The sequence below is a fragment of the Oryza glaberrima genome, chromosome 9 (genome assembly GCF_000147395.1).
Source record: "Oryza glaberrima chromosome 9, OglaRS2, whole genome shotgun sequence".
Lineage (NCBI taxonomy): Eukaryota > Viridiplantae > Streptophyta > Magnoliopsida > Poales > Poaceae > Oryza > Oryza glaberrima.
The window spans coordinates 11387266-11456525 of record NC_068334.1 but is presented as its reverse complement, the minus strand read 5'-3'; the positions used below and the strand labels follow the sequence as shown (position 1 = coordinate 11456525).

Here is a 69260-nt window from a genome sequence, read left to right as displayed (position 1 = left end):
GTTTAGAGTATTAGAATACACAAAGAAACTGTGATGATGAAAAAAAGAACACTCAACACCGTGCAAAACAAGACTTCCACACAATCAAATTCTCTGGTCCATTGATTCCTCATGGGACAATGTTCAGGTATGTGCCATCTGGGAATTAGGACAAGATAGTTCACCCCCACACTGGGGGTAAATTGCCATTGAAACAACTAATGTGTTGCTGTTCAATCAACTAATGATGAAGCCTCCATCAGGAAGCACTATGGCAGAAGCCAGCAGCCAAGTAAATTATTTCAAAACAAGTAATAGACCACAAATTAAGTGATTGAAGAGCTGTAACACACAAAACTGTACCTCCAAGTGAGAAACAAAGAAATGGTTTGCAGAGCCATGCCTCGAAAAAAAATAATTGATGCACTCAAGTTCTCAATAATGTAACCAAACCATTAGAATATCCACTAGACTACTGCTGAGCAGTGAGTATAATAGTCCGACTAATTTTATAAGCTATAAATCAAAGTTTCAAATCCATAGTATAAAGTAAACCAACTAACCCACCAATCATAAAGAACAACCAAACGTATAGAGCAGTTGCCTGCCACAGCACAGGACAAATAAATCAGATATTCCCAAGTTGATTAACATAATTCTTATACCGAAAAGGGAAAATAAGCCCATCGTGGCATACATTTGGTACGTCAATTTCTCATCCTACTGTATTTAGCCCATATTGTACCAGCTTATAACAAGCTAAATTCATCGCCGGAACAGCACGGATGGTTGAATGGGTCAGATTTTGTGAATTGTGTGAGCTTCTGAAACTGAAATAATTTCCTGAAACCGACGTATCAACGGGGACTTAATTACTCGTACCCATACCATTTTCAAGAATCATTTACCACACACATATGATTCCTTCCTAATTCTGGATTGGATAAACCAAAGCATATTGGTATCAAGCCGCAGTATCAATTATTAACCGCACAACCCAAATACACTAAATGACACTAAAATTGTTTCATAAATGAACTGAACAACGACATGGCTGCTCCTCGATTACTCACCGGAGAGGCCGCCGCCGTTGGCGAGGGAGGCGGCGGTGGCGAGGAAGTGGGCGCCGCCGTCGGGCCTCCCCGCCGGCTCGGGCTGGCCGTGGCGGTAGCACCGGACGAGGACGGCGAAGCAGCCGTCGGGGTCGCCGTCGGTCTGCAGCTCCGGCGAGAGCTTCTCCTGCCACCCGATGGCCCAGTCGGAGTCGTCCGACTCCGACCCGGACAGCCACCCGCCGCCGCCGCCGTCGTCCGACGCCACGATCACCATGTCGAACTCCCTGTCCACTCTGTCCTCCTCGCGGCGGCTGCGGCGGCCGCCGCGGCGGCGCGTGGTCGCCGCGAACGTGACGGTGTCCGGCTCCCGAAACCCGGAGGGGAAGTCCGGGAAGGAGGCGCTCGTCAGGCCGGCGGCGGCTGTGGGGAGCTCGTGCGTCGTCGCCGCCGCCGCCGCCGCCGCGCGCGCCGTGCTCGCCGGCCACAGCCATTGGGTGAATCGGTTCAGCCCCATGGCCATGGCGCCCGCACACAGCAAGAAATCCCCTTCTCTTCTCTTTTTCTTGGATCAAAAAATTCTTTGGATTCTCTCGGATCAGATCAGATTAAAAAAGTAAAAAATCCGCGGCAAAATCAAGCAAAATTTCGGTGTTTCTTGGATCTGCCAAGTGAAAGAGAGAGGAAAGAAATAAACACTAGAGGCAAACAAAACCACCTCGAAAAAAAATCCTCAAAATCTTCTCACAAATTGGATCATCAAAACGAAGATTACTTTTTTTTTTATCTTTGGCACAATCACTAGACTAGAGGAGCAAAGTAAAGGCGTCGCCTTTTCAAAGGCAGCTCTACGGCCACAAAATCCGGCTCCAATTAGGAAAGTTCACTCAAACTGACCAAAAGCCCTCACAAAAACACTCCCTTTCCGCCCAAATTCGTCCAAAAATTTCCAAAATCCGATTCAAAACCAACCAATCGAACAGCCGAACCGTCAGATGCGAAACAGGAAATCCAAAAACTTAAAAAACTCCACCCGCAAAAATCACCTAAGCTCGGTTCGACCGTCAAAATCCACACCCCACTAAAATCCCATACAAACAAAAGATATATCAAGATAACATTTCAGTGGCTGAAGAACAACCCATTCTTGGCAACAATCCCCCAACACAAAATTCTCCCCAAATTTCTCGACCGAATTCTTGCCTTCTCAAGTCAAAATCGAGGCCACAAAATCGAAATCCACTCTCCTTCCTTCCTTCCCCTAATCAATCGCTCGATCTCACTCCCTCATGATTGGATCGCCCAACTCCTTCTCCTCCCCCCAAATCGAACTGATGCAAATGCGAAGGCAATTCACCACCACCACGGGCTCATATATAATCCTCTCCCCATCCCATCGGACGGCCCGCATCGCGCGGCGTGATCGGAAGGCGAGATCTGGCCGTCCGTTTCGCGTGGGCCCCACGATGGCAGACGATACCCCCGGTGCGTGCGACGCAAGGCTGCGATTTCGTGAGGCCCCAGGACACTCGCCGAGCGACTAATTTTTTATTAGCAGTATGTAGATTTTTGATTGGACGTGATCTATCCAACCTAGCACTGTGAATCTGGACACGAAGCAGATTCGTAGTGTATATGCAGCATGTCCAGATTCATAGTATTAGAATGGTCATGTTCGGCTGCACTTCTTTTTACTGTGCTGCAGCCTACCTAAAAAGTATTATGTGCCAATACGTCCCATCCACCTAAAATACTTTATATTTTGGGACCGAGGGAGTATAATTTAATTTTTGTTTTTATGTGTGCTTCATTATTCGAAATTTATTTTTGTTTTTGTTTTTATTTGTGTGTGGTTTCGTTTCGCGTCTACAGTACGTACGTGAGACCCATCTGAGGGCCATTGAATCTGGATGGGTTTCAGGTCGCCGTCGGGGAAAGTTCGGGTGAATTTTGTGCGCGTACTAGGAAGTTATTACTACGAGTTACGACGGCGTGGTGAAAATCAATTGGTCGATTTTGATTTTTTTTTTCCTTTTTTGAACGGAGGTCTCATGAATGTTGAGTTTGATTTGATTTCCATCGTGGATCACGTTTTGTGAATACGTAGGTTGAAGTAATTCTTTTATAGGGGTGATAATACGGAGAAGGTAAACTTGATTAGTGCTTGCTAAAATTGCCTGTCAAAATTGGGAGTTGGTAAGAACGGGTCAGATAAACTAAATTGCGTAGAGAAGTGAGCATGACTTCTTTGGATATTTGATACGTGCATGCATACGTAGGAAACTAAAGTATTAAGTATATATGATATGATTGATGTTGCTTTCTCTATATATAAAACTATACAAATTCTTCAAATGGATTGTCTGATTAATTGTGGCCAGCACAAGGTTTTGTGTTGGATTTTACAGATTTTGATCCTTGTGGCAGAAGTGACCCCTGAGATAAGTAGAGGGAATTAATGAGAGGTGTTGATTTAATTGGCACATATAAAATTGCTTTATGATCCATCAAAACAAGCTACGCATTATTAATTGTTTAATGACAATTGTGCTGACTAGAAACACAAGGTGTTCCAATCATACTTGAAATTTTAGCAACAGTGGAGACTAAAGAAAACATCAACATCACAAAGATGGCATACATGGCTACATCTACTTGGCGGGTACACGTGTCACACTCCGCGTATATCCAATTGTTTCATGTAAGATAATTAAGAGGCATCCCTATCATATATGAACCACCTCACATGCCCAATCGTTGGAGTTTTGCAGAATTAGACCTCCACGTCACATATATCGTCCAATTCCAGTTTTCACGCACTCTCACCCCATGCACGAGTAATTATTTAATTAGCCAGATGAAGATAAAATTATAGTACTATACATATTTATCGCACGTTATCCACCATAAACTATAAAAAAAATAAGAGAAATTAAATTTAGAAAAGAATGGGAGAAAAGGTATTTGGCTCCTATATATAGGAGTATACGTCAAGAATAAAATACATACTCTGATTGTAACGAGGTATGCTGAAGATGAAATGGAGTTGGATTTTTCTCAAGCACCCCTTCACATGTGTCAACTGCCAATAGCTTGCAATTAGCCCATTAATGCTTCTCGGTGAAAAAAAAATGCTTTCCACGTGGTGAATTTGATGACCAGTCTTCTTGTTTGTTTTTTTAATCTCTCTCTATAGTTCTTCTTTGATCTCTACATGCATATTTGTTGCGATATAATTCGTTCTGGTGGTAGATATGGATATGGCCCAAGCGACCAATTCAGCTGGAGGATGAAAAAAAAAAGGTAACCATGCATGTATGCCATGTTAATTAATTTAATTACAAGTTCATAGGTACTCAAGTCATCAATCACAATTCACAAAGGTACAAATTAATGCAACGTGGCATGCATCCACTTCTATGGTGGCAGCTGGTACGGTGGTAAGTAAAAATTGTCGGTCTTAGCCAGTTCTATTAAAGCAAAATGTTACACAACGCCAAGTGTCTTGTGCCATCCCTCCTATGTCACATCAATCGTCTTCTTTTGTCAAAATGCTAGTACATCCTTTGATGATAGAAGGGTATATATATGCGAGGATAGACAAGTGGCATATTGGTTGTTATCCTAAAAAAACTCACCTAATAATCATACAAAAGTTTGGATATAATCTCTAACTTTGTTTGGTTGGTTTTATGCAATATTGCTCGGTTAATGCGGTAACTTTCTCGGTTTTTAGTAATAACCTCTCAATTTTCATCATAAATAACTATGTTGGTACCACGATAACCGTGTAACACCAAGCAGAGGTAACCCCTCTCATAATGGTGATACAAACCGCCATAAGGTCGGTCCTGATAATTTGGTGGCCATATTTACTAAGACTTACTTAGTAAAGCATCTTTACTAAGCTAGATATACATGCCGCATGGGGCCCCTTGGTGCTGGGTCCCAAAGCAGCCGCATACTGCTCGTCCTACCCCAGGCCAGCACTGGCAAACCATTTGTTGAGACGAGAGATGCAATAGGACATAATGAGAAGGGCTAGAGGAATTGTTGCGCAATAATTATGGAAAGTTTACTCTCTGGAACATACAGTAAAAATATAATATACAGATTAATAAACATGCATGGTTCTCCCACACACGTAGCCAAATTACATTTATATAGGAAATAGTTATACAATTGGAAAAACTTAAAATGTAAGATCACTCATCATGGAGGAAAAAAAATATCAGAGATTCCAAGTTCCCGACCATCCACACATGGCATGAACGATCGACATAGTTTTGGGTCATTTTCTCAAAAAAGAAAATCGTTCCACTAGCCCTCCCAATATCTTCTGTGCATGTGTGTACGTTGGTTGTGGGAATCTTGGATACCCACTTGATCCTTTTTTTTTCCCAAAGAAACTCTTTCATTCATTCAAGAAGGACAAGCTTACAATGGCACCATGCTAGTATGTTTTTGCATGTTATTCATCTTACCAAATATACATGCTTACAACCAACCAATAATTCTTCCAAAAAAAAAAAACTACTCCAACGTACTTCGACCAATAATTCTTCATAACAATTTCAATAAATTATAACAACCTACAATATTACGATAGTATACTTTTGGAGATGCAATTCTGATTTTGGTGTATATTATCTAATTATTCAAATTTCATCGAAAACAAAGTTAGAAGTGCTTGTGCCCAAAACAAGTCTTAGAATTTCTGTCGAATATATATATACATCATAGCTAGTTGGTTACAATTTAAAATTTAAAGTCGTGATAGGTGTAGGATAGAGTTAGAGTTAGGATAGAGTTAGAGTCAGACTCTGTCTTAGGCTTTCTTTTAAATAGTGAGCCACCACTGGTTGTCTTAGGCTTTCTTTTAAATAGTGAGCCACCACTGGTTGTAACCGTATGGTGACAGTAGCACATATGTGATTACAACTAGCCGATGGCATTGTCGATCTAAGGTCATGATACTCGGATACATTATATTATGATATATCAGGAAAGAATGTCCGTAATCAATACAGTGGGAATATATGTTTGACTGAACCTGATTAATAAACATCGTGCCTTGGTTTCCAAGGTTTATACCGGAGCCAATTTTATAACAATAAGAACTGCTGATTAATTAGAAAAGGGCTTTAAACAAACTAGTAACCAAATCACAGCTATTAATCTAAAGAGAGACGCCCCTATCCTATCAACTTAGGGCCATTTCCATTCCACGCGATGAGCATCACTGACCGCCGCATATTCTCCCTCGACATAACACATGGTCCTGGGTTTTCAAGCCTATCTTCATATCGATTCCATCGGACTGCTCCTTTCAAAGATTTTCTTTCACAGGAAAAAAGTAAAGCACTCAGATTCCCAGCACAAACATGCACCAGCCACTAGCTTGTTAGCTTAATTATTCTTTCATATTTTTTTCTTAGGGCTTGGCTCTTCATGCTTGTCAACAGCAGCAGCCATGAGAGTGAGACAGTGAGAGAGAGAGAGAGAGAGAGAGAGAGAGTTATGCCCAATTAATCAACAAGTTGCTCTGCCTTTCTTTGTCTTGTGTCTGATAGATGCATGCCCCCAAGCTTGATTAGTCTTGTCCATGAATGATTAAACCGTCATCAGCCATACAAAAAAAACAATGTTTATTGTTACTATTATTATTATGGCTGTCTGTGCGATGACCACTCAGCGATTCCTATCCGTTTATTGCAGGGAGCAGTTCTTTACGTGTCATGCAGGGTAAACTGGCTGGCTCAAATTGGAGATGATCGGATGAGGATCGATCGCTACCTTAGCTTGCCACTTCAGTTACTTGTAGTAATTACCTTCTTAATTACTACCAGCTTGTGTGTGTTAATCTCTGAACATATCTGAATTTGGAGTGCTCTGAATGTTTGTTTGAAGGCTGATGACATAGACAGATAGTCGATCTCTACTCTCTAGTTTAACCACATGATAGCTTGTTATTATTCAACCTGTTGGTACTAGTAATAGTAATATTAATAGTTAATTGAAGCTATCACCAGTTCTAGGAATTGATTACGAGCAGATATTTTGCATCCCAGAGTCACAGAGCCAAAGACAAGGAGCAGAGAAGCCCATGGTTTTGGTAGCTGACAGAGAACCATCTATTGTCAGGAATATTCAGATGATCATGAAGGAAAGCAAAAGGTATCAGCTTGGTGCAGATCGGAATATTACATGTCTCTCAGAAGGATCAACTAGATGATTCTTGCCAATTGTGCATTAATTAATCAGTACTTAATTAGTATTATACCTTAGTACCCTCTAGACAATGTTTAAGAGTTTGAGGGAAAGAAAATGCTGCTGTAAGCAGCAATGGCATGCATGATTGCTTACTTCACCTTGCGTTTCAACTGGAAATGAATCCATGCTCTGCATGCAGTGGTTTTGCCATGGACAAGTAGCTGATAAATGCAGGGGTATATTTAGTATTTCCTCCCTTGAAATATATAAGATGTATTTTGTTTTGTTAGGACAAAACTTTGACTAACAATTACTCTATCAGAATATAATTTTCTTAGCACAAAATTGATTTTGTTATGTTCGTACTCGAAAATACTTACTTATGATGCTTTTATATCACATAAATGATATATTAGAGCTTGTTTAATTTGTTGCCACTTTTAACCATACCAAATTTTATCATTACCAAATTTTGGTAAGACAACAAACTAAATACATCTTTTCTACCTTACCAATTTTTGATAATTCTAGAAGTTTCCACTCTTAAAAGTCTTATCAAATTTTGGTAGGGTTAAAACTGGCCACAAACTGAACAAGTCCTATTCAATCATAAGATCTTTTTAAGTAAAGTAATTATAAGTTAAACCTTATCATGACAAAACAAAATACGAATGGAGTAAGAGTTCACACTGTCAAGGTTTTGCTCAAGGAGTAGATTCTCGAAGCACTGTGGTTGCGTAGTCTGAAAAACAGAGACCATGGGCTCTGGAGAAGGTAGTTAATTAATTAATTAATACACTGACGTCCATAACTATCATTTCCCAACCAAAGTTTTTTTTTCTCCTCCAAGCATCACAATTAAGGACTCAACAAGGTCAAGAGGGAGAAAAGAAAAGGAATGGAAAGGCTAGGATAATTCTTTTCCACTACCTAAAAGAAATTATTCTTGGAGTGCCGCGGAGGCAAGTAATTGTACCGATCGAGTTCCATGATTATCGATTCGGAAGTCATATTCTCTCACCCAAATTAAGATGTTTTTTTTCTCCCTTTGCCAAGCATCCCAATTAATAAGGACTAGCCTTTAGGTCAAGAATAATAATGGGACCAATAATGCAACCGCACGTAGGGGTCTCCAATAATAATCAATACTCTATCTGTTTTATACTATATAAATCGTTTTATTTTTTTCTGTCAAACTTTAAACAAGTTAAAAAAAAGGTCGTTTTATATTTCTAACCTAAAATAAATATATTATCAAAATAGGTTCAATACAAAATTTAATAAAACTAATTTAGTTATAAACGTTACAAACTTTTATTTTATGAAAACGATTTATAATATAAAATGGAGCGAGCAGTGACGTGGCTGTTGTCGCCATCGGCGATGGACGAGAGGTAGCGACGCGCGAGCCAATTGGAGCCCCTCGTTCGGTGGCGTCGTCATTAGGATAGCGATCAATCTGCCTTTGAATGTACTTGTTGTGTTTAATTTACTGTGGTAATTAACTGGGTCAGTGTTTTAATCGGCGATCGAGTGGATTAGTACGTGAGGTGTAGGTGATTGTTGTGTGTGTGGTCGGCGGAAGCAGCGGTAGCACGGAAGCTGGGGACACTTGGCTGGCTAGCTTGCTCTTGACAAGGTTCAGTTACCGTACAAGCTTTCTTCAGTACTCTTGGTGTTGATCGATCGGGACAGATTTGATGTGGCTGTGCTGCAGCTGCAGCAGCATGCAGCAAAATTAACACACACAATTTCTGCTATTTCTACTGCTTGTGCCCCTAGTGTACAAACCTAAGGCCCATTGTTTGGCTATTTAGAATGGTTTATTAGGTAATAAAAATAAATTTATAGGTAAAATTTTTTTATATTTTTTTTACTTAAAAGTCAATGCTGAAAAAAAACTATGTTAAAAAAAATCTAAAAATTAAGTTAAAAATTTTAAAATTTAGCTTTTTCTTTAACTAATTAGGCTATTCGTTGGGAGCCCTATCTGATGCGTGCCTGCCAGTGCCAGGTAGGATTAGAACTGCACATTGTGACTAATCATATTCCGTTAGAAGCTAATTAGAATGCGATGTGCATATGTGAGGGGGCATTATTGAGGCATACTATATGTACAAATGGCCTCTTCTTGGTGCTTATTTGGTCATTCACTGTTTAATAATTAAATCTGCTGTACGTGTCCTTTCCTCTAAATTCTATACATCTTCCTCTATTTATATAAATAGCGTGCCATCTTAATTATATGTTCTTTTCGGGGTTAATTACATGTTTAATGAGCAGCGAGCACATGTATGTCTATATATAGCAGACATATACGACTACGTGTTATCCTAATCAATGTTTAACTCACTGAGATCAACCATGACATATTCTTTTTCTCTGGGAATAAGTTCACTTGAGGTCCCTTAACTTGTCAACGAATCCGATTTTCGTCCTTCGATCAGAAAACCAGATATAACAGGTCCCTCAACTATCAAAACCGGTGCAAAGCAGGTCCCTCAGCGGTTTCGATGGTGGTTTTGGCTGATGTGGCACCGACGTGGCCAGTTTGAGTTGGTCCTCGTCTTACGTGGCGATGATGTGGCACTATAAGCAAAATATAAAACTTAAAAATAAAAACAAAAACATGGGTCCTACAAGTCAGTCGAACAAAAGTAAAAATAGTGGTACCCACATCCTTTCCATCCACGGCGCCTTCTTCTCTCTCCCTCCCGGCCATCCTTCCTCGCCAGCCGGCGAGCGCGCACGGAGAAGGAAAAAGGCGCCGGCCGGCGAGGGGGGGGGGAAGAGGAGGTGCGGGAGGCCGCGATGCTCGTGGCGTGCGCCGGGAACCCCGCCATCGTGAGGCTCCGCGAGATGATTTGCCACCCGGAGACCAGCAAGCTCCACCTCGTCATGGACTACGTCAGCGTGAAGCAGCTGCTCGCCGTCATGAAGCAACTGCACGCGCGGGGGCCAGGGGGTCATCCACGGCGATATCAAGCCGGGCAACGTCCTCGTCGGCGCCGTCGATGGCCGCGTCAGGATCTGCGACTTGGGCCTCAGCAAGTCGGCCGCGGCACCACCGCCGCGGACGCAGCTGGTCGGCACGTTCTGGTACATGTCGCCAAAGCAGTACGCCAGTACCTCAGCAGAAAATTTTAGCACGAAATCAAGCGAAAAATGCAGCCGCTGCAAAAAATTGAAAGCCCGTTTCTTCCCCGCGGTCGCACGCCACACCGGGGCGACTTCCACCATGGAGGAGCGCACATGAACAAAGAACACCGGACATGCACGGCCGGCCGTCGGGCGGACTCATCGTAGCACGTGCTCTGCGTCCTCTTCCGCTCTGCATCTGGCCGCCAGCTCGAGCTCACCAATCGAGGAGCACCATCGCCTCATCGAGCTGTGGCGGGACGATGGCCAGCTTGGCCTTGTGGGCTTGGTGCTGCTCTGGCCGGATCTCGACAAGAATGTTAGACAGAGCTGTAACGCCGCGAGGAGGGTGAGATCGAGCATTGAGGCCGGTGGCGTCGCGGAAGAGGAGGAGCTCGCGCTCGCGGGCTCCCACCTCTCCTCCATGTGCGAGCGGCCACAGCGGCTGCCGTCTTCTCGCAGCTCCCGCTGTCGACTCCGCATCGCATGGGGGCCAGCCTTCGAGACTCCGCTTCCACTGCCGACGCCTAGTTCCTCTCTGCCGGTCACCGCAGCTAGGTCCACCTCCCGCCGCCCCTACCTCTTCCGTCCACAACCGCCGGAGCCAAGCCTCCACCGTCGTGCGCGTCGCGAGAGAGGAGAGGGGAGAGAGTTGAAGAGAGAGGGAGATGGGGAGAGGAGGAAGAAGAGGAGGGCTGAGAATGACAGGTGGGGCCCACGTGGGCCCCACCTTTTTTAATTAATTTCTGTGTGAAACTGACATGTGGGTCCCATGAGATTTATTATTTTTCCAGCTCACATTGCCACGTAAGCGCCATGTCAATGCCACATCAAATAAAGACCAAATCAAATTAGCCACGTAGACGCCACGTCAGCCAAAACCACTGTCCAAACCGTTGAGGGACCTCATTTGCACTGGTTTTGACAGTTGAGGGACAAGTTATAACTGGTTTTTTTTGGTTGAAGGACGAAAATCGGATTCGTTGACAAATTAAGGGACCTTAGATGAACTTATTCCTTTTCTCTTCTCGTGAGGCCTAGCAACGTGTAGAGAGGCCGCCTAATGGGCTCACCTGATTGGGCCCACACTGCAACGGAGAGCCCATCACACAACCACTGGCCCGCTGGGAAAATTGTGCCATCTTCAAACACGGATTTGGTCACAATATCATCATGTATTTTAGCTTTGCTATATAAAATCGTCACCTTTAAACTTCCCTTCCCCTCCCTCTAGCACGCGTGAAGGTGTTCGTAGACAACCACCAAATGCAATGACCACCATCCCGTCTTATAAACGCCGCTTTGTGCTTTAATGCCACCAACTCAACCCACTACCACGGTGGCCTTTGCCATCACGTCGATATAGGAGGAGCGAGGAAAATATAAGAGCCGACCTGTCAGCTAGGCAGCGCCTAGCTCGATGATGGGGCGCCAGCGATGGGCTGATTAGATACGATTATCATGTAACTATCCATGTCCCTCTCACAACAACGATGATCCAAACTGGTGAGGTGAGGCCATCGGAGTTAAAAGTGAAAGAGATGACGAGGAGCATTTTAGTTCATTTATATAGCAAATGGCATTCCAGCATGTAACATATGTTTAAAAACGGTAATTCAGTGAAACCAAAACGTAAGATGACGTTACGGAAACTCTATTTGAAGATGGCACAATATCAATTTTCATTGACCAGTCAACCCACTCACCCATTTTCAGGTGGGCCCGACGTCCCGCGCGGCCGCGCCTCCTCGTTTCCCGCGCAACTCCCTCCCACAATTTCGCCTTGCCTTCGCCTTTTTCCTCCGAATCCCTAGCGATGCCGCCGCCGCCGCCGGCGGAGCGCCGCCTCACCGTCGCCGACCTCCTCCGCATACGCCGCCCCACCACCGGCGCCGCCTCCCTCGTCTCCTCCTCCACCTCCCCCTCCCCCTCCACCTCGACCGCCCCGCCTCCCCGCAAGAAGCCCAGGCTCCCCGCCGCCGCACCGACCCCGACCCCTCGTAGCACGGCGCCCTTCGCGCCTATCCCCCACCGCGTCCTCCTCGCCGGCGCGCTCTCGCTCCCCGCGTCCGGCTCCCCCGTCACGTGCCGCAGCCACTGCCTCTCGCTCTCCGACTCCCCTCCTCCCGCCGCCTCCGCCTCCGCCTCCGTCTGCTGCTACCTCCTCGACTTCGACCCCGACGCCGTCGGCCGCGAGATCCACGTCCTCGCCTGGAACTACCTCCCGTCCCTCCACCACGGCGGCGCCGGCGTGCTCGAGGTGGTCCGCTGGCGCCTGGCGGAGGAGGGCACGACCGCACCTGGCTCTGGCTTCCTGAAGACGATTCCGCTCGATTGCGTCGACGATGAGCCTGATTCGGGCACCCATGGCCATGTGTTTGGGGTGGTGAGGTCGGTGAGTGTGGTGTTCAGCGTGCCGCGTGCTGGGCAGAAGAGTAATGCAGATGGAGGTGACAATTCGGTCGGGTTTATTTCCGAGATGATGTGCTGCGCTTGCCGTCGATGCAGGGTGTTACCTCCAGAATCTGACCAGGATCACAAGTTTGAGCTCGAGAAGTTTGTGTACTTTGTGGATTCCGCAAGCCGGTGGCGGCCGGTGCTGGCGCGGATGGTCGGGAGGCCTGTGTCTGTCTCCGGGTTGAAGAAAAGGTTGGTTTCCATTGACAAGAAGGGCACGTACACCATGTTGGTGTCGACGAGGAAAACAATGCTCAGATGGTGCCCGTCCTATCCAGCTGCTCTGAAATTGGATGGGTCACCAGGTGATTGCGGCGGTGTGTATACCGGCGTCGTCACCGGAATTTACATGCAACGCATGTTGGTTGAGCTGGATGAGACTGTATGGCTACTGATTGATGACCAGCATCTTGCTCCATCACATTCTCTCCGAGTTGGTGCTGTTGTACGTATAGATCTGCATTTTGATTCCCAAATTGTTCATTTATTTAATATCATGTCTTTGCGTTAGTATAACTGTTCCATTTTTCTGTTTTGTAGATTTCTGTGAAGAATGGTCGAGCAATTTGTCTAAAACTTGCTTGGACAAGGACTCTTCTACTTGGAACATGCATTAAAACTAGCATCACTATAAATTCTTTCTCCCTGGTGGACTCCAAGTATGAAGGAACTATTTTTAGCATGCCAGTATGATAAATTGCAGATGTCACTGAATTGTTTTTTAGAACGTTATGTCACTGAATTGTTTTTGCTGTTGATGCAGATCTTATATAAAGGCAGAGAACAAGGGTCTGTTAGGGAAGTTTGTTGACTCTTTTGAGCTGCCTGCTAGATTTTGGTATGAATTTTTAATAATTCTACCTGTACTTTATGCACATACCATGAATAACAGGACAAACATTTTTTCTTCTCACAGTATGCTTATTTGTTCTTTCAATTTCCAGGATGTTAATTCTGATACCATGCTTTAAACAGAAATTCACCAAGTTATTTTCTGAGAAAGAGATTTTGGGCTCTAAAAATGTAAGTTGCTAATTTTGTATTACATTGTCAGAACACTTAACATACTTGAGTACTTAATATGCTACTCGTTTCACTGTCTGCTGATTTACTTGACTGGGACTCTTGAACTGCAAGGTATCAACAGACGCACGGATTGGTCCACACTTATGCTTCTAAAGTTCTCTCTTCAATGGGTTCCAAACCTCAGGCAAGTTTGTGAGTTGTATATGTGTTTTCATGAATGTATGAATATGATTTCCTAGTACATTTTGTATCGTCTCCTTACATAATTGATAGATTGAACTTAGTGATGTTCACTTGTTCAGAGCTGAATGTAATTAACAGCTTGTATGCTAACAGCGTAAGGAAAAAGCTTAGCTTCCATACTGCCTATCAAAACTAGCACAATATATGTTTGTTCTACTTTCTTGTCATACTTTTTTACCCTAAATTGTGGCCATCTTGCAGCAAACACATTAGAGGGATTACATAGTATATTTGTTGATGATTAATTTTGCACAAGACAGAAATAATCATAAATAGTTCTTTGATAGATAAATTTTAGGTTTAGTCATTTGACTCATTTCTACCATAGGATGTGGATGAAACATTTTTTATGGTAGTAGAACAGCATGTAATCACTCATAATGTCTTCGTACTATTAGTGGTTTTTCTACTAATTTGGTACTTTACATGGTGTTTAATCATGGTGCTCATTACATTAATCCTTTTTAATGTTCGGAATTTTTTTTCCTTGAACTTTACTTGACTTTTGTTGCACAGCATGATTTCTTTATGACATTCTCCAATCATAACTGCGGCAGTCCACGAGCTGAATTAAACTTGGAAACTTTTAAATTGGTAATATCCTTTCCTTGTATGCTTGTAACTAAATTTGTCTCTTTTTTTTTCCTTCTGCTTATCCTTAACAATTGACTTTGATTAGGTCATCCCCTTTGCTAATTTTATATGCAAATGTGAATCATTGTGGATATTAACAATGCTCAAAATTTGGAATGGCACTGAAGAAATGGACAAGAACCAGGGGGCCCACCAATATCTGTGTGATGGGATTTCCTATCCTGGTACTGCAAAAAAGTTAATTTCAAGCAGCAATCTGAGTTCTGTTTTAGTGGGAAGAATCAAGGTAACATTGAAATTTTGTGACTTGCTTGAAAATTTATGATATTTGTTTTTTTTTCTCCATATTCAACCCCTGTATTATACATATGATGCTTGGGGTGCTAACTTGTAAGATTCTTCAGACGTTCACTTGGAGATGAAAACGATAACCACTAATTGGTTTATTGGATTAGGGTAGGCATGTGTGTATTGCATTTTTTTTTTCAAAACCTGGATGCTACTTATTGGTGGAAGTGAATTTTGTTTTTTATGTTTGATTTATAGTTGTCTTATAGCATTTTACAAGCTTGATATATACGTGTTGTCTATTATGATTTGTTCGTGATTTGACTTTGCAGGCTAATAATTCTAATTGTGACTTTATTGCATACAGAGATCTTCAGTGTCAGGAACACTGCAGTTGGTTGATGCAACAGGATGTATAGATGTCGTTATACCAGATCTGCCACCAAATGTTTGTATGGACAGCATCTACGAGGTTATGCTCACAGTTTAGTGCATATATATACTGCATGTGATTCATCTTATAGATGTTTTGTTGGCAGTACGGTGACCTTCATGATTTACTCAATTGATATAATTAAGACCTTACAATTCATTTTCATGAATTATGGGACGTGGAACTTTATATTTTAAAACATGAACAGTTTTTTTCTAGCGATATTACCAAAACTGATACTGCAAGTACTAATGCAATGCATTGGACTATTGGTAGTGTGCGTATGCTTTATTAGTTTTTCAAAGTAGTTCCTGTAAGATAACCAGAGACATCTATCAGCTATCATTTTGATTGGAATGCTCAAATTTCAAGATTATACAACTATAGAAATCAAAAGTTTTATGTAGGATATTAGTAAGACAGTAATTTGTAGTAAGTTTCTCAGCATGAACATTCCTACTGTATGTTTTAGTGCTTTCTGCAATGATTTTTTGCACCAGTAAGATGTATCTGATGCTGGTGGGCATTTCATCTCTTTCTATTGTACTACTCTGGGGCCATATTTGCAGTCGCCCATCACTCAAATGAAAATACATACTCCCTCCGGTTCTATAATAATTGACGTTTTGGATAAGGTTGAGGTCAAACTTTAATAACTTTGACCATCAATAACTTCAAAAATATTTAGTTTAAAGAAACTAGAACAACATATATAGATTTGTCTTTCAAAACACTATAATAAAAGTAAACATGCATTTATTTATTGTGTATATTATAATAGAAAAATAAGGTCAAAGGTACATTTTGTAGACCGTGTCATTGTCCAAAACGTCAATTAAAATGAAACCGGAGGGAGTACTCATGTATGAAAAGTGCCCGGCGGTCTCCAGCCTATGCATCATCCTCAACAAGTTCTTTTTTGTTTATAGAATTTTATTATGTCAGTTGACCCCATTGTTTTTCAGCAATGTATATCCAACACTGCTTTCTGATTATTCCGTTTGTTATTCAGATAAATGATTACAAAGTAGTTCTTGAAGGTCCCATGGCTTACCTTGATCCTTATGATGTTACTGATCCATTGTCCTGCAAGGCTATTTGTGAACATCTATCTTTCCGAAAAAGACTAAATCACCTCAAGATCTATGTTATAATCAACTGGAGTGAATTGAATCGAATTGGTCCTTCATCAATTCCTTTGCAAATCAATGCTTGTGCCAAAATGTTTCACCTGCTCAAATTAACACATATATTTCCAGCAAATAAGACTGTGAGTACCTTTACTCTTAAACTATCTATCTTGAGGTTTTTGGAATTATCAATTTATCATGCCAATTAGTGTTTGACGATGTTCTCATTTAGTCATTTTGCTATTTCAGTTTCAGCATCAAAACTTGTCAGGGCCCAGTTTGTATGCTGAGGCTGTGATACTGCCATATGATTTGAAGTTTACTGAGCTAGATGAATGCTCTGAGCATGCTGAGAGCTTTAGAATCTCATGCATTCCTTCACTTGGTAACTCCAAAGTGTATACGGCAAAACCGTGTAATATTCTATGCACACTAAGCTTTGGAACCACCAATCTTTGTGGTTCTCTAGTGTCTATCTACTCTTGTGGATCAGTCAGTACTATTGTAAACGATACTGTTTGTGGCGAAAGAGATCACACTTTTAGGATTTTATTGGAATTTAAGGATGGAAGGTTTAAGTATCAGGTATGTTTTTTAGGATCAATTGTTGAAGCTTATTTTCTTATTCTGCATTGCTTCATATTTGCATGTTTAGCCTTGATATTGAGATAGTATTACTAACCTATCTGATCAAATAACAGTCACTGCGGATCGGCGGCTACTATCTTCTTGAATGTCCCACTGAAAGTATGAATTATTCCATGAAAGGCTGTGGATGTTTACAAGTTAGTAAAGTTTCACTAGGTTATCAGAGTAGATTTTGGAGCCTTGCTATTACATTTAATGGTAATATAAATATAAAGCAGACCATTGGGGATCAATCTATTGGAGTTTCTTCAGTGAAGATGGATGAGCCATTTTCCAGAAAAGCTGTCAATAATGAGATAAAGCTAGTGCATACTTGGAATGATTTCCATCAATATTGTGACTTCCATTTGAAATTTTACTGTGATGAAAAGATGGACGAATACAACTATTTTTGCGATGTATTCAATGAATTGTGCCCTTACTCAAATGAAGTTCTAAGTATCTCATCGTTCATTAAGACTAGGGTGCCAAAAATGCCTTCTGGATCTTCTAACTTGCAAAGGGATAAACCGGTTCAAGGGGATTTGATATCATTACAAGGAAAAGTAGAAAATATCCATCCATATGGCTGTAAGAAGGAAAAATTCATGGTTGGTAATGAGAAGTCCAGTATATGTATCCATGTTACTGATAATAACCATAGGGTAAATGTCAATCTTATTATTTTCAATTTAACAGGTATTTGTTTGCTTGGAATTCCATTTCATGGCATTATTTTGCAGGTGCGGCTCTTTGGTTACCTAAGTAAATATGGTTATCCTGTTGGATTAGGACCAGGGGCATCTGCGACGTTCCACCGTGTCCTTTTGACACAGTATGTCAATGTTCCTTTTAGCTCTTACTAAAGTGTTGTGTAAACATGTCGTACTAGATGGTAGGTGGAATGTGTACTGAATACTGTGGGTTCACTCTGGTACGAATGTAAAACATGTATTGTCCATTTAGATTAGACAGCATACCTGAGAAGTGAGAATAGTCAAAGTTAAATGATAGTTCTACATTCCTTTGTTTGTAGAGTATTGATTTGACACGGCAACACTTTCCATCTTTAATCCTTACCTAGGATGAGATAGAAAATCCTCAGTTTTTCTGGACATATGAGAACAAACAATGGATCGAACTAATAGCACAAAAGGCATTGCACACTACCACATCTGTTTTCTTGCTTGATTGTAGTACTGTATATGAAATAAACGAACTCTGTTGAATGGCAGTTCTGTGTGCATAATCATTTACATGCACCTATTTTTTAGTCCGACTTGCTTTTCATATTAAAATTATTTATTCTCAAATACTAAAATAAACTGATATGTTATTTAGTCCAAACTTCTGGTGGACTAAATGTTCTTAATCCTTGTTGGAATAGGTATTTGCTGCATATGCTAAATTAGAACTCAAATCACTGCAAATGCCTGCAACATATTTTGTGCTCTGCAAATTTGATGATATGTTTTTTAATGTCTATAATTTTTTCTGTTTTCTGGCAGCAAGCATGAGCTATTCGTCACCCCACTAACATATATTGAAGTGAGCTCCATCAGTCTTGCTGACCTGAATGAAGAATGTGTTGTTGCACCACCCATTTCTGATTGCTTCAAGGATGGTTCACTTGGCAGAGTTTCCTCGTGTTTGCTCTTCTTAAGTCATAAACATTTAGCAGAAAATAGAGCCATTCAATTCCAATGCCGGGTAAGCTGTTTTGTGCTTGTCTTCAATTCATGGATAGGTTTCACTTCACTGCTTTTTAATACTTGTTTGTTGTATTTACACCTACATCTTATAGTTAAGTTCTGCCTGTGAATGATCTCAAGCTCGACCATTTGACATTTCTATCGTTGTTAATACAGGTTGTAACAATCCATGTGTTGGTTTTGGACGACCTCCAACCCTCAAAATCAAGATGTGAAACAATAAATGTAAAAGTCAGACTAGCCGGATTTATTGTTGGTAAGAGATCAGTCTCACAACAATTTCTTTTTGCTGCATCCACCATCTACAATACTAGATGAAATAACTTCCATTTCTTTGAAAGGGTGTTTTGCCTTTTCTGGTTTACATGGATCACTGGGTATTTAATTTATTATATCCAACTTAATGCTTTTAACAGATGATGGATCCTCTTTGTGCTGTTGCTGGGCTGATGATGCAAGGGCTGAGTTGTTGCTTGGGCTGCCAGAGGTTGCAGTTATGAATGCTTCTGTCACTTCGAGGTTTTCAAAAGATGGAGTAAACATCCAACAGACTGTTGGTTCTTTTCTAGAAAGTTTGTTGAAGAAGCACAAAAGGATCATTGCAAGAAACTGTGGGATTCCTCCCGACATCTCATGTCGTGACTTGGAGTTGTCTTCTGTTCTCAATAAAGTCTTAAGTTGCTCAGAAGAGAAACTTTTGAAATCTATCATACTGAATGCTTGTTGGAAGGGAACTTTGGTGAGTTCATTTTACGCATTAGTTGATTACTACGAATTATTTGGTTGCTAAAAATTATATGTGCTCCTAAATATGCTTCATATCATATCAGCAGTATTTCATAACATTGTTTTACCAGTCTATCAATAATAGTGTATCTATATCCGTCAACCAGAAAGAAAAAGTGTTGGTTGTGTAATCCATTAGAGAATTTTGAATTTGCAATTGATCACTACATTTCAATCATATCTGATGCTTTCTTGTATGTGTATAATAGTTTTCTCAGTGTCGCTATTTGACGAGTTTTGCACTTTTGCAGAATGTTATTGCATCAGCTTTAAATGCGAACACGCTAAATGGATTTAATTTAGAGCTTCCTGATTTACATCCAGTACGGAACATGCCGAATTATTGGGTCAATCAAGCCTTCCACATAGATCCTTTGGAAGAGGGCCGAAAAATGTTTGACAAATTGGAAAGCAGCTAAAGTTATTTGGACCAGAAAATGCATCAAATTCCTTATTATTTATTTTGAAGTATGTGGGAGCAGTACACTGGGTCATGGTGTACTCATATCCCCAGACCAATACTCATCGGGTTGGCCATTTTCCTGACAAGTTATCTCTGTCGGTCTGGCCAACTCTTGGAGAGCGTCTGGTCCAACTTATCTAAGGTCTGCTGGGACTGAACACTTATTCTCCAGATGCTTCGATGCACTGCTGAGCGTGTGAGCGGTAAGTATGCAGGCTGGCTATTTAGTGCTAATTTACCCCAACCATTCCCATGCTGCAGTAATGTTAACACTTCGTTTCAACGCAAGTCATGATATGGATTTGTCATGTGTGATGTGATGCTAATTGATTGTGTTCTTCAGGCGTGTTCGCTGCGTTGTGGATGGCAAGATGGAATTACAAACCATGTTGGACCGGCTTTTGGTGGCAGTATAGTATATATATAGTTTTGTATAGTAAGTGCAGAAACTAACAAATCACTGTGCCTTTACGAGGAATGGCTCTTGTTGTATAATGATGTATTTACTTGTGCACTCTCGTTAGCCGGGGTTTGCATCTGTAATATTGTAAACCAAGTTCCTCCTTTAGTCTATATATGAAATGAAATTGCGCGTCAAGGGCATGGTTTCTTACAATGTTAAAAACAGACTTCCCTAATTGATTATGAGAAGCTGGGTGGTGATCCAACAATAGTTTGTAAAAACAGACTGGTGATCCAACAAACTATTGGAGTTGTCCATGCAATCAAGAACAAGCAATTCTTCTCAATTTTTTTCATGAATTTTTCATCACATATGCATAGACATAGGTGACATACTGCAGCTTTCAAGCCACAGCTCTGCACCGTGTATGTATTTTACCCATTTGCTCGATTAACAGTGCTGTGTTCCAATACAATGCATAGCTGGGTCAAGTCGACGAAAGAAAAGCTTTTTATTCAAAGCCTAGTGATTGCGCAAATCCAAATCTGATCTTGTTTTTGTTAGCTACCACATGCCAGGCGAAAACAACATGGTTAAACCCCCAATGGCTGGAGTAACAATGAACAGCGTAATCTTGCCCAAAACTAAGTATAGATATGAAGATTCCTGTACTGTCTTCAAGGGCTTGACCCTTTCTTGAACAGCTTGATTTGATCACCGTAGTAGTAGGCACTGCCGATCATCAGAGCAACCGTCGCTCCTTGAGCGACCACACGAGCCCTCATCAGTTTCTGACCCAGTTTAGAGTTGCCATATCGGAAGCTGATCAGGCCAGCCGTCAGAACACCAGCAGTGACCAATGCACCTGAAATTATTACATGTCTAATTAGGCAACAGAGAAATGTTTGTGTGGAAAGGTGTAATATTTCCCAGATACTATATCAACATCAAGATAACATCCTACTTCATCACAGATAAAGTTCAGCTGTTAACAGGTAAGGGCAAGCCTGAATCAATGTTCTGGTTCTAACTCATTGGGAAACTTATACTACATACCAAAATGATTGCACCATCCACAACAATGCAGTGCAGCAAGAATTGAACTTTATAAATTGATTAAGTGACAATTGAGCAATGCAAGACATGACTGAATTGGAAGTATCCTGGAAACTCATAGCACTGGCTACGGATCATATGCACCAGAACTAATAGGCCTAGATGATTATTCATAACTTGAAGCTGCAGTAGATATCTAAAAAGTAAAGTTTCAAAAAAAGAAAAAAATGGCCAAGTTGTCTAAGAACATATCCTCTCAAGTTCTAGAATACCAACATTTTGAATAAGCTTCACACACACGCACGTGAGAAGAGGAAAATTTATTGTCCACTAAAGATATATTGGAAGATAAGAGTAAGTTACTTGAGAAGCCAACTTTATGAGTTTAAGTGACTTCACATTAGAAACTACAACTCCATACGTAGCTATAACATCAATAATATATGAAACTCTATGAATCAAGCTCATTAGCTGCTAGGGCATGAGCGGTGCTGCCTACTGAGCATATTTCTTGTGTACAACAAAGTGAGCAAGCTCAGCTTAGCTGAATTATGCAGTGCCAATTGGAGCCTACAGTAACCCTCTAGGTCTAGGCTCAGTTTGTTTCCTCAAACTCCCACCAAAGTAAGACAATGTCTTCATAGAAGAAAAGGATAGATTGCGCATAGCAGGGAAATGTGCCTTTAAGCTAGTTAACTCATTCACATCCATAAAATCAGAAGTTTGTGAACACAATGCACATCTAGATTCATAGAGGACCCCACAGTTTTCTGCTACATCCATACACAACTATAACACTGCATACCCAAATCCAACTATCCATAAATGCTTTGAGTGTGTACAGTTTGAGACAGTAGAAATCCCAAATATCAACTGATCAACAGAATGTTGCCCACCGAGTTTACATCAAAGCCGAGTTACATCTACTATATAGTTCAGCCAAAAATTCATGCTAACAAAATCTGACGGCGGTGGTGCGGAGAAAACTGGTTCTGTTAGCTAGCTTATGAATCGAAATATTCAAGTATAATCTGCTTGAAAGGTCACAAAATAGACATCTCCTAATCACCTCAAATTGAAGGGACATTCTCATTTTCTTAACCAATTACACTGCTACTAGTCTCAATGTAAGTGAATGAGAAAAAGAACCACTACAAGCCATGATACTCACATTTTTTTTCCAGACTTAGCATGATTTACTGAAGTAAATAAGCATACCAAGTCAGCAATCATTTAATTCTACATATGTAGTAGACGCCATTTAACACTTTGCAGATTCTGAACCTGACAAGAAAGCTCATCCTTAATCTTGTAAAACTACTGCCCTAGATTTCCCCTCCCATGAACTGTCATCCAACGAATCCCGCAAAAACCCATTCAATACGCCGATTTCCCAAAACCATCAAGAACCGATCCTACCCGCTCTTTCCCCAACAAAGAAACCAAGAAACCGCAGCTAGGGCGCCACCGCGCGCGAGCTCGCGCGGGCAGAGATCGAGGAGGGCCGAGTACCGATGGGGACGAAGGGGTTCTTGACGGGCTTCTTCCCCTCGAGCGCGAACTCGTCCGTGTACATCGGCGGCGGCGGCGGCGGCGTGCTGCTCCTCCCTCCCGCGGCGGCGGCGGCGCCGCTGCTCTCCTCCATTCGCTTCGAGAATTTTTTTTTTTTTCTCTCTTCTTTGCTTTGGAAAGAGCGACACGTGAGCGGCGGCGCGGCGTGGAGGAGAAGGCCCGGAGGCGGGGGTGTTTGGGCCGTTGGATTGAGATCCAAGGGTGGTGGCTTGTTGTGGTTGATGGGGAAGCTGTGTGCTGTTGGGATGTGGTGTCAAACTTGCCAACGGGGGCCTTGAACAAGAGGGATCTTGGTGATCTTGACGTCGGAGAGATCTAGAATCTTCTAGAATGCGACTTGTTTATGTACCCATCTACTCCCTTCGTCCTAAGATATAAGAAGTTTGGAGGTACGTCAGCGCCACGCATGTATGGAAAACCACTTTAAACTAATTTTTCTCTTAAATTATTTATCCAAATCATGATCCGATTACACCATTAAATTCGTTGCAATTACATCTTCAAAACAAGACCACACATGGATATATTTCGACGAAATTGTTTTAAGCTTATTATTGAATTATTTTTAAATGTTGCACGATGTTCCACCAAGTATATCAAAATTGTTTCACTAAGTAGATCGAAAATGTTTCAATCGTTTAAATCGGGCGTTGTTTCACCTTATATAAAAACAATGAATATTTCAGTTCACTGCAACATTAGATCTATCCATAGTGAAACATCATGAGTACACTAGGTGAAACATTTTTGGTAAAACAAAAGATAAAACGAATTTCCTTAATAGAGGGTTTCCAAAATATGTGGGTGATTTGTTGCAAAAAATTTTCAGTTTACTACAACATTAGATCTATTCATAGTGAAACATTGTGAGTATACTAGGTGAAACATTTTTGGTGGAATAGAAAAATGAAACGAATTCCCTTAATAGAGGGTTTCCAAAATATGTGCGTGATTTGTTGTAATGGAGTTGTGTGTGTGGACAAGTGGCAGGTGGAGGCAGGGGACACGTGGGTGGGCCTAGGGGCGCGCGCGCGTCTTGGATGGAGGGAGCGCCCGATTTCGGCTCCCTCCCCCGAGCGACCGACGGGAAGAATTTTCGAAGAAGCTTTAGAGTTGGACACGGTTATTAAGAAGGGTAAATTGGAACCATGCCATTATAATTTTTCAAAGTTTGAGATATGACATCGGTATCTCAATGACATGTAGGACCTACATGAGTCAATGACATGTGGGTCAGGATGGCATATCTCAAATTTGAATTGGAAACACTATAATGGCATGGTTCTAATTTTCCCTATTAAATTAAGAAATTAGGTAGAAGTGAGTGGTAGAGGGTTGTGATTGGATGAGAAGTGGAGGTAGGTGGAAAAAAGTGAATGGTGGAGGGTTGTGATTGGTTAGAAAGGGAATGTTGGTGAAGAAGTTGTTATATTTTAGGATAAATCCTAAGAGTTAAAAGTTGTTATATTTTGGGATGGAGGGAGTAGTAAAATATATGAAATAATTTTATCATGTTGATATCGAAAATGGTGTCTAAGATTACGTCATTACGAAACAATAATATATAGACGGAGTATGTGCACGCGAGTAGTGAGGTACCTCGTCGGCGATAAGGAATATACCAACTCTGTTTCAAAATACAAAGAATTATATTATTTTGAGAAATAAAAAAAATAAAGTTTAAAAGGGTGACGCGCCTAGTTAAACGAGGGGGTGGTGGTTAAGGTAAAAGTTGGTGGAAAGCTAAAGCTAAGTTCTGAAGTGCTTTTGAAACTGACAAAGCGATAATTTTTCTCGTTCAAAGCCTAGCTACTAAACGTTAAGTTTTCTATAACATTTTTTCTATGTATAAGTTTCTCAAAAAACAAATAAATCTATTCTCTAAATTTGTAATAATTACTATTTAATAATCATATGCTAATAGCTTGTGTAGTTTCGCGTGAGGTTGAAACATCCGAGTGCACTAGCTAAAACGAGAATTATTATTATTTTTAAACTTCTCATTTTATTTAAAAATAAACCGTTTAAAAATTTATTTCTAAAATTTGAACATTTTGGCCACACCAACTCACCTGGCGTGGTAACATAACACTGTCACATCACCCTTAACAAGCGTGATAGTTTTATCATGCCACGTTAGCCTGGGTGGCATAGCCAAATGACGCTGCCACGTTAAGCGTGGCTAAATAATATTGTTGCACCATTTAGATTAGTGTGACATTATTATTTTACCAGGCCTGTCTTGCTAAAGTGGCCTAAAGGTTCAAATTTTGAAAATACGTTATGAAAATAAGGTTAAGATTGTGGTTTAAAATTTTGCTGAAACTCCTCAAGCTTATTTGTAAATTTTAAAATGAATTCAAATTGTTCAGGTCAGTCTTTCCTTTTTCGACTCAAAAATTCACCTTGGATATATGTAAATTGTTGAGAATTCAAATATTAAATTTAAATGCAAAGCTTCCTCGAAATCCCTCTCTTTTCCCTTTCATAACACCCTACTTACAAATTTATTCAAACTAGTTAGCATGTAAGTGCAAGACACATTTGGCATATTTAACTGGTGTAAATACTTTTATATTGTTTTATGCTAATAATAAAAAAGGTGAGTGTGAGCATAAAAAATTGCAGTGAATTCTCTTTTAGTTATCCGGCCTATATCGATCTCGGCGAAAACCACCTCTCCGGTGAGATCCTGACGACGCCTTCATCAACCTCCGCCCTGAAATGTTCATCATCCTTAAACTCGACTCCAACTACCTCACTGGCCGGCTTCCCCTGTGGCTGGCCAACTACATGCTTCTCCACACATGTATGGTGGGGAAAAACACACTCGTAGTCGTTGGTGAGCTTGGTGTGTCTTAAAGAATTTTGTTTGATTTCTTTAACAAGAGAGTCAAATTTATTAGATAATCTTTACGGCGCTATCTGGTGGTAGCAGAATCAATACAGATCTTTACATTTTCTAATCCTATATTATCTACTCAATCCTTCTCTTATCTACTCAATTGATGATAATGCGAAGTACATATCGGCTCAATCCTTCTCTTATCTACTCAATCGACTTACCAAAATAGAATCGGAACAAATATCAGGAGGAACGACATGACATAAAATAGGCAATACGTGCAAGTACCAAAGATACGCTAATAGATACAATATTATCTATTACCTCCAATATTATCTATTACCTCTAGAGTTATTCCAATTAACGTTTACTCTATCATGATCAAATAAAAAACACCTAGTAGTACTCCTCTATTTTTCAATAGATGATGACATTGTTGACTTTTTTTATGATATTGCATCATCGTCTTATTTAAAAGTTTAGTGTATATATGCAAAAAAAAAAATCATGCTTAAATTCCTTTAATAACAAAACAAATCATAACGAAATAAACAATACTTACGCAATTTTTTTGAATAAGATGAATGCTCAAACATTGAGCCAAAAGTCAACAACGTCATCTTTTAAATAATGGAGGGAGCACAAATTTAGTGACAACGAAGTTACTACTAGAGAAGGTTGTATTTCATGATTAAACTTACAATATAGCTAGGATGTTTTCTTGGTACTTATGTTTGATTAATGTGCCTTAACCACTTGATAGTTTGAGAGAATAGTATTGTTGTTCTTCTCAGGAAAGAAAAGTCTAAAGTATCGAGGTTGGTTTAAGTATGAAATCGGGTATTCTAATTCTACACCCTAAATTATTGAAATGCCGGTTCAAATAACCCCCTAAAATAACACTACAAGGAATTCGGTATGACAACCCATTCTCATCAGAAATATGCAAAAATTCATAATAGAACAGAGTTTTTTTGTTGACCTCGTGATGAAATGGCTTCATCACAGGAGATGCGTCTAGGATCACCTTGTGTGACGAAGAAGGGGTGCTTGTCACAAGTTATGATGATATGCCATTCTTCATAGCGTTTGTAAAGACCAAAAACATCATCTACCAATTGCTATTGTGATGGCATGGATCCTAAGTGGTAGAACATTGTGATATTGTACCATCGCGTGGACATCGTGATGACATAGATCCTATGTGGTAGAATGTTGTGATGTGGAATGTGCTGAGATGTCAAATCTTTTGGGATGATTTACATTATCATAAACTACTGGAGGCCCATTTTACGGCCTAACGCATTAAGTAATGGGAGTATCAAAAAAACTGTCGTAAGTTTTTTGGGTCAAAAGCTTTTAGATGTAACTATAGTATAACTGAAATGCAATTACATTATAACTGCACTGTAACTACGATATAACTTATTAAAACTTGCATTCAACGATGGTTTGGTTAGATAGCACTGGGATCTTACGCATGACATGTGTGAAAATTTCTTTATCTAGCAATTTTTTTTCTCTTCATGAACAAATCTCGAGACGATTCGATGGTTACAAATCTGAAAGTTTTGGGGGCAAAAGAATTTGCGGAAGTTTTCTAGCAAATCCGTTGAGTAATTTAGGCACAACCCTTACCATCTGAAGCATCAGCAGATAAATTGAATTAAAAAAAAAAAGAGAGAAGCCACCAAAACCAAAACAAGATAACTTGGATGGCCGGAAGGATGCCAACACCAAAACAAGACCCTCCAAGGCAACTGTATAAGGTACTATGTTAGGAGGCCATTGATGTTGACACTAAGTCTACTTCCTCCACTGTTTGCAGGACCATTCAATTATCATATATATCTTCTGTCTTGGTCATTTGCCTTATAAATCCCTATTTAATTCTGTGATAATCTTTTTTCATAATTATGCTATACAACGTTTTCCTTTCAACTCATGTTTGTACTACCTCATGCAAAATGAGTACTGCCTCTCAAATATCTTTTCTTTGTGAAGTAAGTATATGTAGCTCAACTGTCTAGGTTCTTGATGTTGAAACCTGCCCATATAGATTCAAGTCCTAGATAAAAGGGATGAATTTTTAAGATTTGAATCATGTAGTGTTTTTTTTCTTAATGGCAATTTGGAGCAAATGATTGTACACTATTGGGTCATATTTTAAATTCTTGCGCTTCTCTTGATTTTTCTTGAATTTTACGATCCTCTGTTTTGTACCTATTTGTCTTTTTTTTTTCTAAACCCTGCATTAAGAAGGAGGCTTGAACTTGCATTTAACAAAATTATCTTGTTTGCTCTCCAGCCTCCAACTAATGCCCACTAGATCCAAGATTTCCACGTTATACATACGTCAGGTTATAGATCCATCAGCCATTAGGTTGAACTTATGATAATCACCATCAAACCAGATTAACTACCATCACCTAGCCTACACCCAAACACACTAGTCTGGTTTCCTATCCTAATACCACTTAATTGAGTCACAGATGAACCCAATGTATTTGACCAATGACCAATTCTGAGATATCCTTCTGACTAAAAACTAATTGTGAAATCCCTAGTTAAATCCTATAATTAACTTAGTGGCAAGTTTGGTCGGTCGGTTTATTTGCTCCTGCAACCTCTGCGGCCACCAACCTCACCTATAAACTTGCCACACCCCACAACTGCAACTACACGTTGCCATCAGCAAATTGAGCAGCAATAAAATGCTTAAGAATCAAGCACACGCTTGCATTCCCCACAACCGTCGTTTCAATTCACCCTCGCGTCAAGATCATCCCAGATTGCTTTAACCACCAACTCTCACTCACCTTGCCAAGAAACCCAATTCACGTCACGTCCGTTGCTAATAACCTCGTTGCGTTTTGACTAGATAGGGAGTTTGCAATGGTAGCATTACGCCATGACACAATTGCTTGGAGCTAGTTTAAAGTTTGTCTGAAAGTATATACAGTACAGCACTGGTGATTAATCTACACTGTTACAATTTGGGTTCACCACCACAAATGATTCAGACTTTTTTTTTTATTATTATTTTTGCTCCCATTAGATGGTGTTTGGAACTGATGAAGATGAAGATAAAGATTAAGTTGGCGCACATAAAACAAGAAAGTCATTAGCACATGATTAATTAAGTTTTAATTATTAAAAAAATTGATAAATTGATATATTTGATATTTTAAAGCAACTTTAAAGTTTTCGCACGAAACGTACCGTTTAGTAGTTTGAAAAACATGCTAACGGAAACTGAGGTAAAGTCTGAATCCTAATCCGACAAGTTTACATTTTCTATACTCTTGAAATGAATATGGTAGCTCCTTTTAGCCTTATCTTAATAAAATAATGAGTATTTTTATTGTGATCTTTTACTGGTAGTCGTTGATTTATGAGTTTTATTATCGGTAGAAAAAGAAGTTATTTTGCTACATAGTAGTTGAGGTGGTAATATAAATTGATATAATCTATTGGATAGGAATATCACTACAAAAATTTATCATATAATATTATTGAATAGATTGCCATATCAACAATTGACCTATGTATTCATTGATTGGCTGATGTGGGATGATACTTGTGATGGAAAGCAATGGATGGGATTGAAAATTTCAAAACCAGGGAGAAATCTTACTCAATTGTTATATATGAATTATGAAATATATCCATGTGAAGATTTTAATTTATTTAGTAGTTGAGAGGGGGGCAGAGAGAAAGATGAGCACGAATCAAACTGCAGCCTGAAAGGTTCTTCATAACGGCTACGTTGCAACCACCACCACCTCCTCTCCTTCTTCCTCCTCACCTCTCCTCAAATGTCACTCTCACACACTCACCGCCCAATTCTTCAGCTCAAATGTTTCTTTAATTTTGTTTTTTTTTTGTTTTGTTTTCCTCATTGCAACCACCAACCACACGCTCCTCTTCTTCTTGGCCCAAACTCTTCCAACTCCATCTTCTTCTCCCCAAAGATCAATTGCGCAGCCGACGATCGTCGATCGATCGAATGCGCAATTGCGGGATCATCAGTTTTTGTGGCGGGTTTCTTGATCCATAAGTAGCTAAGCTGCTGCCCATTCCTTTACTTCTTTGCCAAACGCCTCCTCTAGGTGTAGGTGGCGCGTCTCCCTTGTACTTGGATCCAAAGAGACCGTGTCGTCTCGTCTAGAGTAGGTCTCTATCTAGGCTCTGATCTTGAGCCTCATTCGGAGACCATGTACTAGGCTCCATTGCCGATCTTGTCCTCTCACTCTCACCTGTCCTTGTTGCTCATGCTCACTCACAGCTCTTCTTGATCAGTTCATCAGCTCATCAGGGTCAACCTTGTCAGTGTTCTTGCTAATCTTGATCCATTGGGTTTCTTTGCCATGTTTCTGAATATATTTTTTTTCTGATATGTTGCTTGCAGCGGCAGCCATTGTTGTAGCAGGACATTTTGCCTTTTTCATGTAAAGTTGCAGTGTGACCTTGGGCTGGAGCAAGGAATATATCTCCCCAGTTCTTGATCGCCGGCAAGGTATATCGGGAATTAGATTCTTCCAGCACAAAAGATCTTCAGACAAGCAGCGGCGGCGGCGACGAAGGTAGCTTGTTCAGAGAGTGATCGAACACAATCCAGGATGTTCAACAACATCGTCTCGTCATGGAACAAGAGGAGGAGAAGCAAATCGCTCGATCAACTGAACCCTTGTGAGTGCAACCTGCAACCGCAAGAATTGTATGTGTTCTTTGTATCACATCTGAAACTCTGTTTTTCTGTTTCTTTTTTCTTTTGCAGGGGTGTACAAGCCGGCAGAGCTATGGCATTGGCAGATGAAGGAGCAGGGGACGGCGGCGGCGGCGCTGCCGCTGCCGCCGGCGAAGAAGAGGAGCAGCTGCTCCATGGTGTTCACGCTCAAGGAGATGGAGGAGGCGACCAACATGTTCAGTGAGAGGAACCTCATCGGCAAGGGCGGATTTGGGCGCGTTTACAGAGGAGTTCTGAAAGATGGACAGGTGAGTTCATTCATTTTTCAGCAAAATTCAGTTCAGAGTTTCAGGTTGAGAACTTCAGAATTGTTGATAAATGATGAGTATATTTTCGATTTGAGCGCATAAGACATTACTACTAGCTTTGTCATGTACTGGCATTTGCATCCGTAATTTTCAGACAATTATTGGCACCACCAGCCTCATCAATGGTTGGAATCGGAAGAGAATTTCCTGTCTCGGTTGCACGTATTTGGCCCCAATATTGAATCCTGTAGGTGACACATTAACTGAGCTAGAATTTGATTAGTCCTTCAGACAGCCAGGATCAGTACGGTGGTGACATTTCGCCTTGGCATCAAACTCAAGAAAAGGAAGTGCCAACCACCAGTCAAATATGATCAAACCACCGATCAATCCCCAAGAACAATCTTGAAACACAAGCTCTGAACTACAGGGCCCCTTTGATCAAAGGATTTATGTAAGAATTTTATAGGATTCAAATCCTATAAGAAAATTTTCTATTTGACCATTTTGATTCAAAGGATTGAAGCTTTCTAAATTCTATGAAATTCCTGTGGAGTGACACTTTGCATGTGGATTTTTCAATGAGCAAGGGCTCTAACCTTTTGGAAAATTTTCAATGAGTCTATCTCTCTCATCCGATTCCTATGTATTTCTTGATCATTCCTATGTTTTTCCTATGTTTTGCAATCCTCTGTTTTACACTTTCATTTTTATCAAAATCCTATGTTTTTTCTATTCCTCCGTTTTTTTAACCCTGCGATTTAGAGGGGCCCTCACTGAATTAGTACAAGTAATTCAGCGGTTTCAGAACTTTGAGTTACATTGCTTAAGAGATTGTTTACAGCCTAGTAAAAATGTTGTTTGTGATGATTCTGAAGATTGTTGCCATCAAGAAGATGGATCTACCTACATCGAAACAAGCCGACGGCGAGCGCGAATTCCGAGTAGAGATCGACATCCTGAGCAGGTTAGATCACCCCAATCTGGTCACTCTGATCGGCTATTGTGCTGACGGCAAGCACCGGTTTGTCGTCTACGAGTTCATGCCCAAAGGCAACCTGCAAGACATCCTCAATGGTAATTTCTCAGCTGCCAAAAATGTTTATCTCATTTTTCAATTATACAAAACCAAAAAAAAAAACATAAGGTTTCTACAGGTATTTCGTATGAAACTGTTCAATTGCACAAAAGTCGAAAAGAAAATCACGTACTATCAGTAGAAAACACCGTAAATTTTGTGTCAGAGCTTATGGACATTTTTGTTGCAGGCATAGGAGAGGTGAGGATGGACTGGCCGGTGCGGCTGCGAATAGCGCTGGGCGCCGCGAGGGGGCTCGCCTACCTCCACTCCACCACCGCTGTCGGCGTCCCCGTTGTCCACCGCGACTTCAAGTCCAGCAACATCCTCCTCACCGAGCACTTTGAGGCTAAGGTAAAAAAAAAAAAATTACAGTAAAAATTTCGCTGCAAATATGCAGTATAAACTTCACCGTGATGTGTTCTTGGTGATGGCAGATCTCTGACTTCGGGTTGGCCAAGCTGATGCCGCAGGATATCGACCTGTACGCCACCACCAGGGTGCTTGGCACCTTCGGCTACTTCGATCCGGAGTACGCTCTGGTGAGCACAGATCGCCATGGGCATGGCTGATGAATCTATTTTTTCCCCAATTACATAGCAGACACGTACGCACGCACACCACTACACAGGCATCACACTCACATTCCCGTAAATGCACCCTCTAATTAAGAGACGGAAACCAACGACATGTTCCTGATCAGTCTCACCGGCATTTCGTTGAAAGGCTATCTACATGTGCGTAATATCCGCGGAAGCACTGGTGAAGATGTCGTTGAAGAGGATCCTCATGTGTGTTCATGGCTGCTTTCCTGTGTGTTTCTTGTCGTTGCAGACGGGGAAGCTGACGCTGCAGAGCGACGTGTACGCGTTCGGCGTCGTGCTCCTGGAGCTCCTCACGGGGCGGCGCGCCATCGACCTCAGCCAGGGCACCCCGGAGCAGAACCTCATCGTGAGGATGCAGCAGGTGTCCGGCGACCGGAAGCGGCTGCGCAAGGTGGTGGACAGGGACATGGCGAGGTCGTCCTACACGCCGGAGTCGGTGTCCATGTTCGCCGGCCTCGCCGCCCGCTGCGTCTGCTTCGAGAGCGCCGGCCGCCCCTCCATGGCCGACTGCGTCAAGGAGCTCCAGTTCATCATGTACGCCAACATGAAGATCTGATCGCTGCATCCATTGCCAATCTTCGTTTGGCTCGTTCATATCAATCATTTGATTACTCCGGCGAAGACGATGGCGGTGGAGAAGAAGAAGAAGATGATGATGATGATGATCTTGGTGTTTGTACAGAAAATTTTTTGTGGTTTTTTCGCGGAATTTTCTGCCCAAAGTCCAGAGAAAAAAAGAAAGAGTGGGGGCTTTGTGGTGGTATAAAAATTTCTCACATATTTGTTCCTGTTGGAAATGACTCAAGCTGAGGTAGCTAGAGCGAAATCATTTTTCTTTCAAAATTTGACTAATTAAACTTTGGAACTATACTTGTGTGGAAAGTGCACACGTTGAATCAGAAGGCCAGGAATCAATCCCCAATGCCCAATCTCACAAAATTCTGGGTAAAGTACACGAGTGATCTCTAAAATTATACAGATATGTTATGTAGATCCCTTAACTCTAAAATTGTATTATTTTCATATCTCTTAACTTTGTATTTGGTATCATATAAGTTCAAACGGGCTCCACTAACATGTAGACTCCCCCAGCATGCCACGTCAGCGCATGGAGCGGGTTGGAGTTCATTTGGACCTATATGACACCTAGGACAAATATAGCATCCGAAAACACATTTTGAGAGTTAAGAAATTTAGATGACACGCTCGCACAAATTTAGAGACCGTCCGTGCACTTCACTCAATTGTTATCGTAAATGTATCCACATTTTTGTAATATTTATGTCCAATAGGATTTAAACATAGCATTTTGCTTCCCCAACTATACAACCTATCTATCTATTTATGGGCATGTTCACTTTTATGCAATTTTCAACCTTACCAAATTTTAGTAAAGTTGCCAAAAAATGGCTACATTTAGTTTGCTGCCAAATTTTGGTAACTATATAAGAAATCCTGTCAGTTACCAAAATTTTGGCAATGCTAAAACTTGGTAAGATTTTTTTTTTGGCATCAAAGTGAACAAGCCCTATATATCCTATATAGTTGGAACTAAAAGAATGACATACATTGAGCTACATCATCTAGAAAATAGTAGTCATTGGATCGCTTTCATGTTTTGATCTCAAACCATCCATTTGTCACATGCATTTACAACCCACAAAGTGTAGTTATTTCTATAATAAATCATCCAGTTGTCAATGTCATATACATTTATAACCCATAAAGTGTAGTTATTATATAAAGTTTTATGTAGATTGAACAATGCACCTAGAAAACATGTGAATTCTTCACCCTTATCGGTTTACAACTGTGAATTCTTTTCGAATCATACATGGAATTTCACATAATTTGGTTCTACGGTAGGGATACAGGTATAGAGAGAGAGAGAGAGGAAGAAATGGATAACTGATATGAGGAGCTGTTATTTACCTTTATTTTTTTTTCTTGCTGACATATGAGTCCCATGAGTGGTACGTAGGACGGAACCGCTATTCAAACAACCTAGGACTCGATTTGCTCTAGTTTTTGAAGATTGAGGGGCCGTTATACCCGGATCGCGGGAGGTGATTCAATCAGAGGCATGAGTTTAAGGAGGACAAATAGACTTACTCCAACCCCAAACGGTCCCAGCCCGGTCCAGGTAGCAGGCCCAAACGGCCCAATTCAACCAGAGGCGGATTCGGTTTCTCGCCTCCGCCTCTCCTCGGCTACATATGCAGCAGCAACATCTCGCCGGCGGCGACCAACAACGGCGACCTCGCCATTGCATCGTCGCCGTCGCAACGACAAGAGTCGCCGAGGCATCCGATCGAGAGAGCAAGCAGAGAGAGAGAGAGAGAGAGGCAGGGAGGCGGGCGTTCTTGCCTTCTTGCTGGCATGGACAGGTTCTCCGCCCTTGTCTCCGGCCGCCGTGCCGCATCCGCCGCCGCGGCCGCGGCCGCCGAGGTGGAGGTGGAGGAGGAGAGGGACGAGGCGTACCTCCGCATCCGGCTCGAGGAGATCGTCATCGTCAAGAACGACGCCCACGACGACGCCCTTTCCGCCGCCGCCTCCGCCTCCGCGGCGCGTGTCGCCAACAACGGCGGCGGCGCCGTCGCCGCGTCGTCGATGGAGAAGAGGTGCGCGTGCGGCGACGCCGCCATTGACGCCGCCCCCGCGCCCGGCTGGGGGTCGGCGACAGCGGCGGCGGCGCGGGGCGCGTGGACGACCGTGACGAGGATCGTCGGCCTCGACTAGGCGCGCGCGCCTTCGCCTTCGCCGTCGTCGATCGTCTCCTCCTCCGGCGGAGAGGGATCAACAGCTGACCAACTCTTCTTCCTAGGTGTTCTTGATTTTTCTTGTGGGGTTTTTAGGGTTTCGCTCGATGCTTACCATGTTCTTGGACCTTGGAAAAATTGGGGTTCGATTCTTGGACGGTTTGGGGGTTCTTGCATATCCTAGCTAGTTCATTGAATCGTTGTGTTCTTCAAAACATGAAAGAATTCTCGGTAACTGCGCGGATCAATTCGAGATTTCTCGATTTCTTGATGTTGATCGTTATTAGTAACATTTGAAGAGGAAGATTATTCATGGTTGATCGGTCAATGATTACTCTTCAACCCGTTGCCGATTCAATTTGCCTCGAAAGCAAAGCTTTTCATGCATCGCTTGCGGCACGATTGACTCATCTATGAATGAATATATTCTTCTCGATAAGTTAAGAACAGGAATTAAACACGATTAAGCAGCGGGACAATGCTAGCTAGTCAAAGCGTTTGGACCACCACACCTGAATTCTTCCTAATAAGGAGACGATTGGGCAATCACATTCCGGTATAGGAATAATTAATCTCTCGTTTGCTTGACCAAGATAACATAGGAGGTCATCTTTACCAGACCATCGAAATAATAACCCCTAAATACAAAAGAAAAAACTCATTTAGGGTTTTGCATGCTCCAATATTTTTTTTAAAAAAAAATATCCTTATACATTTTTTTCCAACAAAAAAAAAACAGCATCTGTTATACCACTCCACCATGGCTTAAGGACACATCGCAAAAGACATAATCGGGGACTCAGAAGTCAAAAGGTGGCAACTTCCTCAGCATCTGTTAAACCAGTGGCCCTATATACATAAATCATTCTTAGGATTCTCTTAAAGGTGGAGCATTATCGGCTGGCTGATTAACAATTTGAAGGGCTCAAATTAAGATGTTGAATAGATATATAACACACGACCCTACATGCATGTCAAAAACTCTATTTATTGCGTTAAGCTTGTTAAAGATCACAAGAAGTAAAATCTTAATTACCAAGCTAGGCGAATCTAGAAACATAAGTTTAATTAGGCCACCGGTGTTAGGCTACACTAATCTCGCTCGATAGATAGCTTAATAATCAATGTATGACTAATTTATTCATAGATTTCGGTAGAGGTCGTTAAGGTCGGCACAGTTGACGATCAGTCCCTAGTCCCTACAAGCCACACCTTACTTAATCAAACATCCCCTGTGCTATATTTTGATATGCGATGCATAATGGCACTCCAAAAAATTGTCTTAAAAACGTACTCCCGATGAGCCCTTTAAAGGTGTAGGAGTAGTAATTAACTTTAAAGCCATTCATCATATTACACCTCACACGACCTATTTTCTCCGTTTTATATTATAAGATTTTCTAGCATTGTCCATATTTATATATATGTTAATAAATCTAGACATATATATATGTGTTTAGATTCATTAACATCATAGAACGTCTTGTAACATGAAACAGAAGGAGTACTATCTTGCGGGCCCCACTGGCCAGTGTCTTTGTGGCCCCACCAGCTGACCAACCCCTTCTAGCTAGTCCAAGCGTGCACCTCACACCCACACTCAACGCGAGATCGATCGATCCCCCCTCCCTCTCTGATTTCTCCTTTCCGACGATAAAAAAAAAAAAAAAGGCCCAAGTCTCGCCGCCGCCCCGCCGCCCCCCACATGGCGCAAGGCACCGGGCCCTCCGCCGGCGGCGGCGCCGCCGTCCCCACCCCCTCCGCCGCCGCGGCGGTCTCCACCACCACCACGACCCCCCCGGGCACCCCCCGCGCCACCGCCGCCTCCCCCCAGGCCGGGTACTACGCCGTCGAGCTCTACTTCGACCCGGCGCTGGAGAACCAGGTGCTCAAGGCGTGGAACGCGCTGGCGCGGCGGCAGCTGAGCAGCCGCCTCATCGACGCCGCCTCCCGCCCGCACCTCCCGCTGCTCCACCTCCCCGCCGCCTCGCTCCCGGACCCGCTCCGCCTCGCCCCCTCCCTCCGCGCGCTCGCCTCCCGCCTCGACCCGCTCCCGCTCGCGCTCTCCTCGCTGGCTTCCCCGCCGTCCTCGCTCGACGCCGGTGTCCTCTTCCTCGCCCCCACCCCGTCCGCCGCGCTGCTCGGCATCCACGCCCAGCTCTGCGAGCTCCTCCGCAAGGACGCCGGGGTGGAGGTCCCCGACGTGTTCCGCCCCGACCACTGGGTCCCCCGGTGCGCCGTCGCCGTCGACGTGCCCCGCGGGCGCATGGCCGAGGCCTTCTGCGTGCTCCGCGAGCTCAAGCTGCTGCCCGTCTCCGGGTACGGGATGGATATCGCGTTGGTGGAGGTCGGCCCGGTGGTGAGGGAGCTCGTGTCCTACCCTCTCGGCGGCAGCGGCGGCGCTGGAGCCGACTGAGAGGTAAAGCATCTGTTCGTCCCGTATCTCTGGCTCGGTTTTGTGGTAGAAGAAAGTGGATCTGAATGCTGAGATTTGGATGATTAGTTCGATGATCTACCAAACACACTGTTCTGTTTTCCAAACCTCTCAGTCTTCTTGCTGAATCTGGATCAGTAGGGGGTTAACAGTAAGATACTGTTAACTCGGAGGTTGATATTATTGAGGATTGTTGAACTAGAAAATACTAATAATCAGAGACCAGACCTTTTGCTGATGGATTTACCACAACTGCTAGCTAGATAATGGATTTATTTTTGTGGAATAACTAAGTTAGTCACTGTTGAAAAAATTAACTTCAAAGATGCTGATATGCATATATGATTTTTTAAATTCAGTTAAGTTGGATAATCCTCACTGATCTTTGTAATTTGCAAAAGGTTGAGTAACAAAAGGTAAGCTAAGCAGTAAGCACCAAATTGCATTCTGCATTGCTAAATTGGAAGTGTTTCACATTCATGTTAAATCTGTCCATTGGCTCTAGTGAATACCATGTTCTGTGCATAACCACATAAGCTCTGTTATATTAAGGGTACACTCTTATACTGCTAGGGTGCTAGTTGCTTGTAAGAAAAGGTAAAATTTGCCATATTCTTATGGCCTAAATTTTATTTATATGTCTCAGGATCAACAGTGAATGTGCATGGCAAAGATGTGGGTATCACTCTAGAGTAGGACATAATCCAGCTGCACACTTGCAGTGTCCAAGCAACCTGTTAGGAAATTGTTGACAGTAGCTTGTACACTGAGGTAGGCTGTAAGGTATTATGGTTTGTCAAAGTTGGTTGACCAAACTCGACATGCATTTATCTTATTCAGAAACGTGAGCTGCTCGAGACCATTTAGGTGTCACCAGAATATTTATTATCATGATAGTTGCTACATATCCAAATCAACAGAAATGCTTGCAAACAAAAATGTAGATAAAAAGCTGCAGGTGAATATTTCTGTGGAACTGTTTTTTTTCTTAATATTTGTGTGCTATCAAACTAGATCTTACTATCATTGACCAAGCTGACCTCTTCCTGGAAAGGAATCTAAGTGTTGATTGAGACTACGAACCAAAATACCTAATCACTAAGTAACCAGTTGATTTCCTCAAAATGAGTCAAACTAAATATGTGTAACACCAAATCACGTGACTCCTTCAAAACACATTGCTGCAAGCTGTATGCCTGTATATACAAAATTGTAAGCCCCCCCCCCCCCCCCCACCCCCCCGCGCTAAAAATTGCAAGTAGTGTGCCGTGGCCATTATGCTTGTATCGTGGGGATTTCAGACATTAACAAGACACATGACTATAAGCACTGGTATTCTGAAAGTAAGTATTATCAATTATCATGCTTATATTTGGTTTATACCGTAAATAATAAAATTGTTTTTTGAGATGTCCTTGTTATTCAGTTGCTGCCTTGCTGGTAAATTGTTTTCTTGTAAAGTATCTTCTATTCTTCTGATTGCTAGAATACTGCAACAAGTGATATGTTTTGATATTATTTTTTTTCAAAATTGCCTTGTGGTCTTTTATGTAGTGTTGGTTTCATGACACCACAAAAGTTTGTGATTTAAGAACTGATTCTCTGGAAGTTGATTGTGGCTTTTGACCATCTCAAGCCTAGGATGAACTAGGGAATTATGATATCTCGTCTTGCGGCCTAGCACCATTAGTCCGTCTAATATTGACCACGCACCAGATCAGTTTCATGTTAGACAATTACTTTGGCATAATGACAGTACTTGGAGCTAGTGTGGAGGAAGGTGGTGCCGGGTGTACAACTGACTTGCAAAGTAACAAGTGCTAACAGGACCATTTAGGCCATTTCTGTTGTCGATAGTTTTGAGTAGTAATGAGATTACTAAGCTAATTACCTTAAATCCTCTGCTTTCATTTGTTTTATCATGTTATTCTGTATGAGTTTTGGGGGTGAAAACTAGAACGTGCCATATGTGCTTGCATATATACTTTAGCTAGTGTTGCAGTCATTGATTTTGTTGCCAACAGCATTTGGACTTCGGAAATGTTGCAAGGAACAGCTGCACATTTATCACAAAGAGAAATAAAAGTGTTGAACAGCAGCATTTCAATTTGTGCAACATCTATGTCAAGAAAAAAGAAGTTCTGCAACATTTCATAAAACTGCTTGTAAGAAATCCAAACAACTCTTGGGACAAAATTTACACATTTTCAACACTTTGTCCGATTTCACTGATATGTCCCTAGAATACAAAGAACACCTTATTCAACATGTTCATGAGTGCCAAAAAAAAAAGGATCTTGATATCACCAATGTATTGGCCAGATAATGCCACATGGAAAGCATGTTCCATTGAGCCATTGCTGTGTTCTTGCGGGTGAATCTGACGAACGGTTATTTGCAGGTGTTGTTAATCTGTACAATTTGAAGAGCATCCTGGGTGGACAATCATATTTGACAAGGACATGATAATTATTTTCGTTGTCCTTTTTACCTGGTTCGGGGAACTAAACTGCAAAGAAGGCTAGATCATACTGTATCCTAACACATACAGTATTTTTCTAATTATTTATTTAATCTTTTGGTTGATAATGTTCCCCCACAATTGTAGAGACCTGACAAATCATTACCAATTCAGGTTTGTTGTAATGCATTATCGATTGTTGTGTGCCTTGAAAAAATACTACTCCTAGTCGTGCAATCCTCATTCTGGAGTCTCCAGATTTGTTTGCATTGTCGACGTGACTTAGCTGGGCAAGAAAGCCTTGGTATCATGGTATGCCAGTTTGGCGGTACACTGCATGCAATGCTGATACTGGAGCGAACCCAGTTGTGTACACATGGTAATTTATAGTGAAATGCAGCTGCTTTTTCTGGTAATTTGTTGCCATATTATTCTTATCTCCCTTGCTTCAATAGCTTATGTTCTTGATTAGTCAGCGGCAACCTATTTGTGCATGCTTGTTTGAGCCGAGGTAATTTTGAGTTTTAGAATTAATTAAGGATTTTTATTATCTTTTTCGTCACTTAGTTTCAGCTGTTACTAGATCACTGTATTCGAAAATTATTTTTTTTGGTAAATCTGTCGTATATATTTGATTTGTGTTTGTAAGTCATAGTGAACAAAAAAAATATATTTTCAAGCAGGACACAAAGTAGGGATGGTAATTTTGCCCATGGGTCCGGCGAGAACGACATATTTACTAATAATAAGTTATGATGTAATTCAAATTATTGTTAATAACTGATAATTTGGTAAATTATTGATTTTATTTCTCTTTATTAAATTATGTATCTTTCGAGTTACTCCTTCCATTCCAAAATATAAGGCACAACCACCCTTAATCTAAAGACCAAGAAATAATTATTATCATCTTGTAGTTGTAGTTTGGATCATCCTAATAAATACTAATGCATGCATCCAATAAGATTAGATAGCATGAGAGTGGATGATTTAAAAAGTAATAATTTAATCGAGAAGATGTCATAGTTAATTGCATGTTTGCATGTATGCCTTATATTATGGAATATCTAAAAAAAAGTGGTTGTGTCTTATATTATGGAATGGAGGGAGTATTATTCATGTGAGATCCATTAGGACCTGCCGGGCATATCCGTGCCCGTCAAGCATGGGTACGGGCACGGAGTTTTACCTGCTTACCCTAGTAGTTAGGGTTCGGACAGGTGACGACGAGCATGGGATCAGGTATAGTTTTGCTCTACCCGTGCCCCACCCAACCCTTTGCCATCCCTGGACGTGGGTGCACCTCGGAGACGCTGCGATGCTGTGGTGACTGATGACTGTTGCTGCCACTCGCCGCCAAACGGGAGTAAGAGCATTAATTGCTTGATTAATTCGTTAATTAATTAACTAGTCGGCTGCTGATGCTGATCATGGGGACAATAGGTCAGCGTTTAGCTTACGGAGATCCACATTTGATGGCACCGGTTCCGGGAGAAATCCCATGCTCTGGGGTTAAAAATTTGGGAGCTGGCCTTTTACAGCCGTAAAACACTACTTAAAACACACTCTAATTAAAGTTACATCAATACTAATAATACTAATAATAAAACTGCACTAGAGAAAAAAACATAGGTGAAATTTGAGAATCATCTGCAAAATCACTATTTCTTTTTTAAAAAATTTTGTTTGGACGAATTTTGTCATTTCGAGGAGGAGTCTCTCCATCGTTTGACGAGCTGGAGGAGGATCTCGTTCCACGTGTCGATGGGGCCCGGGAGGCACCAGTGCACGCAGTCGTTGGGCACCCGCGCCCTCTCGCCGCCGGCGAACGGGAACGCGTTCATGTACGGCCCCGGGTGCCCGTCGCCGCGCAGCGCCGCCATCGCCGTCACCTCCAGCGCCTCCACCTCCACGCGACCGGGGGCGCGCACCCTCGCGTCCGCCGCCGCCGCCGCCACCTCCTCCGCCTCCGAGCGCCACATCTCCCGGTCCATGTACCCCACCTCCTTCTCCCCCGGCGCGTACGGCTCCGACCGCGCGCACGCGTCGCGCGCGTCCCACTCCCCCTCGAAGTGCGCCGGCGAGAACGTCGTCACCACGGCGAGCTTCTGCTGCTGCGACGGGGAGCGGGCGGCGCGGGTGATGACCTCGCGGAGGGCGTTCTTGACGGCGAGGCGGAACACGCCGAAGAACCCCGTCTCCGTCCGGTTCGGCTCCGGGCAGTGGTGGCAGCCGATCACCTCGCCGCGCTCGTAGTACATCGCCGGGTGGAGGAACCAGTGGCCGGCGGAGAGGACCACCACGTCGATGCCGTCGAGCTCCCCCGCCCACCGCTCGTCGGGCTGGTCCAGGTAGAGCCGGTTGTGGTCGAGCCCCCCCGCCCCCGCCGCCGCCGACGACGACGACGACTTCTCCGTGCCGTTCACCAGGAACGGCGACCAGAACACCGAAACCGTGGCGTTGTGCGACGGGAACACCCACCGCCGGAACTTCCGCGCCTCGTCCCCGTCCCCACCGTCCCCGCCGTTGCCGCCGCGCACCAGCTCGGCGGGGAACCCCGAGGCGAGGAGGCAGACGAGCGACTCGCACTGGTTCCGCGCCAGCGAGTCTCCCACGAACGCGACGTGCCGCCCGCGCACCAGCTCCAGGAACTCCCCCGGCGCGAACGGCGGCAGCGCGCACCCGCCGCCGCCGCGCGGGCGCCACCGCCAGTGGAGGTACCCCGTGTCGGGCCGCCCGTGCGCCATGCAGTTCTGCCCGCCCTTGATCGTCGCGCCGCAGCTCGTCCCGTTGTACCGCGGCGCCGACGCGCTCCGCACCCACTCCCCCTCCGAGTAGTCGCACCGCGGCGCCGCCTTCCTCGCCACCGCCACCGCCGCAACCGGCGGCGTGGTGGAGGTGGAGGTGGTGGCGAGGGGAGGAGGGGGAGGGGAGAGGAGGAGGTAGTGGAGGGCGGCGAGGGGGAAGAGGGCGTAGAGGGCATAGGCGAAGATCCGCTTGGGGAGGGGGAGATGGTGGCGAGGCGTGGAGGCGGCGCCCATGGCGAAGGAGGAGGTCGAGAGCGAGCTTGCTTGGCTATCTTTGGGCAGGAGCAGCTTGAGAGTTGGGAGAGTAGTGGGTTAAAGAAGGGGGATGCACACGTTGGTTGGATACTTGATACTAGATTATTATTATTGATGAGTATTGTTGCCCTACAAATTTTGCATTAACTAAAGTTTGACAATCGTTTTAGATTTTTTTTTTGTTGACTAGTATTTGCTTAAAATTGTTATTACATTGGTTTTATTATTATTTTGGTTACTACATAGTTTTAAAAGCCTATGTACATAGTACTTTCTTGCGTCAATGAATGATTGACGGTTATGTTGTGGATTGGCTCTTGTAGCTCGTAACATTGTGAACAATATAAGCGTGGAATGATTTATTAGGATATTAGTGCTTAAAAAGCCATCTGCAATTGACCTTTTATTATTTTTAACCTTCTTAATTCTTAATTTTAAAAACAAAGTCTCCCAAAACTTATTCCTAAATTGAAACTTTTTAGCCATAACACCCCGCCTAGCGTGACGAAATAACGCAACCATATTTGGTTGGTGTGGTAATATTGTTCTGCCTAGTAGGCAGAACACAAATATTTGGATTTGAAAAGTATTTTTTTAGGAGGATTGTTTTAGAATTTAAAAATTAAGAGGTTTAAAACTTAGGCAAAATAACCCGGTTAGTATAGAACTAAAAGCGACATGACAAACGAGCATCGAACATGTTTTAGACATATGATAGAGTTTTACAGCACAAATACAGAGCTACTGAGACAAAGCCCTAATTGTTCTAGGATTCGCTCCATAATCATGTTATCCTCTTAACTCGTAATTTTACAGAAAATCGATGACTCATCAGTTGAACCCAACGCTTTGGTAATTTGTAGCTTCACACTCTACTTTGTCTGCATGATCAGACTCAAGGCCCCCCGTCCTTTCTAGAGGAAGTGGCGGAGCCAGAATTTTTTCAAACCTAGGGCTAAATTAGTTGAATATATATAATTTTGCTTTTTATCTTCTAGTTTTTTGAAGTTTTAGAATAGAATTTTAATGAATATTTAGGATCAGTAGTAGGGCTGCAGCCCTAGCTGCCCTACTCTGTCTCCGCCCCTGGTAAGAGGTGCACATTTATATAGCAGAGTAGAAATACTTCTAGATAGTATATATATGTCGGGGTTATGGATACCACATACCTGATAGTAGTTTACTAGATCTCGGCAGGACCTACCACATACTATGTCTTATACGGAAACAACCTTCGGATATAGGAGGAGTTCCGGTTAAGGAAAGACGACTAGAGTTCTACATGGAAACGACAAGAACTACTCGGATTGTATCCATATTGGTTTCCCTAGTTCTATTTAGACAAGGGGACACCTATGAGTATAAATACAAGGCCCCCTAGGAGGAGAGGTGACACGGAACAAGATCAGCATACAAGCCAACATACGCCAAGACAAGACACCGGATATCGACTTCAGAGATAAGCATGGCTAGTCCCCTACGGTGTCTACGGATACTGTCAGGAGAGACATAGCACTGTCTTTGATCTCGCCGGATGCGGATTCGAGGAGGAAGGCTACACTGTTGTCGACTACGGATTGGTTTTATGGCCGCCAAGTCGACAACAGATAGATAGGCTACCCCAAATATTGTACTGGTGTGATTATGATGAATAAAAGCAACGACCGGCTACGGCCAACATGAGTAGGGTTATTACCTGACAATTCAGGGGCCGAACCTGTATAAAAATCCTCGTTTTCATCTTTTTTTACTACAATCTCGCATATATCCTAGTACCAACGATCCCCATACTATGCAAATACCGGAATCGCGACATCAAACGTCGACAATATACTTAGTTTTCTTTGAGAGATTTTTAATAAGTGGTTGTTGTTTCTTAAGCAAAGATCGAAATTTTATGTGTGATGATTTGTTCGTACGTACCCTCCTTTTATCTATGTCTCTACTATTATAAAAATTGAAGATGTTTTTATCGATACTTTGGTACGTCATCTGTGTATGAGTCAGTTTTTAAGTTCATTCGCTTTTGAAAATACATATCCGTATTTGAGTCTATTTTTAAGTTCGTTCGCTTTTGAAAATACAAAAGCAGTCGTATAAGAAATCTCTTAAAACATGCTAATTTGAGATGAATGTCAGACTCATAATTGTAGCCTATAATTTTTAAAAAACATTCAAGTGAATTCACATAGTGAATTTTAAAACATAGATTAAAATAGTATTCACCCATTGCAACGCAGTAGCACTAGTACATAGAAAACGTGAAATTGGCATGTTAGACGTGGCAGGCAGGCCGCCCCGTACGGTGCTCGTGGCTGAAGCTCGGCCGGCCTGGAGCCCAGGATTGCAGGAGAATCATGGCCCGCACTCCCCACGCGATCACGGCATCGACCGCACGTTCTCCGCCCATTCCAATGCCGCAGGCAGTGTGTGTGTGTGTTCCAGGCACCGACAAGGTCGCCGCCCAGAAAAAAAGAGTATCCATTCTCTAATCGAAGCTGCGTAGTACTCCTCCATAGCGCTAGGAGAAGTGGAGTAGATTGTAAAGACCGATGCTGGATCCTGCCTTAACTAGCGAGTGTACGTGCTACTCAACGTATCTCATCCCATGCTTAGCATTTCATCAACATATATAGCGGGGTACCAAAGACAAAAGCAAATTCAGAAGGAAGTAGCTATATAATATTTGATATACTCCCTCCCTCCCTAAACATTTGACGCTGTTGACTTTTTTAATATGTTTGACCGTTTGTCTTATTTAAAAACTTTTGTGCTTTTGACAATAGGACGAACCTTGTCTATAATGGTTTGTCCGTATTTCGATCCAAAGCACAAAAGAAAACCTTGTAGTGTTGGAACCGTAAAAAGAAAAGCTAGAATTGCATAACCACAATAGCAACTGTACATATCTTAATTTTCAATACGAGTGGTTTTGTTGTGCATGACACGGGAGAAACACCACTCCAAACACTAGTTATTAACTTATAAATTGAACTAAGTTTTCAGGGATGAGCAACCAAAGATTCTACTAGAGTACACTCACTAACTGAGAGTATCCATGGAGTGGTCTGGAGAACCGTCCTCACAGTGAAGGATACCCCTGCATGATAGCTTCAAAATCTGGGGAAATTTAAGGGTACCGGTTGAAGAGACGCAGCCCACAATGGGTGTCTCGGCCCAAATAGCCCCGCGCACAAATGTCGTCTGTGCCCTTCCATGGTAGCCCATCTCCATGCATTCTACCAAATAAACCATTTGCAACTAATGCCCAGTTCTTGCCTAGTAGCTTCTTGCAGGTCTCATCAATCATCACTCATGTTCTTTTGACCACTAGAACCCAGATAAGTCCAATGTGCCCACCAAGCACCGCCGCTCGTCACCGCCTCCCTCCTCTCCCTCCCCAACCGCCGCCGCAGCCTCCCTCCTCGCCCTCCCCAGCAGCCGCCTCCTCCTCCCTCCGCCAGCAAGGGCGGCCGACGGCGCGCGGCACAACAACGACTAGCAGTGCGCGGGGCGTGGTGGCCGACAGCAAGCGGCACACCGAGTGCCCCGCTCGTCGCCGCCCACACCTCGGCTTCATTGCCTCTTTCCAGCCCATCGATGCCCTTGAGAAAACCGTCCGCCCCAGCCTCGTCTTGTCCAGATCGCCGCTCGCCTCTGTCTCTCCCGCAACTCTCTCCCTCTCTCCTGCCACCTCCGTCGCGCTCGCCGCCGACTCTGCCCCTCTCCCTTCACCTGTCCCCGCCTCTCTCTCTCTCTCTCCCTCCGCATGGCGAATGGCGCATGGGGTGGCTGACGGCGAGCGGCGGCGGAGCCCTCGAAGCAGACCCTATGGAAGTTGGTGGCGGCGACCCTGGAAGCGTCAAATCCGGTGCGTCGTGGGCGGATCTCACCGCCGCCCGTCGTCACCGCCTCTCTCTCCCGTCACCGCCAACGGAGAGCGGCGCGCGCGGCGCGTTGGCTGCGGCGAGCGGCGTGAGGGGTCTGTTGGCCGGCGGCGAGTGGCGTGACCGATGCCGAATCCGCTCATCGCCGCACTTTCCCATTCTCTTCCCCGCCGACTCCAGCTCCTCCACCACCTCGCCGCCTCCAGCTTTGACTAAGGGTGGAAAGGGAATACGGGTGTGGGGAGCAGTGTCTACAAAGCTATGGCGTGCCCAACGCGGCTCCTTGCTCGGTTTCTCCGCCAAAAATCGCTGAGGGGCGCGTCCCCCTGGAAGAAAACGCGCACCTCTCTCAGGAGCCCGCTCGAACGCAAAAAGTAACGGCCGTGAGCAGGGGCACGGCTCGAAGACACCCATTGCTGATGGCCTCATACAGCTTTAGAAAAAATAAATAAAGTACACTGTCCACCAAAGTACTTTTATTAAAGGGTGAATAGCTAATTTAGTCCCTTAAGTTTCACCGAAGGCTCACTTTGGTCATTCAGGTTTCATTTTGTTCACATGAGTCCTCTAAGTATTTGTTTTGGCCTAAAATCATCATTGGGCCCACTTAATATGCCATATGGCTATTTTTAGTCATCAATTCTATTAGAAAATGTCCCTTTTGCCCTTAACTTGCATACAACTATACACTAGAAAAAAGAAAACCAAAATGAATAAACAACATTGCATATATACTTCCCATTATTTCAACATGTGCACATAGAAATTGAGCCTAATGGCTATCGTATACACTTGCAAGTACATAATTTATTTTTGTTTTATCTATAAAAAGAATTCATTACATGCAATTTTTTCTCTTATATATGTGAATGAGAGGGCATAAGTGTTATTTATCAAAAGAGTTGTTGGTTATGTGGGTTCAAGGATAAGTTTGAATTAAAATAAAAACTTAAAGGACTAATATAGACACATTGAAACATTAAGGACTAAACTGATCCTTGCATGAAACTTGGAGGACCACTTTAGCTATTCACACTTTATTAAAAAGGCAACCAACAACTGCTTCTTTTTCCCATTCGCAAAATTCAAAATTCAAATCGCTCTAGCGCAAAAAGCCCACGGCCTCTGCCTTGTGGGCCCACTAGTCCCCGACCCAAGCGGTTTTAACCCACCTCCAGCCCGATTCATTTCTGACCCACGGCCTCTCACCTCGTCTCGACCCATCGGAGCCACCACTTCCTCAATCCTCACCCGGGAAATCGCCGGCGGCGAGCCCCCTCCTCCTCCTCCTCCTCTTCCGGCGACCCCCGACTCCGCTCCGGCGACCCGATCCCCACCTCGGTAAGCCCTCCCCTCCTCCCTCCCTCTCCCGCACAACCCATTTCCTTCTCCCTCTCGCTCGTGTTCGTCCTCGCGTTACCCGCGGATCTGCCGTTCCCGCCGCCTCCCGCGATGCGATCCGCGGCAAGGCCGCTCGCCGCGCTCCGTCGCGCCCCGCCGCGTCCGATCCTCCTCCTTCTCGGCCGTCTCTTCTGCGCCTCGCCGCAGGCAGGTTTCGGCGGCGGAGATCCGGGCCCAGCGGACGCAGACGCGGACGCGGACGCGGACGCGGCGGGCGCGGGAGTGGACGTGGACGCGCGGCTCGTCGGCTCGCTGTGCCGGGTGCTCAGCGACTTCCGCGGGCCGCGCCACGACCTGCCGGCGGCGCTGCGAGGGTTCGCGCCGCGGCTCACGCCGGGCGACGCCGCGGCGGTGCTGCGCCGGTGCAGGCACCTCCCGCTGCCCTCGCTCCGGTTCTTCCTCTTCGCCGGGGAGCTGCCCGGGTTCTCCCACCACCCGGACTCGCTCCTCGTCCTCGCGAACTCGCTCGCCGGCGCGCGGCTCTTCCCGCTGCTGCGCTCGCTGCTGTCCGACCTCCCGCCGTCCGCGCTCTCGCGGGGCCTCTTCCCGCTTCTGTTCCGCGCGTACTCCCGTGCTCGCCTCCCCGAAGATGCCATCCGGGCCTTCTCATCCATGGCGGGGTTCGGGTTCCCCCCGACGATTGCTGATTTCCATTCGTTGCTCTTTGCTCTGTCGCGTAATGGCCTAGTAGAGTATGGTGAAAGATTTTTTAGGGAGTCGGCAGCTCAATTTGATGTTTCAGCGAAGGCCTACACAATTTTGATCTCTGGGTGGGCTGTTGTTAAGAATCCGGAAAATACGCGGAGTCTATTTGATGAAATGATCGAGAGAGGTGTGGAGCTTGATGTGCATGTGTACAATGCTTTGATTGATGCCTTATGTCGGGGAGGGGATATTACATCAGCGCAGGAGCAGCTGAGCAATATGCAAAAGAGTCATGGGCTTGTTCCAAATGCGGCCACTTATGGTCCTTTCCTTCATGCCGCATGTGCATCAAAGGATGTTCGTGCTGCTCTTCGTGTGCTAGATAGGATGCACACTCATGCTCTCACACCAAATGTATTCACATACAATGCTGTTATTCGGTTACTGTGTGATTTGGGAGAGATCAATGAGGCTTACAATATCCTGGATGAGATCACCACCCAAGGCGAAAAGCCTGATGTTTGGAGCTATAACACACTGCTTAATGCACACTGTAAACTGAAAGAGGTGAACAAGGCGCTGCGGCTCATTTCAAGAATGGATAAAGAATTATGTCCGCCAGACCGGCACTCTTATAACATGCTACTGAAAATGTTGATTGGTGTAGGAAGGTTTGATACAGCTATTGAGGTTTGGGATGGGATGGAAAAGCGTGGTTTCCACCCAGGGGCAGCAACTTATGCTGTGATGATCCATGGGCTAGCTTCCAAGAAGGGAAGAGCAGAAGATGCCTGCAGTTACTTTGTGAGAATGGTGGATGAGGGTATCCCACCTTACCAGGCCACTTGTGAGGTGTTAAGGGATAGATTGCTGATGCTTGGCCTCCGAGACCAACTTGGAGTGCTCACTGATAGGATGCGGCGGAGCACTTCATATACAATACAAGAAATGTCTACTATCATGTGCCGTAGTAAGAGGGCAGAGGAAACCAAAAGTCTGAGAAATGGCCATGAATTCTCTGGGCGTGATCTTGATGAGAATGGATGGAAGGGGAAATGGAAACCAGGAGACTGAAAGTAGCATTAGAGAGTTGTCTTGCGAGTTGTGACCAGATTTTATTTTGTTCTAGTTTGTCTCTCTAGTCTAAAAATACAAATGTTGCACCTCATGAGGAAGTTCTCTGAGTGTCATAGACTTAATGGGCGAGTTAATAAAAATTCCTGGCACAGAAATTTGTGACTGAGAGTTTTCCAAACTGCATTTATGTTTCTCTTCTCACCCTTTTGCCATTTTATCTGTCAATCTATGAGGATCCAAGGATGCTTTGAATAATTCAATCACCATGATTCATGACTGTTTTGCATTTACTGATATGGACTATCATTCTATGCTAGGGTGCTTCACTTTTTACCTTTTCCTTACAATCATATGTATGCGTGATGTTTTAGTTATACATACTTAGTTATTCTAGAGAATTGGCATATGAAACATTATTGTCTGTGCTAAGTTGTTAATGATCGACTATAATATACTGTATTATGCTACATTTTAGTGTTTTACACCTTAGATGTTAATGGACCTTTCATTTATTTTTACATGTATATTATTATTTTGGCACTTCAACATTTGTAAATCATTCAATGAATCTGTTGTTGCAGACCAATATGGACTCAGAGCCCTCATCGCAGAACCCGGCAGATATGACAGCATTTGTAAGTTTTAATATTACCAATCGCATCATTGATCTTTTCTCCCATTTTCAAATGTAACAACCAGCCAAACACATGAGAGTAAAAGGCCCAAAATATTTTAGGAAGAGTGGGCATGCTTTATGCATCACGTTTACTTATTTACTTATCCTGTCACTATCTGTAGTGAATGGTTCCACTGTTTTGAATATTGATCTTGCTGCTTTTGATATCATCTGATTGCACTTAATAGATTACATTTAGTTGTAAACATTAAGATGTTTTGCTTTCATCGAGAAACTTACATTGACTTAATAGATGAAATTTAGTAGTAAAACCATGTAGTGGTTTTCTATTGCTGATAAGTTATGTTTTGCTTTGGAGGTAGCATGCTTATATCGCTTTATTCAGGAAAAAAAGGTTTTTTTTACCGATTATAATCTCTCTTTCAGGTACAAAACCTCCTAACCCAGATGGTGAGTTCCTTCGGATATGTTTCTATTAACATCTGTACTGATGAATTCACATCCATCTTTCACTCACAAAAATAATGATGAATTTCAGCAATCAAGGTTTGAGTCTATGTCCCAGAACATTGTGTCAAAGAATATCCTTTTCTGCTTCTATGCCATTATGTTCATTCTATTCTTCTCTTGGAATCTTCCGAACGAAATCTGAAAGTGGATCACTAACATCATCACACTGAACAAATAACCTTATGCCAATGCATAGTTAACTTAGGGTTGTCGTTGCATTACAATATCTTGCGTTATGCTATTGAGAATTATGATGATGCTAGTATCACAGTATGCATTTCAGATGGTGATATTGTTTATCATTCTATCATGCCATTTGTTTCTGTTTGAATTTGTAGATGGAAATTTGTAGTATTCTGACTATTTATGTTAAACATAATCATTCCAACAGCCAAGTATCTCTACAAACAGCATATGCCATTGATATAGGCTTGTTTGATGGTTGAACAATTACAGTACTTGATAACTAAGTACTCCTACCATCCCAACATATAGCAACTTCTAGCGTTCAAAATTTGTCCCAAAATATATCATCTTTTTCACCTACTTCCTCATCTAAACCAATCACAACTCACAACCATCTCTCAGTTAATTCCTCCAACTACTTCCTCATCTCAATCAATCCCAACCTTTTCTTATTTAATGAACTGCTTACATTTTGGGAGTGACGGAGGAGCTAACTAGTACTACTGGGGTTTTGTTCTTCTTTCTCTTCTGTCCCTTTTGTGTTCTAGTTTTATGTGGTTACATTTCTTTGGCAATCCACTCCACATTTTTGAGGGTAAAATATTTATTGTCATGTAATGTAAGTGGTGGAACAAAGCAACATTTGACAGTTTCTGCACAATCTTTATTGCAAGATTAATTTTTACAAGCTTTATGTAACTGCTGGTAGTATTCTTTTTTGTTCCATCCTTTTATGTAACAAATTAACAAGCCTTCCATGATATCATGTCTGAGTCAGATATTGAAAATTGCTGGTAGTATTCTTTTTCTCATGCTTTTTGTAACTGCTTCCGTAATGACCCAAGTTGTTCAGATACCGCTCTACTTGTTCAAAAGTAACCCCATGATGCAAACCTTATACTTAGTATATTGTAAACGGACACAATGCATTCTTTGTTTCGAAGCTATCGATTCTCAAATACGGACATAAGTTTCATCGCTGCATTCATACCTTTGGACTGCTATATTCCGTTTTCTTTAACTGCACTGCACTAGATGAAATGGGAACCAAGATCGATGAGCTGGAGCAGAGCGTCAACGACCTGAAAGCTGAGATGGGTACTGATGTGCCTACCAAGAAGGCCGACGAGGCGAAGCCTGCCGACTCCACATAACTTGGCCGCAGACCAGAGATTGGCCCGTAACGATTTGGCATCGGTGATGGATTTTTCAGCGTTTTATGTGTATCCGATATTAGTTTTCTTGGACCATTGCTGTTGAATGACTCGAGAGTGATTTTATGCTATGAGCGTTCTCCTCTAGAGTATCTGCTGCTGCTGCTGCTAAGGCGATGTGTTTGGCTTGTATGCAAATTTGATTTTAGCAGAATGCCACAGATGTTTGCTTGCTGATAACAAGCCGCAGCTGCTCGCCTTTTATAATGCTTCAGTTCGAGTATTCAGTTGTGCCCTTCTTTTACACAAATCTGATACCTGTGATTTCAGCTCGGGAGTACAGGCGTTTGGTTATATCCGAAGTATATATAATCTGAATTCTCTACTGTTTCTGCTTCTTTCTCAGTGGGGTGGGTGGGCATGTGGCATCGACCACACGGGCAATACCTTTTTTCTTTCTTTCTTTCTTTTTTTTTTTTGAGAAAGGCAATACCATTTTGATATCTGAAAACATCAATTTTTTTTGGGTCTGTTTTGCGGGTGATTTGAACTGATTCATGAGAACACCTTGCAAATTTCTAGTGTTCCCAAAATCAAAAATCAAAGGAGTTTCTAGTTGCTATAACTTCTCTCCCAGCATCAGAAGCTTCTTCAAATAGTTTAACTTTTGATCTAGATTTTGAGAAATTGTACTTTCGAATTTTTTAAAGATATTTTAATAATATATCTACCAGGAACTTATTTTCAAAAACAAACTTTTCGCCACGCCTCCGCTAGAACCGGCGTGGCCAACGATTGACATGTGGCATCACCCGTGGCGTGGCAGAGTAGTTTGGGGAAATGTTCATTTTTAAAAATAAGTTCCTGGGAGTTCTATTATTAAAATTATTTAATAAACATTTAAAATAAAAACTCATAAAAAAAATTCTTCGCCCTCTCGGTCTCCCACCGGCCCACAAGAGGCGCATTCCCATTATCCCTGGAGCAACCTGTCAATGACATGTGGCCCCACGTTCGCCCCACCCCACCAAACCCGCCTCCTTCAAAAAATTTCTTTATTTCCTTCTTCCTGCCACCTCGCGGCCTCCGCCCCCCAACGACCTCCTCCGCCGCCGCCGCCGCCGCCGCCGCGACATAAAAACCGGCGATCCCCCCCTTAACTCCACCCTCTCTCGCCAGCACTGATGGCCCACCGCCTCCTCCTCCCCACCAACCCCCTCCTGCCCCCCGGCACCGGCACCGCCACCCCGCGGCGGCGCCCCGTCGCCGCCACCGTCCGCGCGGCGCTCGCGACGTCGGCGGAGGAGGCGAGGGCGGCGACGGGGGCGGAGGTGGTGCGGTCGATCCGGGCGAGGCAGATCGTGGACAGCCGCGGGAACCCCACCGTGGAGGTCGACCTCGTCGCCGGGGACGGGCGGCTGCACCGCTCCGCGGTGCCCAGCGGCGCATCCACGGGGATCTACGAGGCGCTCGAGCTCCGCGATGGGGACGGGGCGGCGTACGGCGGGAAGGGCGTGCTCAACGCCGTCCGCAACATCAACGAGGTCATCGCGCCCAAGCTCGTCGGCGTCGACGTCAGGTGAGCCGGGGTTACGGTACGAAGCCCAGGTGGGTGGGTTCCACGCAATGCCGGATCTGATCGCCGGTGGCTTGGCAGTGGGTAGGTGGGAAACGTGCTGCTCATGATCAAACTGCTGCTGGTCATGGGTGTTTGGTTAGGTGACCAGTTTGACCTGATGTTTGATAGTGAAGCTTAAAACTTCTCCCAATCATGGCTAATGATAGAGACAAGAAGGAAATATGGTTAGACTGACCCAGAGGAACATTTTACTGAATTATTATTGGGTTTAGTTGGGAAGTTTGGGAACTGGAATTCCCTTCTTGCTAGTGCTAGTACTATTTACAGTGGAATCAATAGCATAATTTGATTTGGTAGTAGTTTGTTACTTGTAGGATTTATAAGCATTCTATTGAACCTTAAAAAAAACTTTAAAAGGGAGAGAGAGAGAGAGAGAGAGAGAGAGAGAGAGAGAGAGAGAGAGAGAGAGAGAGAGAGAAAGGACAAATCCTATCCCGTGCCATTTCTTGCAATGTCAGGTTTATTGAGGTATTGTCTCCATTGCTTTCTGCTGATGAAGTTACAAAAAATGAGAAGAGTTGTTATTAGTACGTAGCTGGACCTATTTATTGAATACTCAAAAAGATATTTGCAAATGTAATCATCATTTGTTTTTATGTGTTTTTGGTTCAAATCTGTTATAGATCATTCCTAGATGCCATGCCTTTTTTTTTTTAGCTGGTGAAAATGATATTGATGTTTGTAATGCTTTTACATAAATGTGGAGTTCTTTTTTTTTTGCGGGGATAAATGTGAAGTTATTTTAAGATTCACTTTTTAGAACTATGTTTGTACTTCCGATGCTACAATTTATGGTCCATGCCTCTCACTTTGGTATCGTCATGTTGCCATATTTTGACTTCTAGCAGTACCATTCTTCTTCCTCTGAAACTGTGGATTTGGTTTCTTAACTTAAATTACAAAGAACGACACAAAGTGTCCTAGAATGAAATGGCATGGGAGAACTACTCTAGGGACAATCGATGAAATAAAGTAGTCCTTGTGTGTGCTTAGTTGTGTACTAAGAAACAACAAGTTCTAGCATTCAATTCAAGTGCTGAACTTACATACACAGTTGTAAAATGATTTTGCATATTTGAATCCCTAAGCGCTGTTTTTCTTGGGCTTGCCCCCCTTAAATTCCCTGAAGTGAGGATGAAGCTGATTTACTAAACTAAACGGACAACTGGGCATAGGGAAACAAATTACTATCAACAGAACCATTGCCATATCTGAAGGATTGTCAAAGACGATTAAAGTGAAATTTGTTGTCATTTTGCATCCAAATAGATTTCTGGGTGTTGGGAGGTACCATTAAATTGTGCTTGCAATGCTTGCTTCTGTGTCTTGCATATAATCTATAATGCAATGTTCATATACCATTTTGTCAGGAACCAGAGTGATGTTGATGCAATCATGCTAGACATTGATGGAACTCCGAACAAGTCAAAATTGGGTGCCAATGCTATTCTTGGAGTCTCTTTAAGCGTATGCAGGGCTGGTGCTGGTGCAAAGGAAGTTCCTTTATATAAACATATTCAGGAGTTGGCTGGAACAAAGGAGCTTGTCATGCCCGTCCCAGCTTTCAATGTAATAAATGGAGGTAGCCATGCGGGCAACAATCTGGCCATGCAGGAGTTCATGCTTTTACCTGTGGGAGCATCTTCATTTTCTGAGGCTCTTCGCATGGGTAGTGAAGGTAACTTTATGTGTTTAATTGATAGTGTGATACACATACTTTTGGAATTCTAATTGTCCAATGCATGCCCTTATGCACGATTAATTTGGTACTGTATTTGATATTTGTATGAGTCAATGTCATGATTATTCAGTAAATGATACATTGGCAACAGTTACATCTGCGCATGCATGATTAATTTGGTACTGTATTTGATATTTGTTTTGAGTCAATGTCATGATTATTCAGTAAATGACACATTGGCAACAGTTACATCTGCGCATTTGACTTGTAGTTTGCTCTCGTCTTTTAATTCTCAAATGTTTGTCTTCTGAGATTTACCTGTCCATGTTACAGTTTACCATGCCCTAAAGGGCATCATTAAGGCGAAATATGGTCAAGATGCATGCAATGTTGGAGATGAAGGTGGCTTTGCTCCTAATGTTCAAGACAACAGAGAAGGCCTTGTCTTGCTTATGGATGCCATTGAGAAGGCAGGCTACTCTGGAAAGGTCTGCAGTCATCTTGTTTTATTTCCCACCTTTTCAATGTGGACCACCTTTTTTTTTTTTGTAACTTATAATACTGTGAACCCATCCTACTGCAGATTAAAATTGGAATGGATGTTGCAGCATCAGAGTTTCTTACAAAGGATGGAAGCTATGACTTAAACTTTAAGAATCAGCCTAATGATGGAGCTCATGTTCTTTCAGCCCAGCGTCTCTGTGATCTGTACAAAGAATTTGTCAAGGATTTCCCCATTGTATCAATTGAGGACCCTTTCGATCAAGATGACTGGAGCTCATGGGCATCATTGCAGTCTTCAGTTAATATCCAAATTGTGGGGGATGATTTACTCGTCACGAACCCAAAACGTATTGCAGAGGCTATTGGCAAGAAGGCTTGCAATGCTCTTCTGCTGAAGGTGGGTATTTACTATGCATATCCGTCATGCTATTTTACTCACATAATGTGCAAACATACATTCATTCTTACAATGTATTTGGTGAATACAATTTAATGTAGAACATGGCAGTATTGAAGTGATGTTGGCTTGTTACCAGATAGCTAATTACTATTAATCTCTTTGTTGCAATAAACAACAACAGAATTTGACTGTGTAAAGCACTCTGTACCATCAAATTCCTATTGTTCTTCTGATAATGATCAGTTCTAAGTCCAATATAAACATGGACTGCAAAATGACAAAATATATTCAACTGTTTTTCAGGTTAATCAAATTGGCACTGTCACTGAATCAATTCAAGCTGCTCTTGATTCAAAAGCTGCTGGTTGGGGCGTGATGGTCAGCCACAGGAGTGGGGAAACGGAAGATAATTTCATCGCAGATCTGGCTGTTGGTTTAGCAAGTGGTCAGGTAGGGACTATCACCATCAGAAATCTTAACTGTGGTACCAAAATTCTACGAACGCTCATCAGATGATCCTAACACACTCATTCATGTGTTGCAGATCAAAACTGGTGCTCCATGCCGTAGCGAGAGACTGGCAAAGTACAATCAGGTAAATATTCTTATCCTGTTCCATATCCATTTTTCACCAACCTATACTGAGATTATGTACTTCCACATGTCATTTCCTGATTCTACCTCAAGTTTCTCCCTCGCTATTTTCCCCATTACACCATACTATGTTTTGTTCCTGTACAGCTTCTGCGGATCGAAGAGGAGCTAGGCAATGTGCGCTATGCTGGGGAGGCATTCAGGTCTCCCTAAGAAACATACATACCACACAACATTCGGAAAGAGTCGCTTGTGTACTGTTGAGTAGAAATAAGGTCTTGTACTATTGAGGCATCCTTATTTTTTTTCTTATCTTTTTGCAACTTAATCTATTGGATGCATGGTTGTATATGCATCTGTAGCTTGTGCTACAGGAGAAGCCATCCGAGAGACCGCTAATGCTAGGAAACGAGCTGTATTTCCTCAACATGATTAGTAACATTTTTTGCCATGCATTATTTATCAAACTAATCGGCTGTCTGAAACATGGGAAATTCTTCCCCATTTACAGGAAGTTCACCCCCAAATTCTTTATTTGGATGTTATGATGATTTATGAACAATTGGAAAGCATTGTATTGAAGTCTGATGCGCTTTGATCATATAATATTTGCATTGCAGATTGTGACATGTGTAGATACTTCAATCGAGATGATCCTTGTTGGTATAAACCTCTCTCGTGATTCCAAAGCAAATCCCACGAACGAAGTTAAGGTTGACAAACAGATGCCAACAAAATACCATTTTCGCTTGCAAACAACACTCTAAACATCACTCACTTTCAACGACGACATCATCGACAACCTCTTGTTTGATGTTGCACCTATGCAACGTAGGAATCGGAGAAGACTATTCATAGGTCATAAATATTTTGATACATGATTTTTACCATAAAATTTTACCACTGAGACACATGGCTCTAGCTACCAAACAGGATTAGGCCTCGTTCGGTTACACAAGGATTCAATCCAAACCGAGAATGACAAGTATAGTAAAAAATTTATGATATATATAATGAGAGAATGGGATTCATTCCGGACCGGAAACCAATTTACACGTGATAGGGACAATAAGAGACCAGGAATCAATCCACTAGTCAAGAGGTGTGGAACTAATCCGAATGTTTTGTTGTACCTAATATGAGTAAATTGGTACTCGACCCGGAATGAATCACGGTTTTTTGTTGTACCTATTATAAATTTCTTGTTATACCTATCATCCCCGCCCCGGAACGAATCCTTGACGTCTAATTGGCACGTTGTTTCTTTTTTCTAAAAAAATAATATTAATAGAGCTCGAATTTGGCACGTGCGCGGTAAAGCAGCTAAGCTAAGCTAGAGCGAGGTGAGCTTGAGCAAGCCGACGTACGGCGTGTCGACGGAGCCGAACCACAGCGACCCGTTCCGCTCCACCACCTCGCTCACCGTGGCGCCGCCGAACCCGCGCAGCGCCACGTCCACCTTGCCGCCGCCGTCGTCGACGACCACCCTGACGGCGGCCACGGACGCCGGCGTCGTGCCGTTCACGGTCCACGCCTTGTCGCGGTTGAGCGCGACCCAGTACGACGCGCCGCGGCCGCCGTCGGCGGCGGCGGGGCGCACGTTGTCCGGGTAGCCGGGGAGGTCGGCGAGAACCTCGGTGGCGCCGGCGTTGCTGCCGCGGAGCCAGTGGCGGAGCAGCCGGCAGGAGGCCGTCTCGGCGACGACGAGGTGGGTGCCGTCGGCGCTGACGGCGACGCCGTTGGGGAAGGCGAGGCCGGACTCGAGCACGGTGACGTTGCCCGTCCGCGGCTCGTACCGGAGCAGCCGCCCCGTCGCGTCGCCGGAGAGCACCACCAGCAGGTAGTCGCTGCACCGCACGGATTAATTAGTTTTACAGACTATATTACCACAATGATGGTTAATTAAACCTCCTTAATTACCCAACTTGCACTAGAAAGTATGCTTCTATTTTTCATATATCCTAGTATCTTTTTCAAATGCAACTATAATATAATTGAAATGTAATTACATTGTAATAGAAATGTAGCTATATATAAAACTTATATTCAACTATAATTTGGTTGGTTAGCATCGGATAACTTCATGCACAAATCTTAAGGCATGACCCGTGCGAAAATTTATTTCTAGCAATTTTCTCTTTATGCTCAAATCTCAAGGTGACTCGATGGCCACAAATCTGAAAGTTTTGGAAGTACAAAAAAATTGACAGAAGTTTTCTAGCAATTTCACATAAAAAAATTCTCCTCCCATTATTTTAAAAAAATCTCTCATATCTTTCTAGTCATTTGCTTTTATCATAAATCTAATTCTATATAGTGTTTACTAGTAGTTTAGTTACAATGTAATTTCTGTTATTTATAGCGCAATTAAAATGTAAATTTATGTAATCAATATGTAGTGCAAGAAGTTTTCTGAATGTGATGTCGTAAATATAACTTAATGCCTTAAGAGCAGGTACAATAGCAAGCTATAAGTCAGCTATAACTACATATCGAGAAAAAAAAGAGAAGAGAGAGAAGAAAGCGGGCTATAGATTTGTAGCCGGCTGTAACACGGACTCCAAAACATTATGTGTGTATGAGAGGTGGGACCGAGTATTAATGTTGTAGTATATTTTTATAGTTAACTATTGTATGAGTGGACTATTAGATTAGCTATAGTTGTTTTGAAACCAACAGTTAGCTACACTATTAAACTTGCTCTAATTAAACCTACGGAAATAGTACTCCACTTACTTATCACAAGAATTCCCCTGTTTTAATTGAGATCCAAAACCTGAGCTAGTACAACTACTATGCAGATGATCATTTGTTTCTCGATCCAGCTAATTAATAAATGTTCATAACTCCAATGACATTCTTATCTACTGTAGTAATTCACCATAATAATGTTAATATGTCCGTTGTCCCCTGCAATACTGTACTATATATGCTAACTTGCCCCAGGAAAAATAGACAGTGAAATCAATATTGATATACGTACATGGTACACTGTTGTCAGACATTTTCTTCAACCCGTAAATCCATTTGACATGGTACTACCAAATTAACTACTCCCTCCATCTCAAAATATAAGAGATTTTGGAGGATGTGACACAAATTCCTTATATTTTGAGACGAAGGGAGTATTTTTACATATGGGTAAAATGCATTTTAAAAAATGGCCCGCCCCTACCAATATGCCGGTAGAAATGGAACCTGAGTGTGTCTCGGAAAATTATTTTTACAGTAGTGCGTGAAAAAAGTACGGTATATTACAATTTTCGTAATTGTAGTAGATATTACAGCTAAATTATGCATTACAATACAATTTAGTGCTAAAGTGGCGTTTGAAGACAATGAGGTACTTCCCCAGTCACTTTTATTTAAGAAATATAAGTCTAAATTACCCTAAACTATTGTGTGACATACAGCTACGTAGTCGGGAAAAGGATCAAATAAAATCCATTAAATGCAACTATAACTCGCAAACCAAATCATGTTTTTTTTAACACTTTGTTTCAAAGTAGTTGTGCTTGCATACTCCATCTGTTCTAAAATATAAGAACCCAGACAAACCACCTGACCAAATTCGTGGTATTAGAGCATGTTCCATTTAACCAATATTATATTACTATATTTTGCAATGAAAAAAAAAGTACCAATTCTATATTTTAATGCATGACGCAGTTGACTTTTTTTTACCAACTTTTGAAGATTTATCTTATTCAAATTTTTGTGTAAATATAAAAATATTAATGTCATATTTAAAGAACATTTGATGATAAATTAAATTGCAATAAAATAAATAATAATAACATATATTTTTAAATAAAATGAATGGTCAAATGTTGATCAAACTGTGAACAATGTCATGTATTAAAATACGGAGGGAGTACCATGTAGCCCAATAGGTAGCCCATACGTACGTACCTCCGCTTGTACGTGGTGCTGCTATCGGTGAAGTAGACGTCGCCGGTGGCTTGGTCGACGTCCACCCCGTTCACGAAGTTGAGCGCCACGCCGCCGGCCTCCGCCGCCACCACCTCCGCCATCCCGCCGCGCCGCCCCACCCTCATCAGCCCCAGGTACGCGTCCGCGATGTACATCTCGCCCGTCCTCCGGTCGAACTGCACCCCCAGCGGCCGCCCGCACACGCTCTCCGCCGCCGCCGCCTTCTTCCTCGCCGCGCACTCCGCCACCGTCCTGCAAATCAACACCACGCGCCGCCGCCCGTACGCCGCCGGTGAGTCTCATGCGCCATGTCATTAGCTGTGATTGAGAGCTTACGCGTGCTTGTAGTTGTGGGCGAACTCGGTCCAGCCGGGGCGGCGGCGGTCGGCGCGCCACCGGAGGACGCGGCCGTTGGAGACGCCGGTGTAGGGGCCGCCGCCGCGGTGGTCGAAGGCGAGGCTCTCCGGGCCGAACGCCGGCCGGCCCAGCCGCACGGGCACGACCTTGGGCCCGGCGTAGATGGACTTCATCTCCTCGCCGTGGCCGGCCGCCGCCGCCGCCGCCGACGCCATGGCCGCCGGCAAGAGGAGGAGCGCAATGAGCACTGCCGCCCGGGGAGACAAGCACGGCCACATGGCAGCTGATGGGCACTTCTTCTTGGCCTCCATGACAATGGGAGGAGAAGAAGCCGCCATTAATTTAGCTTTGGCTGGAGAAGCTAAGCTAGAAGGTGGCCATGGATCTGTGCATTTGTGGTTGGGCAGTGCGAGAGCATGTGCTACTTATAGAAGTTGTAAGGACAATCTAAAGAAGGCCAGGCAGATGATATACTCCCTCCGTATTTTAATATATGACGCCGTTGACTTTTTGACCAACGTTTGACCATTTATTTTATTTAAAATTTTTGTAAAAATATGAAAATATTTATGTCATTCTTAAAGAACATTTGATGATAAATCAAGTCACAATAAAATAAATGATAATTTTATAAAATTTTTGAATAATACGAATGGTTAAGCGTTGGACGAAAAGTGAACGGCGTCGTACATTAAAATATGATGGATGTAGTATGTTGCTAGGGGCAGCTAGCTGGTGATAAACCACAGTATCTACATGTTTCATGCAAGTTGGACAGTAGAGGAGTATGTTCAACATTTTTTTTTGGGTCCACTTGTCACTTGAAAATTTGCTTGTCATCCCTTTGTTTGTTGGGTTATCAGCATAGGCTGAAATTTGGATTCTGGATCTTAATTCTACAACTGATTTTAAGTTTTTTCATCGTAGCTCATTTTTCAATATATATTGGCTTATAAATATCTAAAAAAATATATAAAAAAGTTTTATCCATTAATTATTTTTAGTTGCTTGTTCATTCATTTTTTTACGGCTTATCAACCATAGAGCAATCGATTAGTTCTAAGCTGCTCCATGCAAATATTAATTGTTTAAATATTACTGATCACCTAATATTGGTCTAGATACGCCCTATCCATTTTTATCATAGCCTTCTCTCTCCATCTCCCATCACCCTGAACATGACTCCCATGCCTCCAAAAGAGCCAATTGGACCACAATAATTCCCACCAATCCGTCAATCTTACCGTTTCTCAATATCATCCTATCGATGAGTTATACTCCAATCATAGGGATACATAGATTTTTACATGGATTCGACTGATATGATCAGAATGCAAACGAAGCTCCCTTATTACGGGTAACAACCATACTCATATTGATCAAAACCGATGTTGCCATTATATATCAATATCTCATAATAAAAATATGGAGTAAAACCAATTCTGATATGTTTGGATATTGACGTAAAGGTCGGGTATATGGTTGATGGCTAGTTGTTATCGGTTTCCTTGAGAAGGAAGTCGACGAGATTAGAAGTGGCTCGAGATCCCTCTTGACTTGTATTGGCTTCATGTTGGCTTGTCTCTTTTCTCCTTGGGGATCTTCTATTTATACCCTCAGGTATTTTCTTGTCCAAGTATAATTAGGGTGGCAAATATGGATATGATCCGAGTAGTCCTGGTCGAACCAGAATAATACTCTATTTCTCTTTTCTTATCCATGACTTATTTTTTCTTATCTACCATGACTTGCCATATGTATTATGTATAAGATTTGGTATATGATGGATCCTGTCAAGCTTAGTATGTATATATAAGGCGTCTCATATGTAGACATCCTTACACCACCATTTTCTCTTTCTGTCTCTTTTTTTTTCAAATTTGTGTTGTTTTCCTCTTTTGCCTCCAACAGCTAACCACTTTCTTTTGGAGGTTTCCCACTGATATAATACCTCGTCCAACCCCTCCCCCATCTCTGCCAACCCCAAGATAAAACAATAGTGATCCAACTGTTGTCAATATAGGAAATCTTCGGGGGTATATGATCTCCTAATTGTGTAATTGTGTATGATCTCCTCCTAACTTATTCGCAGAATGATAGTTAGGTAGTGTTCTTTTCTTCTGAAGATGAAGATGGAGATTAAGTTTTTTTATGCAAAACGAGGTGGTATTAACGTATGATTGATTGAGTTTTAATTATTACAAAATTGAAAAATAGATTAATACAATATTTTAGAGCAACTTTCATATAGAATGCTTTCGCACGAAACACACCGTTTAGCATTTTGAAAAGCGTGCCATGAAAATCTTAATCTTCATCCAACCCTTGTTGGAGAAAAGAACTAGACCTATTTGGTTTGGTACCAAACTTTTCCCCACTGGATAGTAATATATTTTACACTATAGTACCAAAACTTATTAAGGTTTTGACAGTATCAAAATATTAGTTGGGCAATCTTCAATCCTAGAAATAAATAGGAACTAATTTGATCCTGCAAGCCTTAATAATCATATATGCCAGCTGTCGGAGTTACATGTATCGACATGTACTAGTGTACTCTATCTACTGCTCTCGTGGATAAAACATCTACTCCTACCGAAAGAAATGGTCTGTTTGTGTAGCTTAACATTGTGAAACATAACTGGTTGATAGCTAGTTTTAGAATCTAGAAAAGCTGAGTTTTTAAGCTTTTGGTTTCTATTTTTTTTGTTCTACCACCATAATTTTTCATAATCTAAATCCAAAGTTGGACTATGAAGAAGTTTCTAATTTAAAAGAAGATGCAGATACCATGAGCTCTCCACTGGGTTGATGTGTCACCTGTAGAGTGTAGAGCCAAGCTGCTGCTGCCCTGTGTGTTCTGGCCACGTCATAAATCTCGTCTAGTCAGCCGTACAGTGGAGCAGCACGCAGCATCAATAAAAGGCAGCTGAAAACCGAACAACCGATCAGGATACCAATTGAGCTGCCGCAATGTTCAATACTACCACCTCTCCTCCGATCTAAAATACGAGTATGGGCTTGCATTCCCTTGTGTTTCTTTGCAGCGGCATAAAATATGTGCTTGTTTGCTTGTGCTTCTTTTCAGTTGCTGTGGATACACCGTGGACGTGTTCGGAAGACATTTATGCGGCAGCGCTGCGGCTTCGGTACAACCGCGAGCGTGTTCTGTACAGTCTAATACAGATCCGTGGGCGCATGAAACACAGATCCGTACGGAAGCCACCATGCATATAGATTCGTGAGCGTGTTCGGTATAGCCACGGTAACTGCAAGTTAAACACAGCGTGTATCTATAGTACAAGCAGTAGAAATATTATTGTGTTTACTGTAGGTGTGTAGTCAAATCAATCTCATGAACACCCCGTATAGAAGAAAAAAGAAAAATATTCCGGCCTTTGCTCATTAGAGCTACAGCCAATTATTACAAAGAATCACATAAACAACGAGTGAAGTTCAAATAAAATTAAACACACCCAACGATAAAAAAATCAAACCAAGAAAAGGAGCACACATTTATTCAAGTCTTTTTGTGAATCTCCATCCATGGTTCGCAAATATTTGCATAACCGTCGTCTCCAGTTTACGGCATGCAACCTTCATAAACTCTCCATCATCTTCACACTTTTGCAGCTTTGCCCAAAACCGGAGCCAATATGTTGCCTTGAATATTACCTGCATATATGAGATAGATGGTGATTTGTCAAAAACTATATCATTCCTACTCAACCACAGAGCCCAACAAATGGCAGATGCTCCAATAAGTATGAGTTTACTCCTTACCCCGTATAAGGAGTTATATATGCATGATTCAAATTTTATAACGTAATATAAGTATTTTTTTTTTGCTTATTCCCATGAATCCTATCATTTCAATGATTCCACGACCAATCCAATCAAAAGAAAATCTATGCAATTCAAAATTCAAAAATTGACTACTGAAATAACTGAAACAACCTTAGTATCTAAATAACCTAGGAATTTTTATATTTTAAAATGGTTGGAGTATTTACTATTTATTACGAGTATTACTACCTTTGTCCGCCTGTCCCAAAAAATACTTATGGTTTCTTTTTTTACTGTATTAATTAAACTCGATTAATCCTTGCCCGAACTAGGCCTGTTAATACGTGATTTTCAAAATCCATAGTTCTAGTTTAAAAAAGACTTTTTCTCCACGAAGTGCATTGTAGGATGCTCTAAGTACTAGCTAGTATTTTTTTTTTAGAAAACTAGCATGATGACATGCACAGATTATGTGGCTATGCATCATTATACCTTTTCTCACATAATAGCATATATATTTTCACATTTTATATTAAAATATATTAAAATAAAAACATAATTTTAAATTCTATACTAACCAGTGTGTAATATTTATATTGTATTATATATACAAAATAGTTATTAATTATTTTTTATTTCAAATTTATTTATTTCTAAATTGTATTCATATATGGACTCTAGATTACTCTTTCAATGTTCCTTATTTTTTTTAATTCTGAAGTTTCGTTGTTTTTAAATTTTATTCATATATGGTCTCTTAACCCTTCTTTCAATACTCCTTATTTTTAAATACTAAATTTTAGTTATTTCTAAATTATATTCCTATAGAACTACAGACTCCTCTTACAATATTCATTATTTGTAAATTGTATTTCTATATAGACTCTACACTCTTCTTTCAATATTCTTACTTTTTAACTCCGAACTTCAGTTATCTGTAAATTCTATTCCTATATGGACTCTATACTCTTCTTTTAATAATCCTTATTTTTTAATTTTGAATTTTAGTTATTTTCAAATTGTATTCGATAGGGACTCTAGACCCTTCTCCCAATCTTCCTTACTTTTTTTTTGGTTATTTCTAAATTGTATTCCTATATGGATTCTAAACTCTACTTTTTTATATTTAATTTAGACTTTTTTATATATTTAATTTCCATGTAGGACTAGTCTCTCGAATGTTAGTGATATGTGTTAGATGTATATTTATGGCTTTTCTATTTGCCTTTTGGCATTCTCCTGTACCTATATATACTTGGGCCATTACCCTTTCATGAATATGATCATTATTCATAACATGGTATCAAGAGCCAATTAGACTTCTCATCTCCCAAAGAAAATTTTTTTCTATGACTTCTCTATGTGGATGCTATGATCATTACAGGCGATGATGTTGAGTTTATTGCTTTTGTTAAAGCGCGTCTTAGTGAGCAGTTTCTTATTCCGATCTTGGTTCTCTCTGTTATTTTCTTGGCATTGAGATTTCCTCTACTCCTGAAGGCTTTTATCTCTGTCAAGCCAAGTATATTCAGGATCTTCTCAATAGGGCTTCTCTCACTGATCAACACACAGTTGAGACTCCCATGGAACTTAATCTTCATCTTCCTGCCACCGATTGTGAACTGTTAGCTTATCCCACTCGCTATCGTCACATTGTAGGGAGTCTTGTTTATCTTGGTGTCACTCATCCTGATATTTCATATTCTGTGCATATTCTGAAACAATTTGTTTCTGCTCCCACACAACTTCACTATAGTCATGTTCTTCGTGTTCTTCGTTATCTTCGTGGAACTATCTCTCGTTGTCTTTTCTTTCCTCGCTCCACAACTTTACATCTTCAGGGTTACTCTGATGCTACTTGGGCTAGTGATTCCTCTGATCATCGATCTTTTCTGCTTTTTGTGTTTTTCTTGGTGGTTCCCTTATTGCTTGGAAGACTAAGAAACAAACAATGGTTTCTCGTTCTAGTGCAGAGGCTGAGTTACGAGCTTTGGCCCTTTTGACAGCATAGGTTACTTGGTTGCGTTGGTTACTTGAGGATTTTGGTGTTTCTGTGACTTCACCGACTTCTTTATTGTTGGACAGTACAAGTGCTATTAATATTGCTCGTGATCCTATAAAACATGAGCTTCCTAAGCATATTGGTGTGGATGCCTCATATACCCGCACACAGGTACATGATCAGGTGGTTGCTCTTCAGTATGTGCCTTCCAAGTTGCAGTTGGCTGATTTCTTTACAAAGGCACAAACTAGAGCTCAACACAGGTTCTATCTCTCCAAACTCAGTGTTGTTGATCCACCCTGAGTTTGAGGAGGGTGTTAGATGTATATTTATGGCTTTTCTATTTGCCTTTTGGCATTCTCCTGTACCTGTATATATACTTGGGCCATTGCTCTCTCATGAATATGTTCACTATTCATAACAATATGTTTCCGAGTCGCACACGGTTTATGGATTCGGTGGTTTTTCTTCGTGCTGCTTGATCTATCCTACTCTACATTTTCCGTTGCTAATATCAGAGTTCAGATATGGAATCTGTTCTCGCTATTATCGGTTTCCTCGATTTCATCCTAGTCTATGGCTGTGGATTGATCTGTGCATAATTCTGTCGGTTTTACTTAACTAATCACATCACTTCGTTTTGCTACTTGCGTTGTGATTCCGTTTGGAATCATGGAGGAGGCGTTCCCTGCTTCGGCAATGTTGTTTTAATTTGGTTTTGTTGTGAAACCCACAGGTATTGGCCTGATATTTGTGCAGGAAACGTGTACATACTCTCCATGATCTGCGTAGTTGATCGAATTGGAGAGCTTAAAATTTTCCCTAGCCTCAATATCCTTGTGAAGAATTTCGGGTTGCAGTCGTGTAGGAATTGTTTAGTTCGTTAAACTATTTTGTGGTTGTATTTGGTATCTCTTCTAAATTTTTTGGGGTGGCTGGATCGCTACATTTTTCTTCTGAAATGCTTGAACATGGAGTCGGGACACCTATCTGCTTGGGATATGAATTTCCAACAGTTTTATGTGTCGGTTTTTTCCAAATGTTTCCAGTAGACTTGTTAGTTGTTTGGGTTTGAAGTTTGAACAAATGTTGACTACTTTGGTTAGGATTTCGGTGAGACATTCACTGTTGTGGTTATCCCGTTTAGTTTTTATTTCATTGTGAAATGCACAAGCATTTGCCTAATGATTTGTGTGTCAATCATCGTGTTGGAACCGTGGGTGCATACTCCCCACAGTTCATGGTTGATCAAATAGGCAAAGCATAAAGAGGTCTTTCTCCTCCCTTCCATAGCCTTGTGATTGATCGTGTTTTGAATTGTTTTGCTAGAAGAGTCTACAGATTATTCAGTTCGTTGAATTCTTTTTGTGCTTGCTTTTGTATCTTTTCAAATGTTTTTGGCAGCAGCAGATTCTGTTAGAGCAGGTACAATAGTGGGCAGTATAAGGTCCAC

At 42.3% G+C, this 69260-nt stretch overlaps 10 protein-coding genes across 10 annotated transcripts in view; 6 read left to right on the top strand and 4 right to left on the bottom strand.

Annotated features, from left to right (window-relative positions):
• Positions 1–2395, bottom strand: part of LOC127785177 (uncharacterized) — a 3031-nt gene extending 636 nt beyond the window's left edge. The window contains exon 1 of the mRNA XM_052312602.1: positions 1053–2395. Within this exon, the coding sequence (XP_052168562.1) occupies positions 1053–1554 (502 nt within the window). The 5' untranslated portion in view covers positions 1555–2395. The remainder of the gene's footprint in view (positions 1–1052) is intronic.
• Positions 2396–12159: 9764 nt separating this feature from the next.
• LOC127784718 (CST complex subunit CTC1) lies at positions 12160–20868 on the top strand. The gene is made up of 17 exons (XM_052312060.1): positions 12160–13284; positions 13380–13498; positions 13603–13677; positions 13784–13862; positions 13987–14049; positions 14625–14702; positions 14788–14988; positions 15358–15462; positions 16436–16693; positions 16803–17138; positions 17255–17845; positions 17924–18015; positions 18689–18890; positions 19049–19148; positions 19309–19631; positions 19930–20344; positions 20485–20868. The coding sequence occupies exons 1-16, from the start codon at positions 12199–12201 to the stop codon at positions 20095–20097; spliced, it is 3876 nt and encodes a 1291-aa protein (XP_052168020.1). The 5' UTR covers positions 12160–12198; the 3' UTR covers positions 20098–20344; positions 20485–20868.
• A 49-nt stretch (positions 20869–20917) lies between these two features.
• LOC127784719 (RING-H2 finger protein ATL48-like) lies at positions 20918–23308 on the bottom strand. Its single transcript, XM_052312061.1, has 2 exons — positions 23113–23308; positions 20918–21409 (listed from the first exon to the last, which is right to left on the bottom strand). Exons 1-2 carry the CDS (start codon positions 23243–23245, stop codon positions 21222–21224), a joined length of 321 nt encoding a protein of 106 aa, XP_052168021.1. The 5' UTR covers positions 23246–23308; the 3' UTR covers positions 20918–21221.
• A 6502-nt stretch (positions 23309–29810) lies between these two features.
• On the top strand, positions 29811–33620 carry LOC127783928 (probable serine/threonine-protein kinase PBL28). The gene is made up of 7 exons (XM_052311086.1): positions 29811–30345; positions 30429–30709; positions 30798–31015; positions 31894–32092; positions 32284–32447; positions 32531–32635; positions 32928–33620. The coding sequence occupies exons 2-7, from the start codon at positions 30640–30642 to the stop codon at positions 33252–33254; spliced, it is 1083 nt and encodes a 360-aa protein (XP_052167046.1). The 5' UTR covers positions 29811–30345; positions 30429–30639; the 3' UTR covers positions 33255–33620.
• A 1336-nt stretch (positions 33621–34956) lies between these two features.
• Positions 34957–35437, top strand: LOC127783732 (uncharacterized). The gene has a single exon (XM_052310910.1). The coding sequence runs from the start codon at positions 35078–35080 to the stop codon at positions 35435–35437; it is 360 nt and encodes a 119-aa protein (XP_052166870.1). The 5' UTR covers positions 34957–35077.
• Positions 35438–37087: 1650 nt separating this feature from the next.
• On the top strand, positions 37088–40621 carry LOC127783895 (uncharacterized). The gene is made up of 2 exons (XM_052311045.1): positions 37088–37876; positions 40293–40621. Exon 1 carries the CDS (start codon positions 37163–37165, stop codon positions 37871–37873), a length of 711 nt encoding a protein of 236 aa, XP_052167005.1. The 5' UTR covers positions 37088–37162; the 3' UTR covers positions 37874–37876; positions 40293–40621.
• A 1120-nt stretch (positions 40622–41741) lies between these two features.
• On the bottom strand, positions 41742–43452 carry LOC127785077 (xyloglucan O-acetyltransferase 2-like). The gene has a single exon (XM_052312498.1). It carries the CDS (start codon positions 43391–43393, stop codon positions 42053–42055), a length of 1341 nt encoding a protein of 446 aa, XP_052168458.1. The 5' UTR covers positions 43394–43452; the 3' UTR covers positions 41742–42052.
• A 5238-nt stretch (positions 43453–48690) lies between these two features.
• LOC127784428 (pentatricopeptide repeat-containing protein At1g52640, mitochondrial-like) lies at positions 48691–53178 on the top strand. Its single transcript, XM_052311733.1, has 5 exons — positions 48691–49914; positions 51006–51059; positions 51488–51511; positions 51600–51642; positions 52790–53178. Exons 1-5 carry the CDS (start codon positions 48754–48756, stop codon positions 52909–52911), a joined length of 1404 nt encoding a protein of 467 aa, XP_052167693.1. The 5' UTR covers positions 48691–48753; the 3' UTR covers positions 52912–53178.
• An 803-nt stretch (positions 53179–53981) lies between these two features.
• Positions 53982–58325, top strand: LOC127784429 (enolase 1, chloroplastic). Its single transcript, XM_052311734.1, has 7 exons — positions 53982–54490; positions 55921–56228; positions 56565–56719; positions 56815–57132; positions 57439–57585; positions 57680–57730; positions 57877–58325. Exons 1-7 carry the CDS (start codon positions 54096–54098, stop codon positions 57940–57942), a joined length of 1440 nt encoding a protein of 479 aa, XP_052167694.1. The 5' UTR covers positions 53982–54095; the 3' UTR covers positions 57943–58325.
• A 737-nt stretch (positions 58326–59062) lies between these two features.
• LOC127783504 (protein STRICTOSIDINE SYNTHASE-LIKE 10-like) lies at positions 59063–62357 on the bottom strand. The gene is made up of 3 exons (XM_052310689.1): positions 61999–62357; positions 61642–61914; positions 59063–59576 (listed from the first exon to the last, which is right to left on the bottom strand). The coding sequence occupies exons 1-3, from the start codon at positions 62355–62357 to the stop codon at positions 59063–59065; spliced, it is 1146 nt and encodes a 381-aa protein (XP_052166649.1).
• Between the last annotated feature and the right edge of the window lie 6903 nt (positions 62358–69260).

Bases quoted from the DNA above. Each gene is read 5' to 3' on its own strand.
- LOC127783928 (XM_052311086.1), top strand. From the start codon at position 30,640: ATGTTCAACAACATCGTCTCGTCATGGAACAAGAGGAGGAGAAGCAAA. The intron at 32,093-32,283 runs GTAATTTCTCAG...TTTTTGTTGCAG, and splicing joins CCTGCAAGACATCCTCAATG to GCATAGGAGAGGTGAGGATG. The intron at 32,448-32,530 runs GTAAAAAAAAAA...TGGTGATGGCAG, and splicing joins CCGAGCACTTTGAGGCTAAG to ATCTCTGACTTCGGGTTGGC.
- LOC127783895 (XM_052311045.1), top strand. From the start codon at position 37,163: ATGGCGCAAGGCACCGGGCCCTCCGCCGGCGGCGGCGCCGCCGTCCCC.
- LOC127785077 (XM_052312498.1), bottom strand. From the start codon at position 43,393: ATGGGCGCCGCCTCCACGCCTCGCCACCATCTCCCCCTCCCCAAGCGG.
- LOC127783732 (XM_052310910.1), top strand. From the start codon at position 35,078: ATGGACAGGTTCTCCGCCCTTGTCTCCGGCCGCCGTGCCGCATCCGCC.
- LOC127783504 (XM_052310689.1), bottom strand. From the start codon at position 62,357: ATGGCGGCTTCTTCTCCTCCCATTGTCATGGAGGCCAAGAAGAAGTGC. The intron at 61,915-61,998 runs GTAAGCTCTCAA...GTTGATTTGCAG, and splicing joins GCCCACAACTACAAGCACGC to GACGGTGGCGGAGTGCGCGG. The intron at 59,577-61,641 runs GTACGTACGTAT...CGTGCGGTGCAG, and splicing joins AGCACCACGTACAAGCGGAG to CGACTACCTGCTGGTGGTGC.
- LOC127784429 (XM_052311734.1), top strand. From the start codon at position 54,096: ATGGCCCACCGCCTCCTCCTCCCCACCAACCCCCTCCTGCCCCCCGGC. The intron at 54,491-55,920 runs GTGAGCCGGGGT...CCATTTTGTCAG, and splicing joins CTCGTCGGCGTCGACGTCAG to GAACCAGAGTGATGTTGATG. The intron at 56,720-56,814 runs GTCTGCAGTCAT...ATCCTACTGCAG, and splicing joins AGGCAGGCTACTCTGGAAAG to ATTAAAATTGGAATGGATGT.
- LOC127784428 (XM_052311733.1), top strand. From the start codon at position 48,754: ATGCGATCCGCGGCAAGGCCGCTCGCCGCGCTCCGTCGCGCCCCGCCG. The intron at 49,915-51,005 runs GTGAACAAGGCG...CTGTTGTTGCAG, and splicing joins CACACTGTAAACTGAAAGAG to ACCAATATGGACTCAGAGCC. The intron at 51,512-51,599 runs GTGAGTTCCTTC...GATGAATTTCAG, and splicing joins AAAACCTCCTAACCCAGATG to CAATCAAGGTTTGAGTCTAT.
- LOC127784718 (XM_052312060.1), top strand. From the start codon at position 12,199: ATGCCGCCGCCGCCGCCGGCGGAGCGCCGCCTCACCGTCGCCGACCTC. The intron at 16,694-16,802 runs GTGAGTACCTTT...TTGCTATTTCAG, and splicing joins TATTTCCAGCAAATAAGACT to TTTCAGCATCAAAACTTGTC. The intron at 17,846-17,923 runs GTAAATGTCAAT...ATTATTTTGCAG, and splicing joins TTACTGATAATAACCATAGG to GTGCGGCTCTTTGGTTACCT.
- LOC127784719 (XM_052312061.1), bottom strand. From the start codon at position 23,245: ATGGAGGAGAGCAGCGGCGCCGCCGCCGCCGCGGGAGGGAGGAGCAGC. The intron at 21,410-23,112 runs GTACTCGGCCCT...TAATAATTTCAG, and splicing joins GAACCCCTTCGTCCCCATCG to GTGCATTGGTCACTGCTGGT.